The following is a 60,948-nucleotide window of genomic DNA, read 5'->3' as shown; positions in this document are numbered from 1 at the left end:
GTGTAGAGTTTATACAAGAACTTAAGTTCCCGTCTTTGTTGAACTCGGGGCATGTGCTCCCGCGTGGTCCCATATGCATAGAGAATATGAACAAAGCTTAATTTGCATAGGCAAACCAGAATGAACCCTAAAGTCATTTCATTTCCTTTCTCTCTGCCTATAAACTATAACTCTAAAACTCCACATTATGGGATTTAGTGTTAGGTTAAGAGACCGTTGTGCTATGTATCGGTCAGCAAAAAAACTCAGAGGAAGCTGAAAAGAAAGAGAAAGAGAGAGAAGAAAAATACAGACAGTGGAACAGTATAAAAGTGTGAGAGATGGGGGAGAGTCCAGAGAGAATGGGAGACAGTTTGAAGAGGCAAATATCCACAGTTGCTAGCAGGAGGTGGGAGGATAAACAACAAAGAGAATCTTTCCCTGGCAGCCATGGGAGAGAGCAAAAGTAAAAAGAAAAAAAAGAGAGAAATAGAGGCAAGGATCCAGCTGAGTGTTTAAGTAGGGAAGAGAAGCAGGAAGCACAGGGAGAAATAAATATGCTATTCCTCGTATCACTGTGTCGCGCTTCACCCCGTCTTTTCTCCGCTGTGTGGGTGTGAGCAGGGGCAAAGGAAGAGAGAAGGAGAGGCTGCCCATGGTGTGCAGATGGGGGGTGGTCAGGGGAAATTTGTGTCACTGTGTGATGAGCCGGTGAGCCTGCTGACAAATAATAGCATTATTTTGACAGACAATGCATTGTATCATTTAGATATTGATGTATATGTATATTTGTAACAGTATGTTCCTCCAAGATGTGGGTTTGTGGTTGCTTGTGCATTTCTTTGATATCTCAACAAAAAAAGCGCACCACTGGGTTCAGAATGAAATGCTTTATCTTCATCGACAATCCACTTATGTAAAAAAGGGGAATGAAAAGCTCTTCTCATGTTGACTGCTCAAACACTTAAATTCAGATTAGAACTGGCAAAAGACAGACATGGAAATAATTAATGTCCCAGTTCCTAAATTATGACATTCGTTTGAGCCTTTTTTTCTCACTTGAATGCCATTTTAATGTAATATGGCATTTAATCATGACAAATTATGCTGATGAATTCCTTGCAGATCCCTTATCCAGCTCCATTTCCCCATTAAATCCATCCATAAAGATGTGATGCTCAGTTTAAAAAAATGTAAATTAAAAAAATGAAAGAATCACATAAAATAATAAGAACTTACTTTTTTATTCAGTTGACTTGCTGACTTTAGGGATTTTATTTATTTTTTTCAAATTTCCTGCATATTCTCCCAAATCTATTCATTTTATCAAAAAACACACACACGCCCAACATTATTCATATATTCAGTTTTTCACATTTCTCACCCACATGCAAAGACATTTACTCACCCACAACTTTTGCAATTATATGCTCTAACAAGAGTAATCAACTCAAATTGAGGCTAACAGGCTTTTTGCTGAATTATTGCTCATCATTATGTCACAGACTTACAGCTGGAGAGGTGAGACTGACATTTTGTTAAAATAAAAAAGTCACATGATGCGCAAAAGTAATAATCTTGGAGATATCATTTGCATCTTGTAACGCTTTATATATTTTTTTCAGTTCCTGTCTCAAATGATTTATGACGCAGAGCTAGATTGTGAGTGTGAGGTTTTTTTTAATATGAAAAATGCACAAAAAGTCAGAATCTACATGTAGAAGTTGAAAATCTGTGGGTCTCATGGGTGAATGAACAAGCAACAAGTGCCAAAAACTGCACTAACCTATAATCTATGGGTAAAGGGCAAAGATGTGTTGCTAACAGAAATGTGAGCACATATAAAAGTAAGACAGTAAAAATCAAGTGGAAATCAAGTTTCCAGAAAGAAAAGGAAAGAGAGGAATTATGGAATATGGAGCAAATGTATTCCTCATAATTTAGTAGGACTCATTACAAGTTATTAGCCCCAGTCTATATTAAAGAACTTTGGTCATTATTTTGGGCTACTGCCTTTATCAAGCTGCAGTTTGTGAGATCTACTGCTAAATCCCTAATAGGGCTGCAAATACATTTACTCTATAGAACCACTGTTTGGAGATTTTCCATTATTATGAATGTGCATTTTAGCAAGTTCACAGTAATGCATATACTGTTGAATGTATAGACAGCACAATGCACGCTGCCATTTACTCAGTGGGGGATATTATTTTTTGCTAATGCTACAAATAACAGATCATATGGAGAATCAGTACCAATAACAGCAGGTCACATTTTTCCACTAAGTGGGTTTTCATGCTAATTTTTATTAGTGTGTGGGTGAATTCCTTACCTAAGTCAATGCGCACAACCTCTGCCTTCCTATCTTTCTAGACAGAGTTTAATAACCTCAGAGAGTCTCTGTCTCACTGTGGGTGCAAAGATGTTTAAACCTGTGTTAATATGTGGGAGAAAAAAAACACCCAAACTCCATAACTGCATGGGAGTCCGTACACACTTACATGTGTGCACAGATGCATACTGACTGCTTCTCGACATCACCTTGGTTCGTCTCCGAGGATTAATGAGGTGTGCTTATCAGCCTGCACTCTGTATGCCAGAGCCTCGGCTTTCCCTAATCAGGCTGCATGTGTGTTTTCGCTGCAGTCAAGCTGTGGAATACTGATCTGGTCACATTACCACAATGTATCTATAAATACACACGGCTTCTCTTCCTAGCACTGATATCTTAATGTTTATTCATTTATGTATTATTTTATCATTGTTGGTTTTTAGGCATAGCCCTAAATGTTATCTGCAGGGGCAAATGGTTGTTGACACCATTTTACCCCTGCAGCTTTATCTAGTGCCAGCATTAGCTAGCACAGATTGTGGAGCTAATTAAAAATAATCAGCTGTGTGTAATTTTCATATCATGCCCACATAAGCTGTAAAGCCTCAACGTACATTTATCTAAACATACTCTAATGGCAAAGATGATGATCAGCAGCAGTAGCTCTGACCTATCAAGCAAGTGTTGAATGACTGTTAATCAAAATGTTTGTAGTGAAAAATGCTTATGTCATGTCTGAAAATAAAGATTTATTGGATGACCACCTGTGGAGGTGGTCGTCTAGGGAACAGTCTCCATTTCTATTGGAGCATAGCCAATCCCACGTCTTTCCTCTACTTTTTTTAACACTTGATTTAATTTGTTTGTGACTCAATAAAAGACAGTGTACCTGTAACTGCTGACCTTGATCACTGTCAAATAACACGTCTGCACTCAAGGCAGTGATAATGCATGTTACCAGCCCGTATCGGTAGTGCACTTTGCCACATCTGAGGCATTTTGACTGTGCTGCATTTCAGTCATTCATTTGATTATTTACATCTGTGAGATGTCAAAATGTCTGCTTTGAAAGCTGAAATGTTTTGATGATGTAAGACACTTTGTTTGATTTTTCAGACACTTGTTATACAGAAATAAAAAGCCTTTAAAAAAATGGTGGATTTGCAGTCATGGTCTGGCCATGACCTTGAATACAGCCTTCAAAAACCTCTGGCTTCTGTCTCACTTTGTTCTGTCATTCATAGTTGCTGTGATACATCAGCTCTTTACTTGCAGTGCAGTTACTCATTAGCACAAAGTCATTTTAAGTCTCATTTGGATATGTCCTTTAGTTTTATGGGTTTGTTAGGTGAAAATAGCTGCCCCCAGTTTTTGTTCACAGCTTTGACTGCATTAGGCGAAGTAGAGAACAGATTTGAACAAATCTTTCGTCTAGTGACCTCCAAATTACTAGCATCCCCAGGCTTCTACCTTTCTACCTATAAAACCCGGAGAGCAGTCAAATGGTGGAAGTGGAAGCTAAATTGGCTAGTCATTCATATGTATATTAGGTCGTTACCTAGGAATTCTGGAGGGAGGGGAGTGGGGGTGAGTGATTGAGGGGGTGGGGGAGTGGAGTGTTTCAGTTTGCCATCTTAGGGAGAAATCAACACATGTCCTTTGTATGTCCTTTGTTGCTGACATTTATTGATGAAAACAGTACAAAAAACCAACCATTTGTACACATATTTACAAATAATGATAAAAAGTGAGTGAGTACATTTCAACATTTTCAGCAATCACTCACAATCCTGGCACTGCCACGGTATCTGTCGTCTGCATTTACCACATGTGTACCTGTAGCAGTGAACACATCGCACAGTGGCCTGATTTTTTTTGCATCTGTGTTTGACCTGACACGTGGCCCTTTTTCCAGGGCTCGGTGTGGAGTGGCATACCTGAGTGGTGAATTCATTGCGATCTGTCTGTCTAGTGGATTGAGGAATTTCCCTGCGAATCTTGTTGACTGTGCCGAGGATGGTGGTTTTCCGTCCAAGAAGTTTTTGCGCAAGTGAAAGCGATGTGAAGAAATTGTCCGTGGTAACATTTCTGTCCTTGTCTAGGAATGGTTCCATCAGCCTCATTACTACATTTTCAGAAAGTCTCTCCCCAGTGGGACGACTAGGGTCCTTGCCAAGATATGGGAAGACATTGCAAATGTACTTGGATTTTAGGTCGCAAGCCACCCAAAACTTGATCCCAAACTTGTCAGGTTTACTTGCAATATACTGCAGGAAACAGCACCATCTGTAAATGACTGCTGGTCAGCAAACCTGGGAAACCCACAGATAATTGGAACTATGGCACGAAACCGCTTCCAAGACATCATGCAACACCTACGCTTTGATGACAAGTCCACCCGCAGTGATCGAGCAAAGACTGATAAGTTCGCTGCAATTTCCAGTGTGTGGGGATCATTTGTCACCAACTGCATCACGTGCTACAACCCTGGTCTACATATCACCATTGATGAACAGCTTTTCCCATCAAAGACTCGGTGCTGTTTCCTGCAGTATATTGCAAGTAAACCGGACAAGTTTGGGATCAAGTTTTGGGTGGCTTGCGACCTAAAATCCAAGTACATTTGCAATGTCTTCCCATATCTTGGCAAGGACCCCAGTCGTCCCATTGGGGAGAGACTTTCTGAAAATGTAGTAATGAGGCTGATGGAACCATTCCTAGACAAGGACAGAAATGTTACCACGGACAATTTCTTCACATCGCTTTCACTTGCGCAAAAACTTCTTGGACGGAAAACCACCATCCTCGGCACAGTCAACAAGATTCGCAGGGAAATTCCTCAATCCACTAGACAGACAGATCGCAATGAATTCACCACTCAGGTATGCCACTCCACACCGAGCCCTGGAAAAAGGGCCACGTGTCAGGTCAAACACAGATGCAAAAAAAATCAGGCCACTGTGCGATGTGTTCACTGCTACAGGTACACATTTGGTAAATGCAGACGACAGATACCGTGGCAGTGCCAGGATTGTGAGTGATTGCTGAAAATGTTGAAATGTACTCACTCACTTTTTATCATTATTTGTAAATATGTGTACAAATGGTTGGTTTTTTGTACTGTTTTCATCAATAAATGTCAGCAACAAAGGACATACAAAGGACATGTGTTGATTTCTCCCTAAGATGGCAAACTGAAACACTCCACTCCCCCACCCCCTCAATCACTCACCCCCACTCCCCTCCCTCCAGAATTCCTAGGTAACGACCTAATATACATATGAATGACTCCAGCATTTGACTGACTGCTCTCCGGCTTTTAAAGGTAGAAACGCAAAATGATGACTCCGCGGGGGTCTAAGGTAGAAAACCAAAATGACTGCTCTCCGGGGGTCTAAGTGTAAACAGCTCTTGGCTGTAAGCCTCAGTGGGATCGGAGATATTCACGTTCTACCAGTCTACTAAGATGTTGTGTCATGATTATATTTCAAGTGTATTTCAAACCCATGCCTTGACATATTGGTCACCGTTTTTGTGCTGATGTCCATGCCAGTAGAGGTTTGGAATCTTGCAGTTATTGAACAAAAGTCCAGACCTAATGACCCTGCTCTGTAGCTTCAGATCTTTAAGTGTCCCTAGAATCAGATCCAAGTCTGTTGTGGGCGCTTTCCATTAATGTGGTCCTGTTCCTTGGAACAAGCTGGCTGCTGACTTCCGATTGATTACATCTGTTTATACATCAAACAAAATGCTCAAAATCTTTTTCTTCACACAGGCTTACACTTACACTTAATGGCTGTGTTATTTCATTCAGTTTTTTTTTTCCTATTTCACTTTCTTAAGGCATTGTAAAGCTGCACAGGTGTTTATATTTTTAAGCTTACATATGATGAAATATGCCATGTAAATAAAATAGCATCTTTTCAGAATTGATTAAATAAATGTCTAAATTAATCTGAACACAAGGCCTTTTATCTCATGTACAGTTCAATTTAAAAATCCAATTACCAGCCTCATCATCTGTGTTGAATTACTATAATTTGGTTAATTAAATCATATGCTATTCTCCTTGCAGTTAATACAGTGTTAATAATTAAACAATAACAAAATTGGACTAATTTTAATGTTTTTTTCCCTTTTGATGCTGAATGAATTAGCACCAATAAAAGACTACATGAACTATAAAATGTAAGATGACTCAAGTTATTTCTTAAATTGAGCAAACCTAAAACCCCAAATGTAACCAAAATAATATCATGTTCCAGTTCTGTCTGTTTTTGAAAGAAAAAGAAGTAATGTTTATTTTCAGTGTAAACGTTACAGACACATGCCAAGAGGCATCACAGAGCACATGAAAGAGAGTCTTATTAATTGTGTTTCACTGAGTTTAGTATTGCATCACACAACTGCACCATATGTAACAAATATCCTATTTCAATCTAACGGACAGGCATTGTCAAACATGTCTGACAACATTATTAAGAACTTAATTTTTTAATCAACTCTTACTTCCTGTAACATGTACATATTTCTAAGCCATGCTGAATAAATGCAAAAATGTAATAATGAGAAATATACTGTACATGAAATGAAAAGAAATGTCTGGCTAAGTTAGTAGTCTGTTGTCTAACTTCGATATTATAATTGAATGTGGAAATTGTAATTAGAAATCCAGTTTTTATATATTTGATTTTAATAGTTTTTTGTCTTCATAAACTGTCTACTATATTAACTTCTATTCAGACTATGAACATTTAAAATAGGTCAGTACGAATTTAAATAGATGAAACTCATCTCTCAAAAATTGGATGGATCTTTTACCTCCCGAATATAAAAAAGACTACCCAGAATGCAAGAGCAATGAAGTTGAAATGTCAGATTGGCCTGAATCATCCAGTTCAATGACTGATGATAATGAAAAATCTTTACAAAAGCATATGACCATGAGCAAACAGCCGGCCTTGTGTACATTAAGTGAAAAACAAATGCTGGCAGTGATTTTTCTTGACATTTAACAGTAGGATGACAGTGATTCTATGGAAGTATACAGTAAATTATTTAGTTTGGAAAGTACGCACGCACGCACGCACACACACATGCTGAAGAGATATATCAAGAGAATAAATGGCCAGCTCTTTATTAGATGCTACTTTTTGAAATACTTGTATGCACATAGGTCAGGGGTGTCCAACTCCAGGCCTCAAGGGCCGGTGTCCTGCAGGTTATAGATCTCACCCTGAGTCAACACACCTGAATCTAATGATTAGTTCATTACCAGGCCTCTGGAGAACTTCAAGCTATGTTGAGGAGGTAATTTCGCCATTTGAATCAGCTGTGTTGGATCAAGGACACCAGCCCTTGAGGCCTGGAGATGGGCACCGCTGACGTAGGTGGTTCGCTGATGAAGGTGTGGTTCTCTCCTCCTGTGTGTATCTGTTATGCCAAATTGTGTTTTATATCAAAGAAGCTCACTTTACTAATGAAGCTATTAGAAGATGCACAAACAAGAGCGCGTGTCTTAGTGAATATTCCAAATATATTCCTTTGAATGTCTACTCATCTCCAGAATTGTTAAATCCCAGCTGTATTACTTTAATGTGGTTTCTAGTAGCAATTTGGCAATTAAGATGAAAATCTAAGGATACATCTACTCACTTTAAAATGGACTTTTCTTACATTATACTGACACGGCAGAAATAATGCATTGTTAAACATATCCCAATTACATCGCTTGAAGCAAGTGCCGCAGCACAAACTGTTTCGGTCAGAGACGAGAATAAGAGGCTTCCTAAACTCCTGGTGATTTGTTATGAGCTTAATACTCATTCCACAGAGTGAGGCATTAAAAGAGGGGCTTTTACACCGTCCCACATCAACTGCCCTACTTGATGGGGCTACAGATAGGGGCTGGGGAGGGATTTTAACTGAATAGATGAAGGACTGCTGGTAACTCTTGAGAAACTCATGTCTTGCATTTTATTGCATGTTGAACTGATACAATGTAATACATAGAAAATAAAGCAACAGATATTAAAGAATATGTCACTGAGTGTAAGAAACCTGCTGTTCAGGCTGCGCAAAATCTCCCTGAACCGAGTTGATTTCTGTCCAAACCACAATGCCCCCAGAAATCTAAATCTGAGCAGATGAAGAATGTTGTCTGTTTTTGGCCAGCTGCTTGCTGCAAAGCAATATTGTGTATGAATACCATCTTCATATTAACATTTCATAAGGTGTAAAATGTGAAAGTCTTTTCGGGGTTAGGGGTATTCTATCCTGCTGTTCAATGAAAAATATGCAAATAAATAAATTATCCTTCTTAGGTTTGCCTATGAGCAGAAGTATGTTTCATTCTGCTGTCTTCTGATGATGAGTGCACAAAGTAAAAGCAGCTAAAATACATTTTGATTTTCTGCTTGTGCAACAATGGAAGTGTGTAAAATAAAAACTGCCTCCAAACCTAATTACTGTATTCTGTGCAGATGTGTCAGTGTGTCGAAGTTCACATCAGAGTTTTCAAATCTTATTAATGATGCAGCAAATATTTTCAATTGTTAGAGATTCAGTGACCGTAAGGTTTTTGTGTAAAGGAAATGACTTTGTATTCTAGAGAAGAACTAACAATTTATGAATTACTTTCTGGCAACCATTAATAGGGTACATGCACAAAACATTGGAGGACATAATTTAGTGCACCTGTTTAATTTAATGCACCCTGTAAGACAGGTGCTACACAGTCTTTGCTGCTTCATTTTTATTAAAACAGTTTGTTGAGTTACTGGCAAAATCATGGAAAAGCATGATGCAATTACATGCACGAACCTGCAATAAAGGAATTTCTTTTAAATTAAAAGTTTGCATTTACTTGTTTTAAGGCTTTGTGTTTATATTTTCTATATAGATTAATTTCCACTGAAACATGCATCAAGCACTGACCCCACACCATTTATATCACATGTATATACAAAAAGGTTGAAAAAAAAAATCACCATTTATGCAACACCAGAAATTACAGCCACGGGAAAGCCAAGAAAAGGTTAAATAGATGGTATTTGGGGGACTTTTATCAAATCATTTTAGAGGTTTGTGGTGTCAGAAGTGCAGTTTGTTTCATAGATGCCTGATTGATGCTTTTAAGTTGACGTATGCACACAAGTTAACAGAAATAGTCCTTGAATCCTTAACTTTTCCAGTAAAAAAATAAAACATTTTGTCTCCGTAAGGTTCTTTATTGCTTTTTTCAGTTAAAATAATCACAATGAATCAAATTAAAATCAATTATGAAACTTCATTTTTATGTTATTGAATATAGCAATACATCTGAGCTATCTGCATATTTGTATGCAACTATAATAAAAAGCAGCTCTGCTGAGTTTACATGTTAACAAATTCTCATAACTAATAAGCAAAAACTACTTTTGGCTCCTGCCTTATTCAGAAGGGGTCACTTTAGCAGGTACCTCTCCAGGTTTTGATTTGGCAGATGCCCTTTCGAATGCAACCCCCAAGGAATTTGTGTTTCCTCTCACTATCAAACTGGGGAGCTTTTGCTTGTTAGATTACTGTGTAAACCACTACACTGTGGAGCAATCTCCTATAATAATATAGTAGATAACTGACTGCCAGGGAACTTTGAAGCAAGGCTGTAAGGAGTCCACATTCAGATAAGGTGGGTTAAGCTACTGGGTATAAAACTGTCTCCATCCCAAAACTTGGGAAATGGGCTGCGAAACGACATAACCAAATAAAAAAATGTGAAGTAACTAATTAAGCATTTTTAAATATCAAAATGTAACACTAGTGCTCCTCTCTGACTCGCAAAAGCAGACACAATTGCTTTTAATTTAAGGAACTTTAAACTGTCACAGTAACTTGACACTAATTAAGACACATGGCTTTTAAACACGAGAACATGTGTAAAATACTGTTGGGATTTATTTTTTTATTTTTTTTGCTTTTCTGGTCAAATTTTAATGAGATGTGATGAAAAATGGGGCATACTGGAGTAGTCAGATTGTGCATGCTTAGAAAGCTTAATTGCCCATCTTCCATCTACCACCTCTAAGTGTGAAGTTGGATGTGTTAATGTGCAGGATAAGTGCCTTCTACTCTCTTATTCATTCTACCATTGTTCATTTAATTTCAGGAGGCAGCTGACAGCCAATTATCTGCTCAGTGGTGAAGACAATGCATTGGACTTCAGCCTAGTAATAGCAAAAGCAGAAAAGTGACCTTGTGGTCACAAGCCTGCTTCACTCTTATCTGAAAAGTAAAGGTGATCAACACTAAAATTAGATTTCAAATCCAAGTCCAGCTCTTAATAAGAAAATACTGAACACGTCTTAAAATAGGTTCTTGAAAGGCTATGTGGAGAACATTCATTGTTTGGCTTTTGTGTTGAAACAGATGGCCTCACCTGCTTTAAAGTAGCTGGAAATTATGAATTTCACAGAATCTAAACAGCCTTTCTGTAAGCGATTGCTACAGTTTATTTCATGTCCAGCTCCAAGCTGTTGGCAGCACAACATGAACGCTCCTCTTTTTTTCTAGGGAATGGAAAGTTTGTCATTAGAGACCAACTGTACTGTTATCCTGTGGCAGAAAGTTTGAAGACCATGTGTTTGTAGTTCAGTGATGTATTGGCCGTTCCATGACAAATCCCAGAGGGCTACTGCAGTCGGTGGGTCTGTCTCTCTATCAGCTCTCTTTATCAGTGTACACATGAGAGTGGGCTACGAGTGAGTTCATCTATAATCTAACAAGCCTAAAGACTTGAAGTTATTGGCAAACAGTAGTGAACAAGAATGGACCAGCCCTTACAGGAGAAGAAAGAGTCCGGGCCCTCGAACTCATAGTATCAGCTACACCCTGCAGATGTTTCTACAGCTTTTTTTCTGTAGGCAACGTAGTGTGATAGAACAAAACTATGCTTATTTTTTAATTAAGCAAAATGATTCTGAACATTCATTAGTATTAATAGGAAGAATACGTTTGCTTTTATTTGTGCAGAAGCAGGAGAGGTTTGTCGATATTTGTTATATAAGGTTAAAGAGAGAGAGAAAGGGTAGGGCACACACAGATAAGCAGAGTTTGGCATTAAATAGAAGTGAACTTATATTGTGGCACAATATGAATAAAATCCAGTCTCAATTAGGCTGACATTTAGGGCTTATGCTAAAAAGATAAACTGCAATATTTGCCACCAGGATAAAAAATAAAAAAAGTCAATCTAGGCATCCAAGCAATCTGTACTTCATTAGAGTTTGCATCTGTTAACAGGAGTGACTTTAGGAACTTAGTCAAAGGTGCTCACTTTCAAACTTATTTAAACTTTTTTGCTTCCTCCTTCTTTAGTGTGCCCGCTGTTCACCATCCTTATCTTTCATTTCTGTGGCTGTAGGGCTCACAGCAGCGTGAAAGGGGAGTCTTGGCTTATAAACATGATAGACAGCAAAGATGCTTCAAACACAAGCCTGCATTCTCTGTGTGTGTGTGTGTGTGTGTGTGTGTGTGTGTGTGTGTGTGTGTGTGTGTGTGTGTGTGTGTGTGTGTGTGTGTGTGTGTGTGTGTGTGTGCGTGTGCGTGTGTCTGGCACTCAATGAATACCAAATTGCATCTGAATATACGGCTTACAATATTGTCAGTACCTAAACCCTGAATTTAAAAGAATATTTACTTCGTTGAGAAAGATACGTAAAAAAAAATCTCGGACCATATTGTTACCTCTAGGTGGATATCTTACCCCGGGCTTTGTTGTTTCTTGTCTGCTGCATCACATTGCACTTCCTCCGCTTAGTTTGAGAAATTGGGCGTTAACAACCCCAGCTTGAAGACCCAAACATTTATCCATGGCAGTTCCACAGGCGAGATTATGAATTAGTCAGGGAGCTCAGAGAAAAACAACAACATAATTAGGGAACTCCATCACCACACTGTTGATATTGTAAATAATTTTTATCCTTCAGCATCTCTAAGACATATTCTTTTCATATATTTTGGCTATCCAGCACAGAGCTTAAAGAAGACTGCAAGAGCTCCTCAACGGTATCAAAAACTACATTTAATTTAAAATAATTGCATTAATATGGCTTCAATTTGTAACAACAGATATATTTACACACTGTTCCAAAAAATAGTAATGTCAAATTATTTTACTGTGTATTTTACAGTTGTGTACTGTTTTTCTAGAATATCATTACATTTACATAAGTAGACTGATCTGACACGTCAAATGTAAAATAACATAACATCACTGTAAATGTAATAAAACACAATTTACTTGTTTGTTAAATATATTTTTTTGTACATATGCATATTTAGATTGTAAAAATACATCCAGGAATGTCTCCCATCATGCCTTGGGACATGTGCTGCTGTTTAGATGTTCTTGTTTTATTGTTTATTGTTACGTTACTTTTAACTGTTATCTTGAATGTTGTGCAGAGTCACTGATAGTTGTTGTTTTGTAGAGAGTGCTGTACCATGGGTGACTTCTGTTGTGCTGTTGTTGAACCTTGAGGCACATTGTAGCACCAGCAAGTGTTTCAATAAAGAGCTCCCCCTACCAGCTTGGGGTTAAATAACAAGCTCAATCTCTCTCTGTGAGCTTCTTTGTTAAGATTTCTCTGCATGCCACAATGTAAAACATTGCACGGACACACTGTGCTAATTATATATTTTGAAAAAGAAATGTAGAGGTAGGAATTGCAATTAATATAAATAACATGACGCTAAGCATCGGCCAATGAATGTGAACTAACAACAACAAGCTTGCGGGTATGGCTGCGAGCGTAGGAAAAACCCTAATATGAAGGTATTTTACTGTGCATTTTACAGTAATGTTCTGTTCTTCTAGAATATCATTAACATTACGTAAATTGACTTTGACTTCACATTTTGAATGTAAATTAACGTTTAATCACTGTAATGTAATACAACATAATTTTCATGATTATTAAATGTATCTGTCTGTACATATGCATATTTAGATTGTTAAAATACATTCACAAATGTATCATGATTTCACAAATATCTGTCCGTTATTTGAAAAATTGAACTGTTGAATTCAAATGTAGTGCTATGGAAAAGTATATGTTCGTGGCTCAAGAGTTGGCAGTTCGCCTTGTGATCAGAAGGTTGCCGGTTCGCGCCCCAGTTCAGACACTCTCCGTCATTGTGTCCGTGGTCAAGACTCTTCACCTACCGCCTACTAGTGATAGCCGATGGTGCGATATGGCAGCCTCGTCTCTATCCCAGGGCATTCAATCATTATTATTTAAACCAACTGTTAACTGTATATTTCTGTACATTTACATATTATGATTCATATTTCCACATTCAGTGATCTTGTTTATAGGTAATTTCATTGTTTGATCACGTAAAAATGTTCCTAATTTAATGTCTAAAAGCACTTGGAAATGGCAGAATCCCATGTCAAATTAGCGCAACAAACTCTATTGTCATTACTGAAAATGACCGTATTTTTATGGGACAGTTATTTTCTGTTATTTTACGGTCGTATTTTGGCGCCCCGGCTGCCAGAATATTACCGTTTTTTTAAAGATTTTTTTTTTCCTATTTATAGATGATTTCATTGTTTAATGACATTAACATGTTCCTAATTCAATGTTTAGCGGCACTTGAAAAAGGCGAGATCCCATGTCAAATTAGCGCAACTAATTGTATTTTCATTACTGGAAATAACCGTATTTTATTTTCTGTAATTATAAGGTCGTATTTTGGCGCCCCAGCTGCCGGAATATTACCATTTTTTCAAGATGCTTTTTCTAATGGTGCATCCTAAGATAAAAACTGTATATAGTTATAGAGAGATTTGGGTCTCTTAGAAATTTTTGGTGACAGTGAGAGAACAAAAAAGCACAGAAAATGAAAAAATATGTCTCTGATATTTAAAATGTATAAATACTTTACGGTAATTTCAAATTATCTTGCCATTTTTTGGTTTCATAAACCTGATGAAAGGATAGTGTGTCCAGTGTTGCCAACTCCTCAGTAAGGAAAATCGCTATCGGTTGTCCTAAAAGTCGCTAGAAGTCGCTAAATGACGTCATCGCCTAATTTGCATAATTGGTCATGCTAATCTAATTGTAACCTACGTTGTTGGAGAGAGAAATAACATCGTGGAAGAGACATAAAGTGAGTAAAAAACGTCCTAAATGCATTTAGAGTTTATTTAGAACTACAAATTAAATTTCTTTTAGCAATTATTGTTTTTTTTAATGTCACAATTCCAACCCTGCTCCTTTACCCGGGCTTGGACCGGCAAAAGTGACCCGAAATAGGCACTCTGGTGGAGTTACTTTGTGTGTGTGTGTTTATAAGTAGTTTTAAACCTTGTGATCCACAAAACAGCATAAGAGTAAAAGAGTAAAAGAAGAACTGACTGCGTTACAGCACCCGCTGCTTGTTGAGAGTAAAAGCAATACGCGCTTTCACGTCTTTTTTTTGTGACTTTTTTTGGAAAAAAAAGTCGCTAAAGGGTCTGAAAACTCGCTAAATATAGCGACAAAGTCGCTAAGTTGGCAACACTGAGTGTGTCACCAATTTTGTATTACACTTCTATTAAATGTCAGATTTACTTTAAATGGCAATTCTGTCTGAGATGACTCATTTTAAATATTGTCATTACCACTGAATGTACTTTATCATCTACATATATATTGCCTCTAGGTGTTCTCCACTTTCCATTCAGTGCAGGTCTCTCCTCACTGCTGAAAGGAAGTAATGCTTTAAATGTTTCTACTTTAACACAAAAACACCAATGCATTTAACTCACAACTGTGACACTTAAATTAAAGATAGGCTTTATGTTTGCTACAGCTGGCTTCTTATCTTTGGTTTAACATTTAAACCACTTTTGGTTGCTGTTGCTGTTTGGTTGCTGTTTTTCTTTTCTTCTCCTTTGTTTTGGTTAAGTATAAGCACCAAAATTACCTTTGGAGAAGACAAGTTTGAATTGAAATGCACAACAAATCGTGCAACATTGAGACCATGCCAATTACCGTTGATGATTTTACATATAATTCTTTTGATGACTGCTAGAGGCCTCTTACATAATCTGTGTAGCTCTCTTTACCAGTGAATGCAAGAGATGATAACAGCCGGCTGAGACTACAAGGCAAAAGGCAGCACCTGCTCGTGATATGTCTGGCACTTTCAACAACTAATAAGTCCATTCAATGGGTTGATAACATCTATGTTGAGACTTGGCTGTACTAGCTGCATCTAATGTCCCCTAAAGCTATAACTTAACAGACACAAGGAACACTCTGCAGTTTGCTGTAATTCTGCTCCCTCAGATCCAACCAACACTACCTCAGGTGACTCACTTTATCAGTTTTTCAGATGTTACACAGCTCCCTCTGGCTTTCTGCAACTGAGGGAAAATAACAACCTTGATTACAGGAGAATGTCTTTAAAAAAACAACACGATGCTGTTCTACATGTTGCGATAACAAGCCTGCTGTTTTTATTTAATAATGTCTATCCTCCATCATACATCTATACACAATATACAGCCATACGTTTCATTTCCTGTTAAAAATTTAACACTGCATAGTGAATATATCTGATCAGCTTAGGCCCACCCAGCAACTTGAAAACTTAAATGACACTGGCAAATGCTCATATATTACCTGGTATAGGCCACAGTGTTCAAGTGGTTTGTGGCTATAAACTAAATGGTAATTTTGTGAAATTAAAATGATCCATTGCTTTTTGTCCAGCTGTAAAAAGTGAATTTCTCTAGCGTGGCATTAAATAAAGTCTATGTCTTTTATGTGTTAGAAATGCATACATGTTACAAATGGGTCATTTTATTGGTATATGTGGTTGTCTTTCCGATGCTGCTGTCTGCTGGGATAGCTACAGCCATCACAACTGGGGTCTTCTGCTCCTGGTCATCCACAACAAAAGCAGCCAGCAGTTGCTCATCTGTCTGTCCCAGCTTGCATCTTACATCATGCTATTATATGGCTGAGAGTCTCCTAAGCACCTTTGCATAGTCTGCAACATGGGTACTCTTGGCTGTGGTAGGCTCCTACCTTTATGGACATGGTGCTTAGGCCATTGATTTCTTTATATTGGCTACTTCCTCTTTCTGTTGATGGTACATCCCATGCACAGTCTTAGATGTCCATGATAGTTCCTCTTCCTGGTCACCATTTGTCTTCGGCTGCCTGAGGCATTCTTGGAGATGCTAATCTCAGGGGCCCCATTTTCCAGATGTATTTGCAGGTGCTGTGTTTTATCCTGGATTGTGAACCTTCCTCCACTAATCCTCACCCTCTGTATTTCCATTGCTCAGAGAGCCTCAGGGTGCTGGATGTTAGGTGTAGATCTCCATGGATTGTGAGTAGTTTTTGTGTCTCAACATCAGTGGCATCCATCTGTTCCTGTGGCCAGATTATTATTCCAGATAGGTAGCAGATGACCAGTATGTGTATGTATTTATGGCTTGGATCGTATCCCTACCATTCTTACCTTCTACATGTATTATGTAGGTATTATGTATATTATTATGCTTTCCCTTAGCCTGTGGGATACCCAGGTATGGGTAGCTACCCTTTATATCTGCTATTCTGCTTTCTGGCACATCCATCTTTGTACCCCTTGTAGACAGGTGGTCAGTTGGCAAATGTGGCCTGCCATCAGAGGTCAGTTCCTCTAGTCTGCAGGCTCACCAATGGCCGTGGTGAGGGTCATCACAGCCGGGATCCTTTCCCCCACGCTCCCTCCCAGTCTGACTGCTCGATAGCGAGACCAAACCTCCCACCCTCTCTGGCATATGGTTTCCTCTGGTGCACCATGCTGCAGTAACTGTCCCACTTGCTACCTCTACTGAGGATACGGCTTTGGTCCATTCTAAGATTAATTATAGTATTAAATAGCAACTGGAAAAACTGCAACTGGAAAAGTTAAAGCCATCAATGGCTCTCGGATGAGCTGTGTGAAAAGTGATAAATTTGGTTGCGGCTTAAGAATGAAGAAGTTTAAAAATGAAAAAAATAAAAGTCTGGAGTGTATGGAGAGGTTCTTACTCCTCATCTCTATTTGAGGGTACAATGTGCTGCCCAATTACTTTAGAAATGGGAGGTTTTTCTGATGGGCTACATTTGAAGGCAGAATGAAAAGCCAGTGAGAAGGGGGGGGATCACACATTTTTACCACATTTCAGGAAGACACTTTCATGCTTGAGTGTTCTCATGTTAAGTACCACAAATAGTTGTATGACAAATAAAGAAAAGAGTGTTCAATTCCAGCAAAGTTTTTACCTCTGCACAGCTGGACAATCTCAGGGAGAAGTGGGTGTGAATGTAGTCAGTCAGTTAGTTGGCTCAGTTAAAGCTACAAGCCTTATCTGTGACAAAGATGTGTGATCATACTACATTTATTTTATTCTCTTTTCATTAACTCTCCACTGCTAGCACAATAATCAGATAGGATGCAAAGTTAATTTTTTCCATGACTGGTATTGCTTGCTTAGTTTACATTATTGTCATGATCAAATAAACACAGTGCAGTGTACAATGGGTTCATGTTGATAAAGTGAACATAATAATACACAATGATTATTGTCTCTGTGTCCAAAACTCCTCAATGGATTTATTTGTTGTCCTTTGCTGTAATGAGAAATGTCCCTCTCGTCCCTGGTTGATGGACTTGTAGTGCAAGCTGTAAGACCTACTGTAGTGGCAGGCCAGCCTTATCCTTTACCATCCATGATGCCTGTGGAGCTGCCTGAGCAGACAGCCAACCAGAATCATTCATGACTGGAGCAGTCAGAGGAGATACTTGGATTTGGTCTGCAGCATTCAGACATGCTCAGCAATCATTCATGTCCCACTGTAATGCACTGGGAATATCAGCAATGATGGATAGTTAACGTCACCCTTTCTCCCACATCTTGTTTCCTGCTCTCTTTCATCCTGAAAAACTAACCCGTTCTCATTTATTGCTGCATTGCTTCATTTGTCTCATTGTTTCTTTGTTTGTCCCACACTCCCTCTCTCAGCCTTGTTTTGACCTGCCAGATGCTGACTGTCTCGCTGCAGGCATCACAGGGAGTGCATGGAAACTTGTGACTATAGTAGCAGCCCTTGTTGACAGCTTTCAGACTATACAGCCTAATAACATAGAATTAACCACAGGTACAGCAGCTTGGTGCTAAAGGGAGCAATTATGTATTTTATATATACAGTATTTCAAACCAGAATGAAAGAGTGTTTCACTGTGGTTTCTTTCTTCTCCACTTCCAAAGTATGTTCACTGATGCACGTCAGCAGTACGATTTAATCTTAGCATCAAGAAATTTAATGGGCAGATGCATTTGACCCAATATCACCCCTTACTTTATGGCACATAATGAAAATGACTCCACATAATTCATTTTGGGTTATTTTATTGCTAACATACTCTGGACATAATTATAATGGTGATTACAAATTCACAGATCCACTGGACAGTGCCTTTTCACGCTGTTTCACCTCCCTTTATTTATCTTTTTGTGTGTAACACTGAGACGAGAAAGAGGCAGAAAAAGAGGAAGAAGAAGAAACTGGGCCAATGAAAGAGGGGACAATCGTTGAGCACAAGTTGATGTTAGACACAGCAGAATGAGTTTGACAGATCACAAATGCCTTGTAAGAATAGAAGAACTTAAAAAAAAGCCAAGAGGGCTAGTAGCCTTTCATACATATTTTTATAACTCTTACAAGACACAGCCTCTAAGGGCTGGGAGGCACTCCTAAATAGATCTTAAGCTCTGTCTTTCTGCTACTTCCCTGCCATTTTGGGAGACACTGCTCTGTTTCCAGTGTAAGAAACAAAGAGCTGCTTAAACAGATTATTACATTTTGCATATTAGTTCCCTTGCAAGCTGCACTGATCAGATTGGTCATGGATCAGGGGGCAGACGGGTTTAGGCAGAAATAGATATTGCATAGCTTCTGGCTCCCCAGCCTTATTACAAACCATTAAAAGGCGTTTTGCACACTTCCTTCTTAATGCCATTTCCTTCCCCCTGGGAGGAGTCTTGTTTTGCTAAATGGAGTTCCAATCACAGGCTTGACACTTCCTTAATGAAAAGTAAATGGAAGGTAAACAAAAGAAAAGCAGTGACACTGACAATAGACACACACACACCAACACAAAAATCTTATGATTTTTTTTTTATCATTATGGTTTTAAGACTTAATTTATTTAGTTTGTCTAGCGGGAAATCACAACGCATAGCTAGGGTAACACTCACAAATGGAAAAAAAATGTTTCTTTATAACATTCAAATAATTTTGTCTTTAGCTGAAATTTAACGAATAAGGATATCCTTCATTAGAGGAAAAAAATTCAGTATAGTTTATCAGAATATGGGGTTTCTGCACAATGAAGCAGGATTACATTAAAAAATTTAAAATAAAATCTGACACCAGAAGAAAACTGGTGGGATGGGCAGATTATGTCTTTGTGTACAGAGCAGCAACAGCCAACTGAGATAAGCACTTTAAATGCCATCTATCCATTTCCTGCCACTTATCAAATTCGGGGTTGCAGGGGGACTGTAGCAACTGTCATAGAGCAAAAGGTAGGGCACACCCTTGATATGTCACCAGTTTGCCGCAGGGCTAATAGAGACAGACAAGCATTCACACTCAATTCAATTCAAACTTTAAATTGTAGGGCAATAATACAAAGAAACTTCAACAAACACATGACCCCTTCAGGACAAGCACTTGGTGACAGTGGGGAACTGTCATGAACCGAAGTTCCGTGCGCAAGCTGGACCCAGAAGCAGAACACACACACCAGGGTAGGAGGGAATAAAGAAAGCAAATTTATTATAACTAAAGGTGTCCCGTGAGGGTAGCCGAAAAAACAACGTATGGAACCAGAAGAAACCGAGGGACTGGGGAGGTGAACTGCGCAGGGAACGCCGAGAGCGGGGCTGTGAGAAGCTGCAAAACAAAAAAGAGAAACAGATTACTGGGGTGCGAAAAAAAGGCAGCATACGAGGGAAGGTGGAGTATACGTCTTACGGAGGTAGCCGGGCTGAGTGAACCAGAGGGGGGGGCTCCAAAAGGGTCGAGACGGCGAGGCTGATAGTGCTTCCGAATCTCAGGCGGACAGGTGGACAGGCAGGTGGCTCGCAAAAACGCCGAGTTGTGATCTGAGTACACAGGGTAAAACAGAGTCAGTTCCAATGGACAATTTGTCATAAGGGGTTTTTTCCCGCAGGTGTACGTTACCGCTGAGAGGCGACTACGGACTGGCGTGGAGCAGCAGGTAGGGCAGGATTAAATAGTCCACCTGGTGATCGCCTGGGATGGGATGCAGGTGTGGGGTTAGCAGCCATGCCCGTGGGCGTGGGCATCCCAACAGCACCACGGACGCCGGGGTGAAGGGAGGAAGACACAACAAAAGACACAGTTTGTCTTTAATAACTGAGTTTAATAATAACTAATTAAATGGAGAGTGGTGTATAAATACATAGTGAGTGAAAAAAGGTGAGTGAAGGAGGAACACTCAGTGCATCATGGGAAGCCCCCAGCAGCCTAGTCTATTCTATTGGTACTGTGAGGTCTTGAGATGGGGCCTGATTATTCAAGACCTTGTATGTGAGGAGAAGGATTTGAAGTTTGGTTCTGGATTTCAAAGGGAACCAACAAAAAGGGAAGCCAATATGGGAGAAATATCCTCTCTTTCCAGCTCCTGTCAGTACACTCGCTGCAGCCTTGTGGATCAGGCTTTTCAGGGAGTCTTTTGGACAACCTGATATGATAATAATGAACCACTGAGCCACTTTAAATGGCAGATACAAATAAGACTGAAATACCACTTTGTCTAATTTGCTAATATTTTGTACATTACAACTGCCTGGCATTACTAAACGGGTGTTTTTTAGCACAACATCAAGAGTTAGAAAGAAAGGAAGAAGGAAAAGTCCGAAGACACATGGCCAAGACATAATTTGTACTAACCAAGAAAAAAGAATTCTCCTGAAGAATAAAAGCCAAAAAATGAAATAATAAAAAGAGGGAGAGAGAGACTGGTAATATACATCAGTTATGCCAGTGGCTTTTTAATCTCTTGGGTTACGGTGGCCTTGTGAGGATAAAGCCTGTGACTGATGAAAGTGCTGGCTTGCTTTGATTTACACGACCATATTGATACAGCATGCCTGTTTAAGATCAGAACTGGCAGGAATATCTGTGGGACACATGCCATCAGCAAGTGGAAGTCCAGTGGATGCACTTGAAGAAATTAAAAAGAGGAGTGTAGGTTATAGCAATTACAGAAATGACTCCCGGCAAGTGAGGAAAGGAGGCAAGCTGAGCTGTCCATTGTATTTTAAGGGCTCTTACACAAAACCATATCTGTGAGGGAGCAATAATTTACAGATTGCTTAGAGCTTGTCAATCAGTTAAAAGCAGGAATGACAACAAAGTCTTCCAGTGCCATTTCCCTGGTTGTTCATTTTCTTGTGTGTGCAATGTTAGGAAATAAAATATATAATCTGAATGCTGATTAGTGTGTTTTATGAGAGGCCCAGACTTCAGTGTAAAACTAGGTTGCAGGCTGACAGGAAATTACATGCTTTTGCAGAGCGTGCTTTTGCAGCTAGAAAGTGTTTTTTGCTCAGGTCTCCATATCCTGGATATGTAAAATAAAGATCATTTAAAAAGACCACTTTTGAGCCGTGTCTTTCTTGGCCCTAAAGAATCCGGAATTTAACACTTGGTGCCGTGACCCCGGATTCTTGTGCAGCTGAGGGGACTAATTTGGACCTTAAGGTACGTTTATGCTCAGGAAGCCTGTAGGGCCGTGAACGCACCGTCACGCCAGGCTGCGTTACAAAATGATGCTCAATGAGAGACGTCCGGCCGGGCAGGGGGGAGAACACGTCAGCAAAACGCTGTTGTAACGCGACAACGTCCGCTCTCTGGGCCTGTGTGAGATGGTCATCACAAGGGAGGGAGGCGGGGATGATGGAATTTGGCACCTCCGGCCCCAACTCATCTCTCTCCTTAACCAGGCTCACCAGAGAAGCGGTTTCAACCTCTCTCCACGCTTTAAGGAGATTGAGGTGATAAATCTGCGTGGCCCCTCCCCTGTCCGACCGAGCGACCTCATAGTCAACGTCCCCGACTCGCCGTGTGACCACAAAGGGTCCTTGCCACTTGGCGAGCAACTTTGAGCTAGAAGAAGGGAGTAATACAAGCACTTTGTCTCCCGGTGAAAATTGCCTGAGTCTAGCCCCTCTGTCATACAGGCGTTGCTGACGCTGCTGAGCCTGGAGCAAATTCTCCCGTGACAACCTCCCCAAAGTGTGGAGTTTTGCTCTCAGGTCCAACACGTACTGAATCTCATTCTTGGTGGGGCTCGGACCGTCCTCCCAGCTTTCTTTAATCAGGTCGAGCACCCCACGTGGCCTCCTGCCAAACAGCAGTTCAAAGGGAGAAAATCCCGTGGAGGCCTGGGGCACCTCCCGCACTGCGAATAACAGAGGGTCTAGCCAGTGATCCCAATTGCGTTCATCCTCGTTAATGAACTTACGAATCATGGACTTTAAGGTCTTATTCAGCCGCTCCACCAGCCCGTCCGTCTGATGGTGGTAGACGCTGGTCCGAATAGATTTAATGCCCAGTAATTCCTACAGTTCCCGCAGTGTACGAGACATAAACGACGTGCCCTGGTCAGTCAGTATCTCTTTCGGGATTCCGACTCGGGAGATGACCTGAAACAGTGCCTGCGCCACACTCTTTGAGATGGTGCGCAGCGGGACTGCTTCCGGGTACCGCGTTGCATAATCCACCAGGACTAATACAAAGCGGTAGCCGCGTGCACTCCGGTGAAACGGCCCGATGAGGTCCATGCCAATGCGCTCGAACGGGACCTCTATGAGTGGAAGCGGATGCAAAGGCGCTTTTGGTATAGCCGGCTGATTAACAAGTTGGCAGTCCGGGCAGGACGCGCACCAGCGGCGCACATCCGCTCGGATGCCCGGCCAATAAAATCGGGCCGTTATTCGCTCCAGAGTTTTTTTGTATCCCATATGCCCTGCCATGGGGTTATAATGAGCCGCCTGGAAAATCGTTTCCCGGCGGCCCTGCGGCACCAACAGCTGGGTGTGTGTCCCCTCCATCACGACTCACTCGATATAACCTGTCTTTCGATAAAATGAAGCGTGGGTAGGTCCGCACGGCTTCGGGGCACACCACGTGACCATCAATCTCAATCACTTGGTCAAAGGCTGAGCGTAGGGTGTCGTCACGAGACTGTTCCAGTGGGAAATCACCCGTGGGGGGAACTTCCGGAGCCGGCAGGGCTACCTGTGAAGGACCCGCCGTCTCCCCCTCCCCAGAGTCAGTGTCGGACGACCCCGCGTCACCAGCATGTAGTGTCTGCGCCGCGCAGACACTACATGCTACTAGCGGTCGTGACCGCACCCCCGCATACTGTCCCAACAGATGATGAAACCCCGGCCAATTCGTACCCAGAATTAGGGGATGCGACAGGCGCGGGCTAACCGCAGCCGTTACTCTATGCGTTTTGCCCCTATACTTTAATAACAGCGGCATTATGGGATACCTGTGAACATCACCATGCACACACCTCACCACCACCCATTCTGCCTCCAGCAATGCCCCGGGGCGAACCAAGCTTTGGTGCACGAGGGTCTGCGTGCAGCCCGTGTCCACCAAAGCATGGCGTATACCCCCTTGAGTCCTTACCGGAATGCTGTATGTCCCTCCCAGACCGGGAGAGGGTGCTGGAGCACCGGCAACGCGGAACACCTGCCCCACCTCCATCAAAGGACAGTCCCTCCTCAGGTGTCCCGGCTGTCCGCACTTCCAGCACTCCTGCCCTGTCTGTGCTGCTCTCCGTGGCTCAGGGGCGGCACTGCTCAGGTCCGATCCCTGGGAAGGCACAAACGCAGCAAAAGGATTAGTGGGGCTCAACGCCAGCGTCCGCTCTGCCTGCCCTGGCGCAGGCACCCGGCGCCTCGGTGCCGGCACCGGGGCTTGTCTGTTCGGCCTCCGGCCGCTGTCCCCGGGCTCCCCGGCTCTAGCGGCAAGGTGGTCCTCCGCCAACGTAACCGCCACCTCCAGACTCGCGGGACGGTGGCACCTGACCCATCTCGCCGTCTCCGCAGACAGCCCCTCCACGAACTGCTCCAGCACCACTTTGTCCACCAGCAGCGTCTCGCCCTCTGACGATCCCGGCTGCAGCCAGCGTACGGCCGCGTCATGCAGCTTCCGGGCCCAAGCAAACGGCCGATCCGCCACGGCCAGCCGACAGGCCCGGAACCGCCGGCGATGATCTTCAGCGGTGAGCCCCAACCTGTCCACCACCGCCCGGCTCACGTCCCGGAAGCTGCCCCTCGAAGCCGGCGGCAGACTCAGGGCCGCCGTCCGAGCCTCCCCCGACAGCAAAGGAAGCAAACGCGGAGCCCACTCCACCTGCGGCCACTGGCAGGCCTCCGCCGTGGCACGAAAAGTCTCCAGAAAAACCTGGGGGTCGTCCCCGTCCCCCATCCGAGGCACCGCCACCGACAGCGGTGGGGGCTTCGGCGGGGCAGCGGCGCCAACCAGCCGCTCCAGAACCAGAGTCTGCCGGTCCGTCTGCTCCTGCAGCGCAGCCAGGTGAGCCCGCTGGGCTGCCGCATGATCGTGGCTCATCTTCGCCACCACCTGCGCCAAAAACTGCAAAGGCTGGGCGGGCGGCGCAGCCTGCGGGTCGAACATCCCCACACCGGCAGGCTCCTGGGTTTCGGCACCACTTGTGACACACGCTAGGCACAGATACACCCACACACAGGTCGTTGTCATCAAGTCCCACATTTATTAAGAGTGTGCACTGAATCACAACAGAACACCGTCTGACAGCGGTCGGTTTCCCCAGCGTCTCTCTCCTCCGCTCCTCTCCACCTCACTATATAAAGGAAAGGAAAACCACCATCAGTCCAAAATCGCCATCAGCTGTTCTTACCAGCACCGCCCCGTTGAGCTCACTGCACCACTCCTCCCCTGCAGCCGCGCCCCGGACCACACCTCCGCCACAGTGTCTTTTGTTATATATAAATGTGTGAATGTATAAGTGAAGTGTAAAATTGTTATTTGGATGAATGATTAAAGATGCACATTGTTTTGAGAGAAAAGGCGGTGTGTGTGTGAGACGATTATGAAAGTATTGCATGGATGATGTTACAAAACTGAGCTGAAAGAATGGTGATGTGTGGAAAATTGTTAATTATCCTGATGTCTGAAAGAGCTCTGCTGAGCACGCTGAAGACTGTGATGTGAATGCTTACAAAACCAAAGAGCTTAGTATATTTAAAAGTGTGTGTGCGTGAAATAAGGGTGCATTGTTTTTAGATCAAGACTTAGCAGAATTACAGAAGGTTTATAGACTGTAAATACAAAAAAAACAAAACAAAACAAGAGTTCGATTAGCCTGTAGAAACAGGAAAGAGAGAAACAGAAAAATATGAGTCTGTGTGGCTGTGTGTGTGTGACAGGAAGCAGTGTGTGTGACAGGAACTTTGCATGCCCATAAAAGGAAACTGGCTGGTGTGTGAAGTGTGCACCCAGAGAGAGAGAGACGAGTTAAAATCTAGGCAGATGAAGCTAATGGATGTCTTAAGAGAAGAAATGAAAAGGATATTAATTGAATGTTTTAGTGTGTCAATACAGGTGGACTCTTCTCAACCTGAAAACGTGAGTACAGCGGCAAAATCATAGATTAACAGAATTGGGAGGAAAACAGGCTTTGGCTTAAAATTTGACAGCTTCACCTCTCATTGTCTCCTTATCCTGAGAAGAAGCTTAAAGGACAGTCAATCTCCTGATGAAGACAGAAGACAGACAGAACACCGTGTACTTGAAGAATTAACAGCAGGCAAAAAGACTGAACTATAACACTGACGACTCCAGCAGCAGCATGTAAGAAAGCACGTGATGCAACATGCATGCTGATTTGGGCCTGTGTTGAGCTGCGAGGCCCCACAGGAAACTGAGAACAGTGAGAGGTGAACCTGGACACCATATAGTGAATGCATATGAGCTAAAATTGGATTGAAGGCTGAATTCATGGAGGTTTAGGAATGTCCACCACATCACAATAAAGAGGTAAAAAAAGTAAAAAATAAAGAGAGAAACTAACTAACAATTAGATTATTGAGTAGAAAACACATATATAAATGGTTACATGTGAAATTATTTTTGGGGAGAAGCAGAATTGAAATAGTTTGAATCCACAGCTCAGTGCAAAGAGGCATGAGTTAAACCTGATGATAAAATACATATGCAATGAAGAAGCAGCTTACACTCCATTAACATAACCACATAACATGAATGCAAGGAAGAACACGCTTACATTATCAATGTGAATACATTAAATAAACTGGTATTTCTGGCCGGAGAGAGAGAAGTGGGTCGTTTAAGCACTCATGATAATAATGAAAATGTCTCAGTTTTGTTATTTTAAGGTGCAAAGCAGACCTGGATCAATTTTCCACATGCAGCAGTCGGAAGAAAGTTATAGGTTAACATCACTGGAAACGTTCAGGCCAAGTTTCTGGCTGAACTGTTTACAGCGCCATGTGTCACTAAACCTGACAAGCGAGCTCTAACCCCTGGCTGAAGACAAGGAATGCTGTTATTTAAGGTGGGAAATCAAAATTTGGGTTAGCAAGAAAAACTGACTGCTTACGTGGGAAAATTGTGAAGGAGTCTGAAACATTGCAAAAAGAAACATATACAAAATCACACACACAAACAGAAAATGCATTAACCTTACAATCACGAGAGAGCTCATGAAGATTAGACACCATGTTGAGCATGTGAGTCTGTTTATCGGTGTTAAAATAGTGTGAACACACTTAAACCCTAAAGTTGAGGAATAGCTCAGGAAAGTTTCATGACAAGAGAGTGACGTTGGTGAAAATGAAAAGTGATTAAAAGCTTCAAGTAATTTTAAAATAGTGAATTGGAAGTGCTCTTGTGTCGATTGAGCAAAACAAGTGATTACTCTAGGAAGGAAATAAAATAATTTAATAATGTGGTAAGATTTAAATGTGCCTTTCTCTTGTCACGGTAACTTCCTGAGATATGACTCAGTATTCAAATTAGCTGAAATGAGTGGTGAGAAAGAAGCTTCCTGTGTGGCTGTGTGTCAGAGACTTTGAATGGAGGAAACATAGCAGAGGCTGAGAAGAATTAGTTGGTGAAATATATAATGGTAAAGTAACATAATTAAATAAGGTGGTCAGGTCTGTTTAGAGGGGCAGATTTGGACAAGAAATTTATAATTTAGTGATGACACATTGTTATAACGTGTTTATATCTTATGCTAAATCTAAGTATGTTAAAGTGCTTATAGGGGAACATTATTGTGTGCAAACTGTGTGGCTTTTAACAAGATTTTCTGTGTATTTAGCAGGTGAAATTATGTTGATATTATTGTTGTTTGAGTGATGGTTTGATTGTGTCAATTAGGTTTGGGTTGTTTTCTTACTTTAATAGAGGGAGTTTTATTAAATATGGCCGTGTCTAGAATTGGGCCCTTTAAAATTGTAACAGTGCACTTAGAGAAAACCTGTCAGGTGATTATGTGTCGTGTTTTGATAAGCTAATAATCAGCTCTCTTTTTCTCATTTTTGTTGTAAGCAGGCCTGCAAGATTGAATTAACAGCGCTGAAAAAAAATTTGGGACAGCAAATATAAGGTGACCTTTTCCAGATTACAACTGGCTGAGGAAAAGGCTACCTGTGGGAACCTGGGAGTTCCTGTCTAAAAGGATTGCCGCGTGTCAATCCAGACCAAAAATGATAGACAGTTGTTTTTTCTTTTGAGTGAGTGTGTGTGAATGAGTGAATGTGGGTTAGCATGAATAAAGGGGGACAAACAATTGACTAGGTTGGGGAGAGAAAGGGGATGCTTTGCAGACTTAATGTTTTGGCTGCTGATTTTGGGTTGCTGATGTTTGCTTTGAGAAAATTCTGTTTTATTGACTGGGTTTAGATTATGGTACTAGATTATATTGTTGGGAAAATGCCAAATGCTAAAGGGGAGAAACTTTTTGGTAGAACTCATGCCATTAACAAAATAGGCCACTGTAGAAGTCAATTAAAGTTTATAGAGGAAAATAGTGGGAAGCAAAACTCACTAAAATTAAATTACACTACCAAACATTATAAGACGATATATGTGTGTGTTTGTGTGTCTGTGTGTGCAATAATTCCTACCAAGCAGAAATTGTAACTGAAATTTGTCAAGTTCTCCACTTCTTCCATGTATACCTTTCCATATGTCTCCTTCACGTTCACATGCGTATATTTTGACTTGCTTATACTGACATTCATTCTTTTTCTCTCCAGCACATACCTCCGCCTGCTCCCTACTCTCACTGCAGATCACAATCTCGTCTGCAAACATCATAGTCCACGGAGACTCCTGCCTGTCCTCGTCTTTCAACCTGTCCATCACTCTTGTAAACAAGGAGCTTAGAGCAGATCCCTGATGCAATCCCACCCCCACCTTGAGCACATCTGTAACTCCACCTCACCATTCTCGCTGTTATCATATATGAGCTGCACCACTCTCACATACTTCTCTCCCACTCCTGACTTCCTCCTGCTGTACCACAGCTACTCTCTTGACACCCTATCACATGCTTTCTCTAGATCCACAAAGACAAAGTGCAACTCCTTCTGACCTCCTCCAGACTTCTCCATCAACACCCTGAAAGCAAACACTCCATCTGTAGTGCTCTTTCTCAGCATGAAGTCAGACCGCTGCTCACTGATAATCACCAACCTTCGTGGTATGGCTCATCAGCTTTTATCGCTCTAGTTACTACAGCTCTGCACATCGCCTTTGGGCTTAAAAATTAGTACCAGTGCACTTCTTCATCGATAAATTAACTTCTGAAGCATGAAAAAAATTGCAAAAAAATTCAATTTTTTTTAATATAGATTTCTTTTGTTTACTGAACTTTCTGACAAATTGAAAAAATAAATTAAATATCAAGTTACATGTATAGTTTTTTCCAGTTTATTTATCTTCAACAAACAATAACATATCACTGAGTTAGGGTTACAAAAAAAACCCCTTGATGATGTAAATGTTTTAAAAACTTCAAATATGATGCATTTTATGTGCTTTACAGGATTAATATTTAAATATGCGTGAGGCCATTTTAGCCTATTTTTTCAGCTGTAGCACCAGGTGGGTTTAATGGTGTGAGAACAAGTAAACAAGTAAAACCCAGGCATGAGCTCCATGCAAATTTAATAATAATGTAATAATAATAGGTCCGTGGTTTAGTATCATATTACAGCATACAGGTTAATAAAAATTCAAAATTTATTGAAGATTAGAAGAAGAAAAAAATCAGGGTTTAAGAATTTGTATTTCCTACTGATGTTAATCACAAAAATATTCATAAAAAGAACTTTAGACCAGCCTGACTAAAGGGCAAAGGATCTTCCAGGAATGGTGAGGCTATTTTCAGAAGGTGAACATAACCTGCAGAGCTGCAGCAAAACCATGCCAGTGTACCCTGACTTGAACTGGTTTTGTAATACTGAAAATGAAGGGTTAAAGTGGCTAACTAAAGATTTCCAACTTCAGAAGATGCATAATCATGAATGTAGCCTGAACTGTTTACCCTGAATTGTTTATTCATTAAACAAACAAACAAAAAAACACGTTTTAACCTTTAGATGTACTGACTCACTCTTTTGCTCTTTAAGATGACATTAACATCACGCTGGGAATGCAGTGTACTAGCTTACATTGGCAATCAATATGTGACTGGAAGAAAATGTCTTCAGAGATGATGAAGTCAAAACCATTTTGGTTATAATTGCAAGAAATGAAGAAATACATGATGGAACTAATGTAGGTCTGAAATCAATGAACCCAGTTATTCCACACTGTTATGCTGCATAATTAAAGTGCTGTGAAAACTCTGTTATCCCAAATCCATCACCCTCCAACCTTAATTTTGCCCCCCCTCCACCTGCCATTGTTCTCATTTTTACAACACCATTATTATTTTCATACGACTGTTGTCCTTTAAAGTGTGTCCATAACATGCATTATGTAAACGCTGTGAAAAATATGTGAAGATGAATTTGCCTTCAGCACACTGATTTAGACTGCTTGATTTCTTCCTGAGACAAAATTCTGACATCCTCCTAAAATGTCATGCAGTGCCCGGGACTTCATCTTTCTTAAAAGAAAAACACAAGTGAGCACTGAGTTTTGTACTGATTATGAAAAACGACTTTGACATGAATGGAACGTATCCCAGATGACACTAACATCTGTACTATAAACATGTTGAAAACAGCAGCTTCTGCTAGTGACTTTCTCAGCTAAAATGAAGACACCACACTTCCAAATCTCATCCATTCCCTCTGTTGTTGAATATATACATTTTGATTATAGCAGTCTGTTAAAGGTCAGTCTGCGAGCTCAGTGTCAGTCCATCATACTGTATGTAGCCAGTAACAGGCTTAAAAGCTTTGCATGATGAACTCCGTCGACACTATCTTAGAGTGCTTTTCATTTAAACGCAGTGACATCTTTTTAAGCACTTGGGACCTTTATTAATCATGAGTGATTTTAAAGAATATGGCAGTCAGAACTCTGAATTTAAAATCCCAATTACTGAATGGCATTAACAATTACTGTCTTTCTTTACAAATGCTATGGTACTATGCCACTGAAAGCTCATTCAAACAAATGTATTTTGATGTTAACTGGGCTCATTTCTTGATGGAAGATGTTACATTTTCTAAATAAATATTTATGCAGATGTTATAGTCGACTCTATTTAATTAATATGTTTTAAATTTCATTCATTTAATGTATGATCTTCTTTATTATTACTTATATGAGCCAAAGTTTTAGACACAACATGTCAATGTGGAGAAACCAGTGTGATTTTCACTTTGGCATAGCTTATTTTTAGACATGCATTTAAATAAAAAAAATAAAAAAATAAGATTATAATACCCATTTCGGGAGCCATATGTTTGGTACCCCATCATGCTTAACCACTGCAATATGCTTTATGTCACTTTCTATTCATGCATATCTCCATGTAATCTATCTTGTAGAGGGAAGAATTGATCACCAAAGTTGCACGCAGTGAAGTTTAACTCTGAACATCCTGCTGCTCTGACAGCAGCATCGTGCTCTTTTCAAAGGCCAATATTAAACCATTACTGAACATATTGTAGCAGAACTAGATGGTGCCAGTCACCAGTGATGCACAAGCAGAACTTATAGAAATCTCATTTTTCAAAATTGTTCATCATATTCATCAGTCTAATCAGCTAAGACATAGTACAGGTATCTCTGCTTTGCTTTACTTAAAACAGCTGCAGCGGTTCCTCATGAAGTCTGCTTGGTGTTTTACACTTTACTTGGCCAAGAAAAAAGATGATCAGTAATGAAACCATGGTATTGATTAAAAAAAACTGTTCTGTGCATGGGTTCATTTGCACCCTTCTTTGTTTATTTTACAGCACAAACTCTCACCTTGGCTTTGTTGCTGTTTTGCACGTGTTAACAGTATATCAGCTCCTGATCTGCGTGATGTCCACAGAGGATCTAATAAACCCTGATTTCCCACTGATTCTAGTGTCAGGACGACCTTACTGGTCAGTAGCTTCGCTCCCCTTGAAGCTAGTTGCATTTGTTTCCCCAGTCAGAATTGCCATGCTGTGCCCACAGAGCACAGTGTGAGTTGTTTTTTTTAGTGCAGAATTTGTGAAATAATAATAATACACCTGCAGTTCAAAAGTTTAATTTTTCAGTGAACAGATTTTTGATCTGTTCACAATAACAGCGAGGCGTCTTGAAAGGAGAATCAATCACAGGGACAAGCCGAACAGCAGCAATGGCTTGGCCTTTTTGGCAGATGTAGCCTGGTAGGTGTCCATAATTTCTAATCCAAAAGTGGAAGAATTTACTCGAATCGGTCAGCTGGCCACAGTGTCACCATCACCCATGGAGGGTTTTAGAGCCAACTATGCTTTGGCTCTAAATTATGTTTTGCCAAATACAAAGAGGTTTTGATCTTTATATGCATAAAAAAGCTGAACTGCATTCACTGAATTTGTTATTATATCTGTTAGGTAACAGAGAAATTGAACACTATCAAACATCACCTATCCTGTGAGGCATTTCTACAATACACAATAAATATGGAAATAATGTTTTAAGTTATTCATACTAAAAAAAAAAGTTTAACACCAAATGCCTCCAAAAATATAATTTTGTCATCAAATATTATACCGGTAATTATTTTTGATTGTTCTGTCCCTTCACAAAGATCCAGAATTCATAAATCCAGACTGACTTTGACCTGTAACATCATCAGTTTCTAGAAGCTTGTTTGTTTACCCTTTTCTTTCCCTTCTTGATGTACTTAAAGGCTTTTAATTTGTTGAGTTATTGAAGCTGACCGCTCACTGCTCAGACTATTGGATATCAATAAAAGTCACAGTCAGCAGAACGCTGAACTATGGCTTTTACTGTCTGTAACACTACACTTCACTGTGACATACACCTTTTTCTGATTCATAGAGATGTTAGTTTCTGGTGAATAATAATAGTGAAATAAATGTTAAATTCTTTAGGTATGGAACAAAAACCTGACCTAATTATATAATATCACATAAAATGGCAATTTTAAATAAGGCTGGTAGTGTTGGTGTTTATAACTTGACAATATATACAAACTTAACTTCACGTTTTCTGGGTTTTAACCCACAATGAGAACATCAGCTTACACAATACGCGTGTTTCGTTCTATGTTGGATTCAGTCCAGCTGTAGATGTCTGCCAAACATGTAGAAAATGCTTTTATGTGGTGCTGTTGCTTTGGCATAATGTTCAATCATAAACTCGCATCTGTCAGCTTCACTCTTGACAAGGCCCTCAATGGTATTTTGCATCTTCTTTTGCTGTGATCTACAACTAAAATGTCTCACGGAGCACCCCAGTCATTAGTAACTTCAGAGTTCTGTAGCTGAAATCAATAATGCATCATGTTTTGCTTTACCAACTCCTCCACAGCTCATTACAAAAAGACTTTAAGGGAAACCAGTTCAAGGGCGTACTGCGGTACCAGAGAAATGGAGTGATGAAAAGGGTAAAAACAAAGATGGAGAATAAAAAAAACACACATAAAGAGTTGTAATCTGAGTAGCTAGCCTGAGGAGACTAGTCTGATGGGAAAAAGCACAGCTTAGGTGGAGAATTACACAGGTTTCCCATCTTTATTTGTCCTGCCTGTCACTAAAACCAAATCCATTCTAGTAATCACTAAAACCTACAAAGCAGTTCCTTTATGTCTCCGACTAGCATTTTCTTCACTATCAGCACAACATTAAAGGACAGGTGTATTTTACAAGAGGACTTTGTGCTTCTGCCATAATTCCACAAACTGCAATTCACTAATATTTCACATGAGTGCAGGAAATTCGTTAAAACAATCAAAATCTGTCCAGCTTTATATTTCTTTTCCTAATACAATCATCCTTTTGTGCTCCAAACTTTGTTTATCATAGATGTTTTTAATTAATTACGGGTGTGTAGAACTAGCATTAAAAATAAGCAAATCTACTTTTTCTAACCCTAAACTTCTGGAAATGGGATAATAAATTCTGACAAAGCTACCATCACACCAAGCAGCAAATGTAGCTGAGCAGCAAGAGCTCCTGGATGTGTAACACCTCAGTCACACAGGCCTACACAGCAGTAGTCAGCTCTCTGTCAATCTCTGTTTGCTGTTTGCTATATTCCTCTATTGGTGTCGAGAGGTTGTTGGAGGCTGCTTGCAGCAGCTAAGTCAAACAGAGTGCATATGGTGCTGCCCCAAAGAACTCCTTGGGATTGTTTTGATCACTGGCAGTTTGCCACTGATGCCAACTTATCTCCAAACACTCTGCAACCACATACTGAGTGATAGTGAAACTGTGAAATATGAGTTTCACACCAGAGATAAAGACTACTGGCCTTAAAGTAAAAGTCGCATGTCACCACTTTGTTGGCGGCAACAGGGGTAACCATGAAGGTGAAGTTTATTTTGAAGGGGGGCATTCTCTTTTTTTTTCTTTTTTAATTATCCTGATAAATGGATTAGTATGAATAGTGACTATGGGAAAATACTTACATTCAGCTTACATGGAAAAAACTACATGAGCTCATAAGTCCTGGGGTTTTATTTCAAGAAGGGAAGAGAATAAATCTTTCACCCAACTGATCAGCAACTTGTCTGTAAGAAGAGTAAGGCCTTCATGACAAGAAAAACACCCCACTCTGTCCTGCTGTGGCAGTAGTGTTAGCCTTAAAAATAGATACGTTACTCTTAGGTAGCATTACATAAGGTATGAAAAACTTGCACTGAAGCAATACATTAGTAAAAGAGTAGACTTGATGTCATTGTCATCGCTATTCACTACAGAAACAGTAATCTATTCTATTCCTGGAAATCATGACAAGAAATGTCACTTGTTTATTAAAGTTCTTTCTTTCTTGTTCATAAAAGACACAGAGAAAATAAAGAGCATGAAGATGCCTGCAGGGTAGATCAGAGGAGCGAATGATGTGGAGGTGAATAAGAAAAGGAACAACTGTTGATGGTTAAGATAACAATGAAACAAGAGAAGTAAAGACAAAAAAAACAGAGCAATGTAAAAACGGTACATTATTGTTGAATACAATATTGTTGAATACAAAAACCAGTGTGTTGGTATATTTTGAATTGGAATGAAAAGAAAGGTGAGGTTGGGGAGATGGAGTGCTCCATGGCTCCAAGGTTTATGGGGAAATGTGTTATCTTTGTATTTATATGTGTTCAGAGTGCATTTAGTGAAAATCGAAATGTAGGACAACAAAGTTCAGTAAATGTTTTTCTCTAGAATATTGATTAGTGACTCACAATGTAAATCAATCAAATCCCTTTAGATTGGATTTATTTATAGAGCACTTTAAAAACAACACAATTGACGGAAGTGTGCTCCGGTTAAAGACAGTAATTATACAAGAACCATGTATTAAACAAAAAGTAAAGACACAAAATAAATACAATAAATAACAGTAAAAAAAATAGCAGTAAAACATATAGACAATGAAATACTTAAAAAATAAAAAAAAGATTAAAAGTGACCAAAAACTAAATCCCAGGATTTTATACCACCAGTGCACCATCAGTGTTTCCTAACAAAAAAGAAAGTAAAGGGTAGGAAACTGATTGCTTCTCATGGCCTTGTGTGTCATGGAAATCACAGAGATGAAGAACTATTCACTTTTGTTGCTAACTTTTGCGTTTCATGAATTATTAAATGTGGAGCAGCAGTCAGTCAGGAATCAGGAATAAGAAATCAGTGCTCAGGGTGGGGGGGGCAGCGGGAACCTCAAAAAAATAAATTGGAGTTCTGCTCGTAATGAAATGCTTGCTTAGAGACAGAATGAATGATGGGAGGTAGAAGTAGCTGAACAAAATTAAGAGTGTGGTGCAGTGTGAAGAAGGTGATGCATTGGATCCACTTTTCCATCACTCTCTTCTCCATCTTCTTCTGCTTGGGTGTAACATGCATGAAATTAACATATAGTCGTCTGTCGGGCAAAGGTCCAACACCAAATAGTGTGTTTAACAGCCAAAGATCCTCTTTGAAGATCACCCTTAGGGAAATGAAGAAGAAAAACGACTTCTTTATTCAATCTAAATCAAAGAAAAAGCCCAGACAGGAATATCTTTTTATTGCTGGTACTTATTCCTAAATTTAAACAAACCCTGACTCTTTCTTTCACATTAACATCTTTGTTGACATAATGAACTGTTAGATGTGCCTTGATAGTTCTGGGCTCACCTCTTTTTGCCTTCAGAACTGCCTTAATTCTTTGATTCAACAAGCTGCTGCAAACACTCCTCAGATATTTTGGACCATTTCGGACACAGCTGCAGATTTGTCGGCTGTGATTGGTTGATCATATATTTGCATTAATGCATTAATAAGCAAAGTTAACTACTATTTATTGATGACAAGGAATAAACCTGTATTCTATTTGGTGGTAAAGTAGCCCGGGAAATTAGTTGCCACACAGTGCACAATAACAGGGGCTTTTGCAGCGATTTAATTGCATGCAAAGAAGATACAAAAAGTAAAAAGCACAAAAACATACAATGAAAAATATGCACTAAAAATACAGCAGAGGCTCTGACTACACACAGAAACAAAGGAACAAATTAACTCAACCCAAAACCACCAAATCATAATAAAATGCCTGCAGCCACTTACAAAGCACGGCAGTTTCTCTAGCTTCACGTTTGCACACTCTGATGATTGCACACTCTGCATCCTCTAACACATATGAGGATATGTGGATCTATAGCCCACCTCCTGATTATACTATCACTAACACCAACAGCAAGTACTTTACAAAGCAGTTACACATCACTGTCCTCCATGTATCTCCAGTTTGGTGCATACCAAACATGACCCCAACATACAACAAACATGGCCACATCTGACAGAAGAAGAAAAAACATTCAAAAGAAACTGCCAAGGAACATGTTTACTGGCCTTTACTCTTAACCTCCCAAGACAAAACTTATTTAGTCCAGATTCAAAACTCCCTTAAGTTATAGGTTAAAACCTATAACACAAATATCGTGTCAGATCAGTTTTATTTTACTGTAACATTTGTTTTAACTTATTTATTCATTTTTTTAATTAATTTAATTTACTTTTGAAAATGCTTTACAGGTGTATTTGAGTAATATACCTTAAGTAAACCTTGATTTTTAAATTATGAAATAGCTGCACTCTTTTGTTATTTGTATAGATAGTGTGTATTGTTTGGCAGGCTTAGCAGGTTTGTTATGTCTGTTTTGTTTATTGGGATGAAGCAGCTGTGGTATGCACTCTCAAAAAATGATTTTTTTTTTTTTAAATATGATTCTGAAAGTTGTTAAAAAAAAAAACCTTAGTCAACAACACTTTTTGAGGAGCAGAAGGCCGACTACACACACCATATATTAAATTTTCTCTGCAATAACTGAAGGCTATGTGGAACCAATCTTACAGAGAAAGTTGCCCAAAGGCAGCTAATTTAAATCGACAGAATACATGTAAATACGTGTAAACGCTCTGATGCCACAACAGTCTGTGTTTGCTGTCCTAATCTCTAGAACAGTGATTTTTTTTTTCTAATCTAGAGATTTATCTACATTAAAAAGTTCGCCCGAGACAGTAATATCTGTCCACAGTGACGGTGAACATCTGGTGTCATTCGTACTCCAACTGTGACTTTCATTCATTACCAACTGTAGATGTTTCTGCCTGTATTGAGCCAGCTTGGTTTTAGAACTATGCTTTTTGTAATTACATTTGGTTAGAATACTGTAAAAACCTGTAGCAGTGTTTTAAAATAATGTTTTATATTTTTTAATATACCTTTAGTTGCATTAGTCTTTCTCTTATGTATTTTTATTACATTTATAAACTTTATTTGTTTAAATGGTCTGTTTCAGTGTGTTTACAGAATGCTGACTTAACATGTGGCACATTAATTTCGTTTTTTTTTTTATTTATGTCTATATTTTTGATTGTGAAATTACCATATTTGGTTTATTGTTGGCTTCAATTCTGATGTGCCCATCATCAGGTGGGCCAAAAATTAATTTCATCGAATTAAAACTGATCAAATGTTTAATTTGTGATTCATTTTCAGTAATATTTTTAAGTCTTGTTACAAATATTAAAACACAATATAATGGAAATATATGATGTTCAGAAACTACAGTACATATTTAAATTAAAATTACCTTTTGGATTATGATATTTTGGAATTTGTTAGATTTTCTGGTCCACTGTAATTTTTTATTTTATTTTTTTACACAGTGTTGTCAATGTGCAAACAATAAACAACCATATTGTTCACTAAATCATACACATTCATACATCAAGTGAATCATTTATTATGCTGTATGTAATACTTTCTTTTGAATATTTTTAAAGTAATTAATTTATCAAAAGTGGAGACTTGACAGAGAAAATGTTTTTTTCTGTCTAGAATTAAGATGTTGGTTCTGATTCGTATCATTCACAGCGTAATTTATCAAAACATTTAAAGGAGCTCTTTAATAATTTCAAATAATTTGATTTTATTTTTATTCTGACTGTTCTGCAGTGTATGCCACTAAAGGTTTTCAACTTCAATATTCAATTTGTTCAAATCTGATGAGTGATTTAAGTATTCCTGTTTTTGGTGGTGAATATTACAGATACTCAAATTTCACTTGTACCTTTAGGTCTGACTGTAATCATATAATCAATAACTGTAATATCACTAATATGAATGTCACACTCTAGTTACTGTAAAGCCAGAGAACCAAATATCTGCTTCATATCTGTTTTGCAGCTCATATTGTTATTTTTTCTTTTGCTATATATAATATGACCTGACTCTAGTCTGGAAGGTGGTACAGGCTGGATGATGAAGAAAGGCTGAGCCTGATCACGAATCAGTTTCCAAGCTTCCCCTTAAAGGTACAGACAGCAGCAAAACTGATCCTATTTCATTCTCATTTCTGGACTGCATTGCTTCACAGCTGACAAGCGCCTGAGACCACAAGCCAGTCAGACATTTTTTTCACCTCCAGGGGAGTGTTCTTATGAACTTTAAATAACCTTTAAACTGCTGTTTGATTGGAGGTCATGGGCCTCTGGGCAGGTACTCTCTAATTGGCTCATTTTCTCTCTTCCTCATTGTGACATTTTAGGTCGTCTCATGTCTGTCACACTGTCCCAATGCTCCCTGTAGCTGTCACTACCAAAGTACAGAGCAAAGCCCCCACTGAGAAAAAGGCATTTAGAGATTATAGTTAAGTCTTGTGTGTATTTATTTTTATTTTATTTTTGCAAATGATTAAATTATTTAAATTGCACTGGATTAGTTTCCTTGCCAGAAAAAGAGAAAAATCATTCTAATCACTTTTCCCCCACCCTCAGGTATCCCTGAGCAAGAATGGTAGATCAAAATAAAATTGGCAGATTCAACAGAGAAGGTTATATCACCTAACAGAAAAGTAGAAGCCTATACATAAGTGAAAATGGGTTTTGTCCTTGGATAAAAAAAAAAACAAAACAAGAATCCATCCATATCTGTCTGATAAATTCGGACTGTGATGGAAAGGAAGGATGATATGTTGAATGCAAACACTTACTGTGGGGATTTCTATAAGTTCTGCATTGCTATAGTGTTATTATTATCGCTAGTGAAATGAGAAGATGTATTCATTTTTTCTTACATTACCAGTTCTAGGAACTGAAAGCCACCCACCCTACAAAGCATGTGTTACAGACTACCATTTGTCAGTGGCCATGTGCCATCTCTTGTTGTCCAATTGTGTACCTGGCAGGCAGCAACAGGACTTGCTGTGCCAAGAGGAGGCGTTTGGCTTGAAGCATCCTTAACTGAGAGCAATAATGTGGCACATATGGTGATAGAAAGTATGGGCAGCACTAATGGCTGAAGAAGCCATCATACTTTGGTCTGGATGTATCACTTGGCTCTGATCAAACCAGATCTCTGTGTGTCCGTTTGTCAAAACCACAATCAGAGAGCAGAACAAAGCTAATTGGTTGGCCCAAAGCAATCTACCAAGGCAGAGTGAATGTGGAGGAAGCTTTTTCCCTCTTCAATCCTCTCCTATTGCAAAAGACTGTCACACATCGCAACCCGTATCTCATGCTCTTCTCTCCATTTCTCACTTTATATTTTTCTGTCATTGCTTTAAGTTTCATATATATTTCAGTTTGAGGGAAAATAACAGTACTGAGGCACAGGCTGTGCAAAGTTCTGACCAATTATCTGCTGGAACCAACACTACGTTTTGGTATATCGCCTCCCCAATTAGTGGCCAAGAACAAAGCAAAATGCAAAAGAAAAACAGGGCTCCAATAAGTAGTAATGAGTAGTGGCTGGCCGAGAGAAGCATATTTAAGATCATTAAAGCTCTTCTGTGTTTAATAGTTAGTAGTTAATTTGAATTATTTTAATTGCTTATGGCATTTATATTGGCACAGAAGAAGAGTGGTCATCTGATTTTTTCACTTGTACTGCTATTGCTTTTTTAAACGTGAAGCTAATATGTGGATAATAGGAACATCTTTTCAGACAAAGAGCTACATGTGGATTTTGATCCCCCAGCAAACCGTCCATTAAGAGTGCTTTTTGTAAAGCAGCACAGAAATGATTTTTCGGTGGTTGAAGTCACAGGGATCAGCTATTATGTAAGAACCTAACTGTTCATCTGATAAACAGAATGGTCAGCCCCTTCAGTTTTCTTGTTGCCACGTTGCTCCTCAAGTACTTTTTGATTAGTTTTGGTTTGGGGAAAGATTGTTTTGCTTTTATAAAGGTGTGACAGGTGTTTCCCAGCTTCAGACTGCAGCAAGAACTCTCAGGGGAAATTCTTATGCTGTAAATTTCCAGATCTGGCGTCTGGTTTATAAGCAAAAGTTCAGATCTTGTTGTTGAGCTCACCGGTAACCTTGTCAGACTTGATGAAATTCCTTTTAATTGATGGAACTGAAAACTCAAAACAAAGCAAAAACAATGGTAGAGACAGTTGTAGTCTCCTTCAGCCTTTAGATGCCACAAATAATTATGTGAACAAACTTTGCAAATTTTGAACTTTCAAAGCTAGAAAAAGTATTACATGTTCTGCTGGCAATTTTGAAAGTTGCATGGAAATAATAAAGAGAAGTAAAAAAATGATTCCAATTATTGTTGACATACATCGAAGACAACTGCTAAGGATTACCGTTTAGTTCTTGCTGGTTGAATTGCCATGAAAGATCTGGCAATGTTACAATATGTGTATGTGTGTGATTTACAATTTAACTTATGTTTTGTTTCCAATTTTCTTCTGTATGTTTACTGCATATAAATATAATGGGAGGTTGTCCCAGGGATATACTGACAAACATCCACCTACTGTATGCTTCAATATGACCTGTTTTTAATAATTTAAAGTTGAAAGATATCCAAGTACTGGAATTTTCCAGCACAACCATCTCTGGGGTTTACAGAAAATGGTTCTCTGGGTAAAAATGTCTTATTAATGCCAGAGAGCAGAGTGCTTCAAGCTGACAAGGCAACAAAAGGTACACAGAAAAGCATCTCTGAACACCAAACACCTCAATCTTTGAAGCAGATGGGCTTCAGCATATCTGAGGAATATTTATTATATTAATATTAATCTGTGTCGTCAAAAACAATGCAAAGGGGGCCCAAGTCCATACTTGCAAAGTGTGCATAATGAAGTGACCTTTCAGTGTATTCATACAGAATATTTTAAACTAAACACAATTTTCACACTTTAACGAAATAAAAAATCACTTTAACAAAATATATTACATATACAGAATTACATATTTTTCCTCCTTATTTCCCCCTGTCTACACTAATGATCACAGAATTAAAAAAATCACTAACAATATGAGATGGATGAGCAGAAGATCAATGTTACTTGGGCCGAGCAAATATTTTAAACATGCAATCATGAAAAGTGTATGTCTTTGCCTTCTAACTACAGTTAGTGTGCATAACATAACCAGTCAAATGTGAAGTTACTGAATCTGGAAACACTTTGTGAACCTTTTGACTAAATGTCAGAAAATGGTGTTGGTGATCTCGTGTAAAACTGTAAAATTCAAGCGCAGACTCTCTTAAAATGTAACAGTAAATTTATTTACAGTGAATATAGTGCAACAACAGTTCAACACAAAGTACTTCACAGTGATGATAGCGGTTCTCAAGTGCTCATGAATCTCGCTCTTCCTCAACACTCCCATGGAAAGATTTTCTCCACAGGAACCCACACACAGAAGACACGGGTACATTTTCCACACAGGTAAACTAAGCAAGCCAGTAAGCACCAAAGCCGTGTGCTTAACGACCACACAACAGTTTCACTAACTGTTAGCCATTCACTGATACACACACACACACACACACACACACACACACACACACACACACACACACACACACACACACACACACACACACACACATTAATGGGAACAGAGGAGAGGCAAGGAGAGGCAAAAAAAAGACAGAAATGGCAAACAGCAAGAGAGGACAGGAGGACCATGACAAAGACAACTTAGGTTGTTGCAAAAGTGGTTGCTCACATGTTATCTGTGGAAAAATCACAGGAAGCTGAGAAAAGAGTAAATAATTGGTTTCCTTTGCACCCATTGCAAAGTCCCGTTAGAGTGAAACTGAAGATGAAATATCATCACTTTCTGTAGAGGACGTGTGAGAGCTTTATTTTATCCCTGGCATAATTCCTGTAGGATCAGGGGAGATCTGTCGTACTAAAATCTGACAGTAAAAGAGTCTTTCTCAGTCATATTTCTGTAGCATTAAAGACCTCTGTGCACCTCCCTTTCATACACTCTTGTCTGTCATCTCCACTTGCCTCTGGTGCTTTTATTTTCATTTTATGTCCTCTCTCTCCCTCGTGAATTTACTGGATCACACAGCCGATATCCTCCCAGCAGCCCCCTTATCAGGACATTTTCAATAGTGTGGCTGAAAATAGAAAGCAATGGCTGGCAGGTTGCTTCTCCGTTGTCACCTTTGGGTTACAGATAAAGAGACTCTTGCAGCAGCAGCTCATATGGTCATCACCATGAAAGTACAAGACTTTGAGAACTTACTCATGTTATTTCTGACTAAAGATAACTGTTCATTCTGATTTGGGTGAACATTTCACTGAGTGATCAACGCTCACACAAGATAAACCAGCTAAGAGCTTTCTGTGATGAGCAAGAGCACACATTGCCTTTTCAAATTTCTTGCATAATCACCTTTCTTCTGTTTGCGGGACTCTTGAAATGTCTTCTAATCAGTCAATGTGCTGTGAATTGTAATGAGGCTAATAAAACAGTTTTGTGCTTAATTAAAATGTACAATTTCCATACTTATAATCACTGCATGCCTATCCTCTAATACTGCGATAACACCAAAGCAGGTTGCTTAACTATTTCCTAAATAGCTCTACTAACCCTTATCTTATAGCTTCACTGGGCAATGCATCGGCAAGAATGGGCACTTCAAAATAGATCCCGGAGAACCGTCTGAGCAAAAAACGAAACCGTAAAGACTTCTGCGCTGTCTGAGAGGGACTCATGTTCAATGTTCCCTTTCTAAGAAATAATCTAATACCTCACAACTTTCACTCTACCATCTGAGCAGTTGTTCTCTAAAGTGCTGTCATTACTTTGGGACTTTTCGGATTCTGTGCAGATCCATTTTGAACCCTCACTCTAAATTAATTCACCAATTTGAAGAACAGAATGAGGGCAAATATGATCCAAAAAATTCCATTAATTCTGGGGGGTATGCACCACTGAATTTTAAGCACTGCGTTGAAGCAGCGTTTTAATAGCTATATCCTCACATACTTATTCTGTCTGCGCCTCGCTTTTAATAGAATTCTTTCGAACGTGTTGACATAATAATTCCATACATTGGCAAACGTAGAGAAAATGAAACATATTCACCACGGTACATGGGAGCAGAAGACCAGATAAGTGAATGTTAAGTCATGCAGTGCTTCTCCCATTTGAGCAGTTGAAATTGCTGAGCTGACATAATTAAGAAATTCAAAGTGAAACACTCTCTGTGGAGTGGGAAGTTCATTTCCACGTCTTCAGTTTTATGCAGTGGCAATATTAACACACCCTAGCCGGTCTGTGAGTGTCAGTACAGCGAATATTTATTGGTTGAGGAAAAAAATTATTAAAGAGCAGGTAAAGATTTTGTTCGTGCTCTCAAAGTGCCGGTCTTCTATTCCATTTTCTGTTTTGTGCAGTAAAAATGACTGAAGAGTGTTTATCTTTTTTCCCCTAGTGTCTTCAATTATACAAATGATGCAATCCTAAGCACATGGTTTGTAACCTAAATACGAATAGTATTACAAAAGAAATCTTCTTGCTTTATGTAACTGCCTAATTTAAAAGGGTTTTTTTTAACATTTCATTTTGTGTAATATTTTGGCAAAACTTCAGAAGGACTTAGGGATGAACCTAATTCATTTAGTTGTTAATGGAGAGCAAATAAAATGAGAAGGAAGGAGTTATAACGCACAGCATTTTTGTTTCCTGACTGAAGGTTTATTGTCAGTATTCAATAGCTTTAATGAAGTCGTGTTTTCCCATCTGGAAGTGTTCTCAAAACCAACATTTAATCCAAAACAATGGGCTCTGCCTACACATAATTATTGTAACAGGTAAACGCACTGACCTAAAGATTTTTTTTTTCAAATACTTTGAGGCATAAAGAGAGAAAAATGTGAGAAATGATAATTTTATTTAGTTAATACTGACAAACTGAAAGTTTGAAGCCATTCATGGGTTGGACATCACGATCGACGGCATATTTAAGAAGAAAAAACAGAGGGGGTGGGAGAGGAAGGATACATAAAAAGAAAGGATATGTGTTCCAGGCCAGGAGACAACAGCCTGCCAAACTCCAATCGCTCTCTTCTTTTCTCGGGGGGGTCAATTCAAAGCTTTCCCTTTAGGTTACAGACTATTTTTCTATTTATTTATTTATTTTTTGGTTCAGCTGTTACTGTCCACCTGCCACATCTAAAGAGACGTGCCCTGGAGTGTATGTTGACACTGTTCCCAGGTGTCTTGGCTGAGCAGCGAGCTTACTGCTGAGTGGAGCACCGTTTCACTCGCTATGCAAATTCATTTGCAGCTCACAGGTTATGGGGAGCTGGTTTTTCTAATCTGTCACCAACGGATTAGCACAGACTCAAATTATATTCTTTTATTCCACAAACAAATCATTCATAATCGATACCTATATCACTGCATTACAAAATATGTGCACATTTATTGCATGTCTTAAAAAATGAATTATCGTAGAATCAAGATCACAGATCAGATTCAAATTTTGATGTGACCACTTTCATGTTATATTCATGCATCTTTATTGGTATTGGTCCTGTGTACAGGCAGACGAGCTTTCCTGCGGCTCATCCCATCTCTGTCGGTGTCACACAGACTGACACATACAGGCATTTGAGGAATAGTCTTTAGAGGATATATCAGTGATATTTAAGTGCCTCAGTGCCAGATAATCTTAGCAGGGTTTTACTATTCTGAGACAGTCGGTCACTTGTTCACATTGTTTTGGCGTAATGCTCCACACTCTGATCACTGAATGAATAATTCAGCATCCTTGTATTATATTCATTTTAAGTACACAGACTGAAAAAGATCAGATGCATATTATAGCGATGCAGTCACATCTTTTGGATGGGTGTTGTAACCTTCTTGGATTAGTTTAAATTGTTTAGAGAAGGCACTGGAATAAATATATTTCACACTAAATGATTTGTGCGTGTGTCTATCTATTGTTTTTAGTTAATTTTACACAAGCATCATCAATAACTTGGCTATTGTCTCCTCTGTTTAGTCAAAGTGAAAAGTTGTGGATTACAGAGGGGTATGTACTGCATTGTTTTATTGTTTTTTTTAGCTGGCCATGTCAACTTCCTGACATGTCTGGCATTGCACCAACACAGTGCATAATTAACAAAGAGATATGACACTGTCATTAATCACTGCATCTGCAGAACATCAAGAAAGTTAATAAGCATAAATTAAACATGAGAATATTTATAACTGCTGTGATTCTCACAGGAAAGAAGTGAAACTAGAACTAATAATAATTTTAACATGTTGGTAAAATTTGAAGATTAGTGCTAAAACACAGCAGGTGGGATGCTGAAACTGGAAGACAAGGAGAAAACACATGTTATATATATTTAATGAATATTGTAGTGTAGTGATTGCTACAGCACCTATTAAACCCTTAAATAATTAATATTGACAGCCACATTGATGCAAATGCAAAGCAATGGATTTTGTATAGTGAGAAATCATCCGACTGATCCTCTGAGCATTGTCTTCCTGCATGAGGGATGAGCAGAGCTTGTTTAAATTCTATCTCCACTTACAATGATAAGTTGTTTTGATCTCAATCATCCATCTATTTTGTATTTTCAGACTAATCACAAAGATGCTGCACGTGCAGCTACTTGAGTCTCTGCCTTTTTGTTTAAAGCATAATCTCTGAGAAAATTAAAGAAAAATATAGCACGACTAATTTATTCACCAGTTTAATAATCATGTATATAATGGTTTAGGATGTAATAACTGCACCCTTGACACAAGTCCGAGATCCAAAACTTTAATTCTGTCACTTTGACTGACCATCCATGTATGACCTCCTTGTATGACAAACAGTTCAGATGTGCAGCAGGCAAAAAAACTAAAAAGCAGCATCAGGAAACACAAAACTGGGAATACTAGAGGAGCAAGAAATAGTGAAAGGCTGATTAATTTGAATAACATGTCAATCTGCCAAGTGACATTGGGCAAGAGGGGAGTATATGAGAGTGAATAACTGATTGGAGACAGGTGGTGCGGAAAATTAAAGGGAAACTAAACCAGAAGTAAAACTACCTGACATGCAAGAATGATTTTGTAATAAAACAGGATGTGACTAAACAGAAACCCCAAACCATGACATGTTAGCAACTTTGTCATTTTCTTTTCCATTTTTGTGTTTTTCCTCTGAGTCTAAGGGACATGTTTAAACATTTAAAAAGTTAAAAATGGTTCTTTTTTTTTCTTGTAAGTTTAAAAATGTGACCCAATTCAGCTCAGTGCACGCGGGCCAGGGCTTCTCCGCTCTATTGTACACTAAGAGTGTAAATATACCATTATTGAGCCACTTTACTGATTTTATGACTGATGTAAAGAGGTGCTATGAATACACAAGCACTTTTCTTTAACACTACTCCATAGTTGGCAAAAATGTATTAAGGCTTTAATTATAACCAGGCAGAAGCCTTAACGTTGTCCATGTTTGTTATAAAAAACAAAAATAAATAAAACTCATTATAAATCATGCTGCAGAAACTTAATTGTTTTCAAGCTTAGTGTACCTTCAGGCATTCAGCTGATTTACACACATAGTGGTATCCACCTGAGGTATATCTCTAACTGTATATATAAAGAGACAGCTACAGTGTGGGCACATTACTTACTAGCTGCTAAAGTGAAGCATATGAAGTTAAACCATTGTAATATTAATTATCCTCATGATTGTTTGTTATGATGTGGGTTAAAAGTGCTAGTGGTGGTCCCAGTATTATATTTTAATGTGATTTGTTTGGCTTAGACTCTCTCGAGGAACTAAAAACAATTTCTCTGGAGAAACTCATTGCTTAGTTCTGCCTGTGAGCGTTCAAATACTTAGCTTTGACTGACTTCTGACAATGCAGTGGAAAATTAATTCACACTAAAAATAACTTTCGAAAATCCCCAAATATCAGCTTACTCCCCCTGCCTGCTTCCGTGTTGCTACTTACTCATACAGCACTTGTCTTGAAGCAGACTCTCATGTGGATCGACAGTTTAAAATATTGACATGAGGAATTTGCAGACTGTTTTTTCCCCATCTTTTCTACAGTCAAATCAGCTACAGTTACGGTTAATGCTCTTTTCAGATGTGCTGGGATGCTTTGCAAAGCTTTTGGCTGGGGATTAATGTGTTTCATGAGGTTTCAGTGGCTGACATTTTCTATGATTATCATGGGGTTGTCTTACAGGTCTTTCAGTCTTATTGCTCATCTGAAAGTGTTTATTTGCTGCAGTAGACCTTGTTCTGTGTACTTGTAAACTCAACGCCTCCTTCCTACTCCACGGCGGCCTCTTCCTTTTCCTCTTTCATCTTCATCACATCCTCCTCCCTCTTCCTCTCGAGGTGTCATTGATGATTTTCACAGCCCCTCCTCTTGTGTGACTCCTGCAGTCTCTGCTGCTGTCTACCAAAGTGAATTATTGAAAGATTTGGAAGGCTGGTTAGCATGGGAGTCAGGATTTGGGCTTGCTTAAAAACCCAGAGTACATAATTCATCCAAATTAACATCAGTTATAACTCTGCATCACTATAAACACTCATAAATTGTTTACACTTCTACTCACACACACATAGAGCCACACTTTGTCTCTTTTTCAATTCAGGAACAAAAATGATATGATTTGAGGGAATTTCTTTTTAGAAAAAAAGGAAATATTTGATTTTTTTAAGTTATAGTCTGGCACTGACTTTATGAGAAAACTTTCCAGTGAAATGTCAGATAAGCAATGGACGTCTGGCAGCCTCATCAGTGTTTACCCACGAAAACTTGACGATTCCTGTATATTTTTATCATATATAGAGGGCAAAACTTCATATTTGATATTTGCTCAGCTCCGTGTGAGCTGTGAAGGTGAGAATCCACTCTAATTTGCATTGGGCATCGCTGCTATGTTATGGTTGAAGTATTATTTCTGGATCATAACTTTCTTTGCTGTTGGCCAGATATGTGAAGTTGATATAACGTTCAGCTCTGTCAATCTCCCCTCCTTCCTCACACTATTAAGATTTTTATTAGTCATGCGGATGATGTAAAGCCGGTCTGCCTGTCATGATGATATAACCTCTTCAGAGTCAATTTCCCAACATACACATCCCTCCATACACCTAAGAAAACAGAAACTTTCCCCTACTGCTGAAATATTCGTTTGTAAGACAGCACGTCGATCATCACAGGTGGTAACAAAATATAGAAGAAATATTTGATGTAAAGTTGTGTTTTTGATTTATATTTCCATTTAAATCTATGCTGTAAGATATGCCTTTTAAAATCTGCTCCTGCAAAACATTAATTTTGAAGCAGATGGTTCTTAAAAATTGGGGATAGCGGAAACCGTTATTCACTTTTACCCATGCTGTTGAAAGTCATCCGTTAGTCGGTGCACCGTTTGGGTACAGGCTGAAATATATCTGGATGAATTTAATGGATTGCTATGATTTTTGGTACACAGTCACTTCCCCATTAAAAATGAGCAACAATAACTTTGGTGAGCTTTTAATTTATAGTCTTACACCATCAGATCAAAATTCAGTGCTCAACCAAGTGGACTGGCATGTGCACGAGATGTGTTTGTTGTTTAGTTTAGTATCAAATACCAAAAGGTGAGCAAGTCAAAAACCTCAAATTTGATAGTGAAAATAGTAAAACGACTGCATTGCACATTTCTGTACGTTTATTAAACCTCTGTTAACATGCTTACAGCACTACTGTGACTACAAAGTGCATTGCGAAAAATGAAAAACATAAAAACGCAAACCAAAGCAAGACTTTTGCTTTCGAGTGTAATCGCAGCATTCTTTACAAAACTCTAGACTCTTCTTCCCCATCACCTGTGGGCTGCCTGCAGATAAATTAATTAAAGCCCATGTGATTATATAAATAAATAAAACACAAAGCAGGGTCAACAATTTAGCCACTAATACCCACATGACAAGGAAAATCAAAGCAGGAGGTTTGGTTGCGTTCCACCCTGGGCGAATTGCTAAATTGTCACTTCTGAGAATAAGCAAATCAAAATTAGAGACAATGAAATTAAGAAATAGTAATCATAGAACAAAAGTCTCCAGCAGATTACGTGATAACAGGCGGTGATGGAGTGAGTCCCCCTTACAGTGCTGTCTGCTAACTTCAAATGATGAATGATTTCTTCCTAAATCCACATCAAAACCAACGAAGCAACAGAACTTTAAAATCAGCTTAACAATTTTTACACCCAGCTTGTTGCCACGTACCAGACGGTGTGCAAATGTGGTTTGATTTTAACACATCACCCTCCCTCCCCATGTTTTCTGTCACTCTTCACTGAACACAGCTGCTTTGAGGTGAACGCTAAAATGATGGTGATAACATGTCGACAATGGCAATTCACCATATTTATCATCAGCGTCTGGTACATGTTAACATGTAAATATTTGCAAATGAGCAGAAGCACTACGAGCAGCTTTGGTGAGTGTAAGTCAGCTGTGACAAAATGGCACGGAAAACACCCATCATAGAAGCAGGCTGCCTTAATTTTCCACCTTTTCTGTGTCATTTCACAGCTTTTAAGATCCCCTGCTCAAGTGCTGCTGTTCAAATATCATTTTATTATGTAGCTCTTGCTATCAAATGTATATCCAAAGTGGCCTGCACTGAGGGAAATTCTCTGAAAGGTAACAGCAGGATTTGCAGTCAAACACAGTTTAATCTCTGCGTACCTGTGAGAATTGAATGACCTTTATTCAATTACAGCTTGCCACGTAAGGAAAGGTCCCTCTGGCTAAAATACATCAGCTTATCAGCCGTTTAATCCTTAGCAGTGTGTAACAATAGGGTCCAACTGTAAGGCAGTCGGGGAGGGCACGGTGAGCTAAATTGTGGTACTAATTATTTGTTTTTGTGATCATTAGCAACATCAGTTGTCACAACAGTTCTGCATTCCTTATATCCTGAAACAAGTGGCAAAACTGATTTGTCTCATGTGGTATATCAGGAACATCAAAAGTAACAAGTCTGTTAAAAAAAAACAAAAAAAAAAACAGATCCCATTTTTATAACCAGACAGCTGGTCACTTTTAGGCGTCATGAAGGCTGAGCACAGTATTGTTGTTTCGCGTTACATGAAAGATCACTGAGCTTTACCTTTTGAGACCTGTCAGTTTGATAAAAATAAACAAAAAACAGGCGGTTACTGGTAAGTTCTTTAGCTAAAATGCGATGATGGATACAGTAAGTAAAAAGTAGCAGTACAGAATTCTTCGCAGCGTCCAGGTAATCCATGAAGGCTCAGCACACTATTGTTGGTTCAACAAGCTTTGTCACCAAATTGAATTTATTAAAAGTTGAAGCAGGCTGCTCAATGACATTTACCGCACAACCAAAGTCGCCCTTCATTCGGGAAAAACATTTCACGTGAAATAGATGCTTGTGCGCCACCTTTTCGGCAATCTTTTCACTCTTACAGAGGTATTGATTGGATATCCAGAAGGACAATAAGGATTACGCCCCTGTTTTGATAACCACTTAAATATTGCTTTTAAGCAATTGCGCTTGTGAGGTCCTATTCTAATATTTGTTGGCTATGAAAAAAGGAAATTATTTTAACCAAGTTGTATCAGATTTTCAGTTGGCATCCTCTTCCCTGGGATAGAAGAAATCTACTGATGCCCACAGGCTATGAATATGTTTCTTCATGTAGAAGAAAAAAGACTGGAAATTAGCAATTTACTGCATTCTGTAACAACTTTGCTAAGGTTGCTGACTACTGAAAAACCTGCAATCATCTTTTTAGTTTTGCCCAGAAAACACAAAAAGCTTTCAGAGGAAAAGGAGAGACGGAGGCAGAAGCAGGAGCAAAATGAATGTGTTTAATGATAGTTAAACTTTAAAAAGACAACCACTGAGTACAAAGAAACCTATTGTGTAACTTACGAGCTGTTGAAAAAATCGGGTTAAGTCGATTAAAAGAACACAGTACTTCACCTATGGGAGGAAACGGACACAACCAAAAGCCTTAAGCACTGCCTGGACAAAGGCACTCTGGCCCCGGCCATCTGCTTTTCCAAAGCTGAAGTATTCCCAGTGTTGATTACTGAGTGGAGTTAGTTGAGCACGACTCACTGCCTCAACAGGAAAAGGGAGGTACTCGAGACAGTGGAGAGAGCAAGAAACAGCACACACAGACGCAACAATCCACAGTTGACTTAGGGATGAAGCAATCAGCAAACAGCAACACTCGAGGGCAACTAAAGCTATGCATATTAATTTCAAACTTCACCATATTCTGCACAGCAGCTGTCAAAATATGTTATTCAAAGTGTTCCTTTAAATCCAGATATAGCGATACACATGTTTATTTATAGTGTGAAGCAGGACACTCTACTACATGAAAAAAAGATTAGTTACACAACAGAATACCTGATTTTATTAAAGGTCAAAGTCATTTTTATTATCTCTGAGGAGCAACTTGGTGCACAGTTATCACCAACAGTCAACACAGAAACAAGTCACGCAAAACAAATAAAGCTGCATCACTTCATTTAAAAGGATACGAATAAGGGACAAATGAGTTCAAAACAACCTTAACTTATTTAACAAAGGGTAAGCAGGTGAGTGAGGACTGACTGGGCCTAATTAGAGACTCTGATCTTTTACAGCTGGAAGAGGTTGTTTAGGTTGTTTCTAGCAGTTAAAAAAAAAAACTTTTTACCTAAAGAAAATTACCTTTCTCTGAGTACCAACTCAATGCAACGAGGCTAAAGCATCTCATGCAATTTGAGTCAAGATCAAAACTTTTGGGCTTCGTAGTGCTTCTGATGAAAGTACAACAACAGATGGACCTTCCCACATAATTCACCGGTGTTTGGATCAAAAGCTGACATTGTTGCTGCCTGTCACACTTGTAAAGCCGTACAACTTCAACAGCCTGGAAACAAATAAAACAAAGATGAGCGATAGAGTTCTTCATGAAGTCTTCGTTTTTTGGCCAACTGATGTCCAAAAAGAAATCTTTACTCTAGTCACTTAATTCATCAAAGACCAGTTTGATTGTTCATCACTGAGCAGCAATGCATTGATGGGAGTCATCTGATCTTTGTATGGAAAATAAAAAGAAAATTTGTGTCATATTTTTTGCTACTGCGGGTTATTGCCCTTTGTAGTTTTAACCAATTTCATGAGCTATCGTAGTTCCTTTCCAGTCCCTAGCCTGTGTATTGTCAGTATAACAGTATAATTTGTCATTAGCTTAAATTCATATTGATGATACTACCTTTTGGAAACAACATAAATTAAAGGCCCCAAAAGGTCACACATTCCTAGAGATTGGTTGGCAAGTGGTTCCTGGAGGTTGCTGTCAGTCTCTAGCTGAATTTAGTGGCAAAGAGCGATAACGTACTGCTGTCACGTTTGCTGTGGCAGACGGTGGAGAATGGAGATTAAGTGTGGACCCAAATGCAGACAAAGGAGACAAAAGTGGAGTAAGAAAAAAGTGAGTCAGTGATTTTTACAAACAAAAGGCTGTCACAGTACTGGATTGTGTGACCCAGTGTTTGAGTTTTTATGTATCTTTTGTATTCATTTGTGTTCTAGTTTAGCTCATCTAGTTAATTTCTAGGTTGCTGTTTAGTCCTTTGTTTCTTAGTTGTTTCTGTCATCTCCCCCTGTACTCAGTGTCCCTGGTTCGTGTGGCTACCTGTCATGTTTCATGTCTGTGTGCTTATGTTAAGTTCATATCATGTCTAATCTCCATGTTTCCTGTTTTACTTTGAAAGAGTCTGGTGTTCCTTGTTCATTGTATGTAGTTTCACTTCCCCTGTCCTGTCATTTGGTTCATGTGTGTCAGCTGTTCTCCCTCATGTGTTTCCACTTCCCCTAATCATCCTTGTGGGTATTTAGTCTCTGTGTTTCATGCAGTCTGTGTCACGTCATCTGTGTACCTTCCCTCTGGTCAAGTGTTTTTCAGGATTCTGTGCAGTTCATGTTTGCCATTTGGTGTGTGCTGTGTTTCATGCACCCGCACGATGAGGTTCCGTGCAGGTCATGTTCACGTCAGTTTTGTCACGCCATTTGGTTCAGTTTCCATGCATCTGCACAGCATTCTGTTCACAGCGATCATAGTTATTCCTTTCAGTCATGTTAGTGTTTTTCCAGTTTAGGTTTTTGGTTAGTTGCGGTCTATGTCCCTGTTATGTTTTGTCTACTCCCCTCTGTATCAGCCCAAATAAAGGCTTGCTTTCAGTTTAAGTTCACTCCCGTCTCCTCACCTGTGTTCGCACCTGGGTCCACCACACTCTCCACGCGGTCAGCCCCCGCTGACCGTGACAAAGGCACAGATAAACAGTCAAAACTAAACAAGGAAAAGCTAAACACAAACACTAGGCATATAGAAAAAATACAGAAACTCAAGACAGGACAAGTCCGAGACTAGGAAACATGAGGACAGATTAGCAGAAGGTCCAACAACAGGCAGAAAAATACTGAGGGCTAAATACAGAAAGGATAACGAGGGCATGGGAAACAGGAGGGAAACACAGCTGGAACTAATCTGACACAACAAGACAAGGAGGAAGCCAAACCAGATACACTAAATACATAATGCATATGAATAAAAGGCTCATTGTATGTATTCAGTCATGTCTGTCTTAACAATAAGAATCCACTTAATTCTGAAAAGGCAGTGGAAACCCCTCTGGTGGTGGGGCAATTCTTTGTTTACGTTAAGAAAAAAGATTATGCCTCTAAAACACATATCATACAAACACGACATTTTCTGAGCAAAGATTTATTTATTTATTTGTGGTTCTTTTTTGAAAGGTGAAATCATCTAATTTCTCTGGAGACTCTTCCACCACCTTTGATTTCCCTCTGGCATCTTTACCTTTTTCCTGCCCATCAGTCAATCTCTCTGTCTGGTTCCTTCTCTATTTTGTATTCTCTCACTGTGGCAGGGAAGATCCCAGAGGCAGATTGCTGGAGTCGAGGAGCTCTTGTGCAGTAATAGCCCATTACATGTTATTTTTCTCACACAGTGTCACTCGTTCCCAGCTCGTTCTGTCACTCAGTCACCCTGTGAGTGAACCCACATCACTGACAGCAAACTGAGTCCCAGACAAGTATAACATGCACACCACTCAATCTTTTGATCGGTGTCATGGCCTTTTCAAGCCAATGAAGGAAACAGCTCAGTGTGATTAGTATGAGAGGTCTAATGATACAGAAGTTACAATCATAAAGTTTTCATCACTTTTCATGTGAGATCATATAAAATTAACTCTACTGGTCTTCAATTAGCACTCTAATACACCTCTACACCTTTGAAACTTTAGTTTTAATGAAATAGCTACAAAATCAGAAGGAATCTAAATGGAAAGCCCCGTGACATTTAGATTATTATTAATTATTTCGTTTTCCACTGTGCAGCTAATGGAAAAAGCAATATAATCTTACACATATGTTTTATTGAAACCTCTTCCCATATTTTTTTTTAACTAATGCACTTTGTCTCTGTCTTCCCACCCACTCGGCCGCCCTCATATTTATTTGCTCATATTTATTCTCTTTATTTCCTCTCTCTCTCAGTGTACCCCCGCCCACCCTCCAATCCCACAATGCATTTTAGATGTAACTGAACTCTCATCAATAATGAGTTTAACTCACTTTTAATAAATAACTCACATATTTCTTGTGGGTGACATCTTATTTTGGTTTCAGCTATATCTCCACTGATTCTTTTCCTCTGGGACTAAAGGGGAAACCAAACAAAGCGTCTATTTAAAATGGTGTTTACATTTCAATAAATTAAGTCGGACCCCCTTATTAATGTATTCTGCGCAGCCTTCAGGCCTTCATAGCAGCAAACTCAGCTTGTTAAAGATTCACTAGTGCCAGAGCATAAAAGTATTTTAGATCAACAGCACAAAAAAGGCTTTTTAAATTAATGCTGCACCAAAACACTAACCTAACCCCAACAATTTGAAAATCTGAATTACACAATAAAACTTAACTCACCAGAGGTCACTGCATCATCAGAATTTAATTTCCTTCTCAGTCCTCTCTTTACCTGCCTTTATTCATATGATAGCTGTTATTAAATACACACTGGAGTGTATGTAAAATATGAATGAAGGTACATTTCTCTATATTCGATGCTAAAGTGCATTTCTTTTTCTATACAAATGAATTCTGCTGTACTGGAAAAATATTTATTTTTAAAGAACAATTATCTTCGATTGTAATGTCAGTTGAACTTATAACTGTGCCGATGATTATCAAAGTTGGCTCTCCACAGTACCTATTCCAGAAGTGGTCAGAATTTTGATATAGTGCACTGTTAAAATTATCTTTTCTGTCTGGAAATACGATTTTTCTCTACTTTGCTTTTATTCCATCCATAACAATTTACATACTATTAGTTCTGGTTATTTGGGATCTATGTTTTTTCATTATCTTTGTTCTTTTGAGTGACTATTCACTATGGGTTTTTTTGTTTGTTTTTTTAAAGGAGACATGATGACTCCTGTAGAAGAGTCAGTATTACTAAGGGAAAATGTGTGTTCCCTGACAGTTGGGCAATGGCTAAAGGTTGCTAGCAGTCGCTAGGTGAAGTTGGCTGCGAAGAGGTATGTGGTGCTGGACTGAAAATCAGTGCAATTGCTTTGGTCATTAGCGGGTTACCTGGGTTGTCTGCAGTTTGCATGAAAGATGCTGGCTTGTCTGGAAAACTCAACAACAGCAGCTAGTGTTTCAAAAGGCTTAACTTCAACTTTGAATATTAAGGTGTCTGTTTTGCTTTTTTCTGTTTCACTATAGCTCAGCGAGTGATTATAAACTAGCTGAAAACATTTTGCCATCTTTCATGCTAATTTTGGACAACAATGGCAATCTACTAATGACCAAAGCAATTACAAGGAGGTTTTTGCACCCTTGTTTCACCTAGTTTTGCCTAGTGTAAACTAGCAACCTCCAGCAACCATTTGTCAACTGGTTAGAGAATACACATTTTTTTCCCTTAGCATTGATGCCAGGGGGTCACCAACCAGTGCACACGTCATACTTTCTCAAAGTGGAAAGCGGCTACAGTGCCATGAAAAAGTAGAACATCAAACAAATTTTAATATTAGACAAACACAACCCAAGTAAATGCAAAACTCGGTTTTTAAATAACAATTTCATTTATAAAGGAAAAAGGCTTTCTAAACCCACTTGGACCTGTGTTAAAAAGTAATCGCACTTCTAAACCTAGTAACTAGTTGTGTCACCCTTAGTAGCATGAGCTGGCAATGAGTCTTTCACATCATTCTTCTTTGCATAATTCTTTAATTCAGCCACATCGGAGGGTTTCAAACATGAATGGTCTCTTTAAGGTCGTGCCATAACATCTCAATCGGATTTAAGTCCTGACTTTGACTAGTTCCCTTTAAAACTTTCATTTAGTTATAGCTATTCAGAGGTGGACTTGCTGGTGTGTTTTTGATCATCGTCCTGCTCCATAACTCAAGCATGCTTTAGCTTCAGGGTATAAATGAAGGCCAGATATTCTCCTTTAAGATTCTTTGATAGAGAGCAGAAATTATGCTTACATCAATTACAGTCATCCGGAAGCAGCCCCAGACCATCACGCTACCATCATCATGTTTGACTGTTGGTATGATGTTCTTTTTATGAAAGGCTGTGTTAGTTTTATGCCAGACATAACAGGAACCCTCCAAAAAGTTCAGGTTTTGTTTCATCAGTCCACAGACTATTTTCCCAAGTCTTGGGCATCATCAAGATGTTTTGGGGAAATGTGAGATGAGCCTTTGTCATCAATCATGAACTCTGATCTTAACTGAGGCAAGTGAGGCCTGAGGTTCTTTAGATGTTGTTCTGGGTTCTTCTATGACCCCTAGTTTTGACACAAGATCCTTTTTTATTATAATAAATTACATTTTTATTTAAAAACTTTCGTATTTACTCAGATTATCTTTGTCTGATATTAAATTTTTCTTAATGATCTGAAACACATAAGTATTACAAATATGCAGAAAGAAAAATCGGAAAACTAAGAACTGTTTTGTTTTTTTGTTTTTTTCCACAGTACTGTAACAATATATCTTCAAACCTTTTGATAATATGTGCAGTGTCATGTGGCCCTGTGAGGCAGGCAGAGTGTGGACCCAAAATGAAGGATATTGGAGACAGGACTAGAACTCAAACACAGATTTATGGATGTTAACCGCAGGAATTAAAAATCTCATACACAGAACAACGTAGGAACAAAACCTACTAGAAACTAGGACCGGAAGAACTAGGAGGAAAAACACAGCATAGAGGGACAGACAGAAACTAAGGGCTTAAATATACACAAGGTAATCAGGGAGATGGACTACACCAGGGAACACAGGTAAACTAAATCAGACTAACAAGACAGGGGAAGCAAAACTGAACACAATGCACACTGGACAGAGACTATCAAAATTAGACAGGAAGCAAACAGAGACAGAGCTCCAGACTCCAGGCGTACTAGCCTGACTCAGGGAAGGAATAAACAAACACAGACACATGACTGACAGGAGACAAGACATGTTTGACACAACTAACCATAGAGACAGGGCACAGACAGTGGACATGTAGACATGACCAGAGCCACAGACAAAGATAACTAAATATTGCAATCTAGGGAAATAGATCAAAGTAAAAACTAATTACAGACTACAAACTAAAAATTAAACTAAACACAGAGACCAAACTGACTAAATACAGGGGACGCAAGCGAGAACACACAGAGGCGAGACCAAAACAGACATGAAAGGGAACTGACTAAATAAAACAGGGAACTGAGAACTAGAAATATAGAAAACAAAACTCAGGTACTAGATGAACTAAACTCAAGGCTAACACAAAGCTTAAACATCCATTATTTCATAACTCCAAGAAGTAATCAAGAGCCCATAACACAACTCAAAACACAGGGTCCAAACACACAGAAATTGGGCTGCATTTAACATTTTTATTGTGGTAGAGGCTTGATATACTCTATATTAGGACAGTTTTATCAGGAGAGTGACGAATTCATCCTCAGTTCTTCTCTCTGTTTTGCTGCTGACAGTTAACTATTTTGGGGGAGTGTTTTAGAATTCAGCATCACAACAGATAATTTTTGACATTTTCTCAGCTTTGCAGTGACAGTCATGAATTGGAAGGCTTTTCGTCTACTGCTTTTTTTTCCTAGCATGCCGGCATGTGAAATGTATTTTTTTTATTATTGTTAATATACCTACTTGACATTTCACAGTAGCCACATTGCTTTTGTGTGATTATAATCAAGTGTGACAAAAGGGCAGAAAGGTCAAACTGACTGGCGGAATGCTGAGAATGAAACAGCAATTTCTAAGTGCATCTCTTTTCTCAGCACGAACAGAAATCTAATTCCAACTCTTCTCTGCCCCATGATAGAGAAAAAAAAATACACTGCATGTTGAATGCAACACTCAGTCAGTCATTACATAAAGTGTTTTTTGGATGAAAAAGCACGGCTGTCTGCTAAGTACTATAATGTGGTTTTGTAAAAACCTGTAATGTTCTGTTTTCATTTACAATCCTGTTCTTTACTTGTACAACACCCACAAAAAGTTATGTTAGCTGGAATTTCCATGGTGGATGAGAAGACAAATGTTTTCCCATTCAAGCACTGCTATTGCATTCCATCAGAAATTTCTACAACGTTCATTCTGCTAAAAGAAAAAGCTGTGGAAAAAAATTTAAAAATCTGTATTTTGCATAAAATTGTTCCCAATTAAAAAGGACATTTGGGGCAAGATGCTGGAGGGAGGACAAAATTTGACAAAAACTGCTCAGTCCATCTACATGGCATACAGCAGGTTGTGACACAAACAACCTGCAGCTTAACACCGAGAAGACCAAGGAGCTCATCATGGACTACAGGAAGAATGCTGACCCACATCCACCCATCCACATTAAGGGGACGGCTGTGGAGCGTGTGAGCAGCTTCAAGTTCCTGGGAGTCCACATCTCCGAGGATCTCATCTGGACGACCAACTGCTCCAAGCTGGTCAAGAAGGCTCACCAGTGCCTCTTCTTCTTGAGGACTCTGAGGAAGAACCACCTGTCCTCAGACATCCTGGTGAACTTCTATCGTTGCACCATCGAGAGCATCCTGACCAACTGTATAACAGTCTGGTACGGGAACTGCTCTGCCTCGGACCGGAAGGCGTTGCAGAGGGTCGTGAAAACTGCCCAGCGCATCGCCGGAGCACCACTTCCTGCCATAAAAGACATCTACAGGAAGCGGTGTCTGAAAAGGGCTGGGAAAATCATCAAAGACCCCAGTCACCCATCACATGGACTCTTCACCCTCCTGCCCTCTGGGAGGCGCCACAGGAGCCTCCGGACTAAGACCACCAGGTACCGGAACAGCTTCTTCCCCACAGCTGTCAGACTCCTGAACTCTGCCTCCTGACATCTGACCCACGTTAAACTCATGGACTGAACATACAAACAGACCCACAATGGACAACTGTACCCTCAAACACACAATAATAACATGGACTGAACCACCACTCACAACCACTAGCACTTTATATAGCCTCTGTAGAATTATCCACATATCTCACTTATCTTAACTGCACTACTGTATAGCTCTGTAATAATCATACGATAATCTTTAACCCTACAACTGTTTACAACTTGCATAGTTCCCATTTCTGTATAGCTGTATATCTCAGATTCTGTAAAGTTATTTATTTCATATTCTGTATAGTTTTTCATATTTATATCCTGTTCATAGCCTGTACATAGCTTGTACTCACTACAGCCTGTACATACTTATAGTTATAGAATATTCACAACATACTTCACACCGTGTACATTATAACATTCCATAGACCCATTTCTGTAATATACTCACATATCTATATTATTGCTAATATATATTGTAATATATCTATATCACTAAAGCACTTCTGGATGGATGCAAACTGCATTTCGTTGCCCTGTACCTGTGCATGTGCAATGACAATAAAGTTGATTTCTATTCTATTCTATTCAATTCTACAGTACATACACTACTGTTATTAATAAGACATTAATGGGGGTGTCCA

At 39.3% G+C, this 60,948-nt stretch overlaps 1 protein-coding gene and 1 long non-coding RNA gene across 3 annotated transcripts; both read right to left on the bottom strand.

Annotated features, from left to right (window-relative positions):
* Positions 1-20,136: 20,136 nt before the first annotated feature.
* LOC113027393 (uncharacterized) lies at positions 20,137-23,775 on the bottom strand. 2 transcript variants are annotated; one of them, XR_013910422.1, is made up of 3 exons: positions 20,572-23,679; positions 20,362-20,492; positions 20,137-20,280 (listed from the first exon to the last, which is right to left on the bottom strand). It is a non-coding gene; the product is annotated as an uncharacterized LOC113027393 (long non-coding RNA). The 2 variants fall into 2 exon arrangements; XR_003273041.2 differs by having other exon boundaries at positions 20,362-23,775.
* Positions 23,776-26,657, bottom strand: LOC145430227 (uncharacterized; the record flags this gene model as incomplete). Its single annotated transcript, XM_080304962.1, has 1 exon — positions 23,776-26,657. A coding segment is annotated over exon 1 (1,392 nt), but the record flags the coding sequence as incomplete, so codon positions are not given.
* Between the last annotated feature and the right edge of the window lie 34,291 nt (positions 26,658-60,948).

Source organism: Astatotilapia calliptera, chromosome 7 (genome assembly GCF_964374335.1).
Source record: "Astatotilapia calliptera chromosome 7, fAstCal68.1, whole genome shotgun sequence".
NCBI classification, from domain to species: domain Eukaryota; kingdom Metazoa; phylum Chordata; class Actinopteri; order Cichliformes; family Cichlidae; genus Astatotilapia; species Astatotilapia calliptera.
Note: the sequence above shows the minus strand (reverse complement) of the source record. Positions and strands in the feature narration are given on the sequence as shown.